The 71,078-nt window shown below is 38.1% G+C and overlaps 7 protein-coding genes and 1 pseudogene across 9 annotated transcripts in view; 5 read left to right on the top strand and 3 right to left on the bottom strand.

Annotated features, from left to right (window-relative positions):
- Window positions 1-2,683: 2,683 nt before the first annotated feature.
- On the bottom strand, window positions 2,684-4,861 carry LOC116123694 (putative laccase-9). The gene is made up of 5 exons (XM_031409442.1): window positions 4,775-4,861; window positions 4,497-4,648; window positions 3,990-4,234; window positions 3,763-3,891; window positions 2,684-2,901 (listed from the first exon to the last, which is right to left on the bottom strand). Exons 1-5 carry the CDS (start codon window positions 4,859-4,861, stop codon window positions 2,684-2,686), a joined length of 831 nt encoding a protein of 276 aa, XP_031265302.1.
- A 13,368-nt stretch (window positions 4,862-18,229) lies between these two features.
- Window positions 18,230-43,343, top strand: LOC116123725 (annotated as a pseudogene).
- A 3,857-nt stretch (window positions 43,344-47,200) lies between these two features.
- Window positions 47,201-50,295, top strand: LOC116123739 (ras-related protein Rab11D). Its single transcript, XM_031409488.1, has 2 exons — window positions 47,201-47,711; window positions 49,617-50,295. The coding sequence occupies exons 1-2, from the start codon at window positions 47,491-47,493 to the stop codon at window positions 50,050-50,052; spliced, it is 657 nt and encodes a 218-aa protein (XP_031265348.1). The 5' UTR covers window positions 47,201-47,490; the 3' UTR covers window positions 50,053-50,295.
- Window positions 50,296-53,182: 2,887 nt separating this feature from the next.
- On the top strand, window positions 53,183-54,090 carry LOC116123921. Its single transcript, XM_031409662.1, has one exon. The coding sequence runs from the start codon at window positions 53,213-53,215 to the stop codon at window positions 53,954-53,956; it is 744 nt and encodes a 247-aa protein (XP_031265522.1). The 5' UTR covers window positions 53,183-53,212; the 3' UTR covers window positions 53,957-54,090.
- Window positions 54,091-60,508: 6,418 nt separating this feature from the next.
- Window positions 60,509-61,069, top strand: LOC116123702 (secreted RxLR effector protein 161-like). Its single transcript, XM_031409454.1, has one exon. It carries the CDS (start codon window positions 60,509-60,511, stop codon window positions 61,067-61,069), a length of 561 nt encoding a protein of 186 aa, XP_031265314.1.
- Window positions 61,070-62,537: 1,468 nt separating this feature from the next.
- On the bottom strand, window positions 62,538-65,855 carry LOC116123709 (chaperone protein dnaJ C76, chloroplastic-like). Its single transcript, XM_031409466.1, has 9 exons — window positions 65,616-65,855; window positions 65,219-65,347; window positions 65,004-65,133; window positions 64,737-64,857; window positions 64,291-64,372; window positions 63,836-63,889; window positions 63,468-63,506; window positions 63,047-63,146; window positions 62,538-62,668 (listed from the first exon to the last, which is right to left on the bottom strand). Exons 1-9 carry the CDS (start codon window positions 65,853-65,855, stop codon window positions 62,538-62,540), a joined length of 1,026 nt encoding a protein of 341 aa, XP_031265326.1.
- A 582-nt stretch (window positions 65,856-66,437) lies between these two features.
- LOC116123904 (probable endopeptidase p60) lies at window positions 66,438-67,834 on the top strand. Of its 2 annotated transcripts, XM_031409652.1 has the most exons (4): window positions 66,438-66,705; window positions 66,827-66,931; window positions 67,085-67,166; window positions 67,463-67,834. In XM_031409652.1, the coding sequence occupies exons 1-3, from the start codon at window positions 66,481-66,483 to the stop codon at window positions 67,163-67,165; spliced, it is 411 nt and encodes a 136-aa protein (XP_031265512.1). In that variant the 5' UTR covers window positions 66,438-66,480; the 3' UTR covers window position 67,166; window positions 67,463-67,834. The 2 variants fall into 2 exon arrangements, with proteins under 2 accessions (XP_031265512.1, XP_031265505.1); XM_031409645.1 differs by lacking the exon at window positions 67,463-67,834 and having other exon boundaries at window positions 67,085-67,421.
- A 1,232-nt stretch (window positions 67,835-69,066) lies between these two features.
- Window positions 69,067-71,078, bottom strand: part of LOC116123867 (60S ribosomal protein L11-like) — a 2,614-nt gene continuing 602 nt past the window's right edge. For both annotated transcript variants that reach the window (XM_031409616.1, XM_031409612.1), the window contains exons 4-5: window positions 70,277-70,472; window positions 69,067-69,502 (exon numbers count right to left, since the gene is read on the bottom strand). In XM_031409616.1, the coding sequence (XP_031265476.1) occupies window positions 69,307-69,502; window positions 70,277-70,472 (392 nt within the window). In that variant the 3' untranslated portion in view covers window positions 69,067-69,306. The remainder of the gene's footprint in view (window positions 69,503-70,276; window positions 70,473-71,078) is intronic.

Here is a 71,078-nt window from a genome sequence, read left to right on the forward strand (position 1 = left end):
CTCTATCCTACACACAGAGCATGTGTTCATTAGATCTCTACCGACCGAGAAACTACCAGTTATTTTGATGCAGTTTAGCACACTCACTGGCAGCAAGCTATGGCCAATGAACTTACAACTCTAGCTGAAAATCATACATGGGACTTGGTACCTCGACCACCACACCGTAAACCTATTTTAGCAAATGGGTCTACAAAATCAAACATCGTGCTGATGGTTCGATTGAATGCTACAAAGCTTGATTGGTCACAAAAGGCTTCACTCAACGGGAAGGTTTTGATTATTAGGAAACATTCTCACCTGTCACCAAACATGTCACAGTCAGGGCTTTTCTTTCAGTAGCATCTGTTAGAGATTGGTCTCTTCATCAAATGGATGTACATAATGTTTTTTTTTTCATGGAGATCCCCATGAAGAAATCTATATGGACCTTCACAGACAGGGGGAGAATACAGTATGTCATCTGTGTAAGTCACTTTATGGTCTTAAACAAGCATCTAGAAAATGAAATGAGAAATTCACAAAAGCTCTTACAAGCATAGGCTTTGTCCAATCCGTCTAATCCAAACACGACTATGCTTTCTTTTCTTAGCAAGAAGGTAACTCATTCACTGCCCTCATCATTTATGTTGACGACATCTTAATCACAGGAAACAATGAGTTGACCATTAAAAACTTAAAAGAGCACTTCAATAACCACTTTCAGATAAAAGATTTAGGGGAGCCAAAATATTTTTTTTGGAATAGAAATTGCAAGATCTCTAGCATGCATCTCAGTAAGCCAACAAAAATATGTCCTAGAACTTGTATCATATTCTGGGTTATCAGCATGCAAACAAAGTGTCATTTCGGTTGAACAAAATACCAAGCTTACCACTCAAGAGTATGATAATGGGACTTCAGAAAATGACCTACCTCTAGAGGATCCTTCACATTATCAAAGGCTAGTAAGGCGACTTATCTACCTCACCATGACATGACCAAACATCAGTTATATAGTTCATATTCTTAGTCAATTGATGCATGGGCCAAAGAAATCTCACCTGGATGCAACAATAAAGGTTCTTCAATACTTGAAAGGTTGTCCTGGTTTAGGGCTTCTCCTACCTCAAAAAGGAAGTCTTGATATCATTGCATACTAGGACTTTGATTAGGCCACACATTCGATGACAAGGAAATCACTCACTGGGTTTTGTATGAAACTCAAAGGAGCATTAATCTCCTGGAAAACAAAGAGACAGTCCATAGTATCAGGGCCATGGCTAAGACTGCATGTGAGATCACCTAGATTCTAGGGCTACTGGGAGATTTAAAGGTACAAGTAAAACAACCACTTTTCTCATACTGTGATAACAAGACTGCAAGTGACATTGCAACAAATCTAGTATTTCATAAGAGAACAAAACATATAGAGACCGATTGTCACTTCATCGGGGGAAAGATTCAGGAAGGGATAATCGAAACTTTACACATTCATACCTTTGAACAACCAGCAAATATTTTTACAAAACCATTGTGTAGTAGACAACACTTATATCTTCTTCGCAAGCTTTAAGTTTTTGACATATACAAACCACAAGCTTGAAGGGGAGTGATGGAATGCAGTATTTACATCCGTGATCTTAGTGTTGAGATTATGCCTTGCATTATGATGATGATATTAAGGCTTGATTCTTGTAAAACCGTATCCTGATTATGGGTGATTGTACATTCATTATAAATATTATTTGCCATCCTTGTATTTATATTTTCTGTATAAATAGGACAGATTACATGTAAACAATACAATACAAATATATACAGAAGTTTATCTTCTCTCTTCTTTCTCTTGGCATCCTTTGGCTTTTCTTTACGCTCTACCTCTTGTGCCTTTCTTTCACAACCTGACATGTTGCTCATTGAATTTGAAGCTTGAAATTTAGTATGAAGTTAAAATAAAATAATATTTTAAGATATTGTTATATATAAAAATTAGGAAGGTTTGTTCATTATCAAATTCTCTACTGCACTAGGAATCTAATTATTTTATGTTATCTTTTATTATTAATGAAAGGAGTTTCTTTGGAGTTAAGAGTGGCTTTCCTTAACCACTAGAGTGAAGAGGTAAAAATCAAAAAAAAAATTGAACGAAAGATAATCAAGCCAGATTTGTAGACTCTCTCTCTCTTTGCTTTCTTGCCAACTCTATCTCAAACTCTGACTGATTACTCTACTTTCATGACCATTCATATTCGAAGATGAGTGTTAGTCCATCCTTGTTGCTTTGTGGGCAGTTGCTGTAGTACATCATAAGAACTTGATAGCCTTTACACCTCTAAATCACTTAGCATAAAATAATTACTTTAGTTCTTACCTTTCAAGAGCAGGTGTACATTGTATTGAGGATACTTTATGCGCTCATACATTTAATTTGTATTCAAATTAAATTTTTGTTACCTTGATACATCAAGAGATTCCAGATTAGGTGATTTATGAAGAAAATATGTCAAGAGTAGACTGTCATCACAAGTCAATGTTTGTTCCACTTCCAAATAAACCAAGTTGTGAAAGATAGGTAGAGAAGCTTCTAGATTATCTTCTTCTAAGAAAAAACTTTGAAAATAGGAAAGAAAAGAAAATAAAAATTCAATCTCACGATTATGTCTCTCCAAAGAATTGAATATAATAGATGACAAAAGGCCAACTACGAATAGTTGATAAAGAAAAATAATTTATGATATCTNGTTTGACCAGGGGAAATTGCGATGTAATCGCTTGTGAATGGCTTCGTGTAGCTCGCGTCTGATCCTACCACAGTCAGAGAATGATTCGCAACGGCGAAGAAGAGAATGTCTTGCATGGCCGCGTTGATTATCCGGAGAAGATAAGTCAAGCCATAGTCAACATGTAGCGTAAATGTTCCTGCAAATAGTAAATTGAATGTAAGCTTGTTGATTACATGTCTCTATTAGTAAATATAAATTAGAATCTCATGATTGTAATTAAAATGCGTTTATTATATTACCAGTAGATTATAAAATTCATCCAAAATCTTTTCTGTAATTTTTATAAATCTCAAATAAAACTTATTATTAATTTATTTTGTGGAATCATAAACTACATTTCTTGTAATTAGAAATTAGAATCTCCTGATTCAACCTAGCCAGTATAATGTGTTTATTTTTTATTGCTTTGTGATTCCTTTATTGTATTAAAAATAGTTACAAAATTCATCAGAAATCTTTCTGCTCATTTTATAAATACTTAAATCTTCAATAAAATTTATTCTGAATTTCATGTAAGAAATCATTATAGATCTCTTATATATTCGAAACTAACCTTTTCTTAGAACGTGTCCAATTAATGTATTCTCCTAAATAACAAACAATATTATATTCCATTAATAAAATACATATAACCTATAAAAATTTTGAAGTTAACTAATTAGTTATATCTAAATAGTTAGACTGCTATATAACATTGGCAAGTTTTACACGCTTTGACGACCAACTAACAACCATATATCAGACGTCAAGTTCAGTCCCAATAGACATTTCAATTATTAATGTTAGTTAGCTTCCATATTTGACCAAATTTCGATATAGAATATATAACTATATATATGCTGAATAAGCCTTCTGGGCAAGTGCCATGTGCTCAGCTACTATTACGTTAACAATAATCTAAGTTTTTCTAAATTATAAAATATAGTTGTACAATCTGACTAATAATGATAATATAAATTGTGATTAAATTTAAAAATTTTATATTCTGTCTCTTTACCTGGACTTGAGCACGGATACAGATCACCAGGTTGACCGTTGATCATGTACGCATCCGAAGTATTTGGATCCCCTCTGGTCTGAAGAAATTCATCATACACATCATAAATATTGCTCTTCCACCACTCACCTGTACTTAATTAAGTAACAATAAACAGTTAATCGGAATATTTGTTATTTCAAAAAATTCGTATCAGAAGAGAATTTACTAATATAACGTAGCTCGACCTAATATAATCGGAACTTCGGCATCAGGTTCTGGAAACGGATAGCTGGTTCCATTCTCGGGATATATTACTACAGCACCATGAACCGTTGCTCGTGCCCAATCGCTATGAGCATGCCACCAAAGGGTCCCTTCTTCATTTGAAAATATTATCGTCTGAGTAAAGTTTGCTCCTGGTTGGATAGGGCATTGAGTGATCCATTCAGGACCATCAGACCATGGATTCCGAGGCTGGTTCACTCCATGCCTGCAAAGTTATCAAAACTCTGTTACATTGATTGCAAGAGATCGATCGATTACGCTTACGTCGTAGCAGGCTAAAATTCTTATCCCGATCACACTTTACGGTGAGAAAGACAAAACACCTCTTCCGATGCAATACTGTGTCAGGAGAGGTGGTTTAAACTAGTAGCCACATCTGTGTCGGCAAAAACCTCAGCGGAAAAGCATATTTTTGTTGTAATAAATTGGTTTGGATGTAACATAAAGACAAAAGGGATCAAATTTACCAGTGAATTGTGATGTTATAGTTGGCGTTATTGATAACATCTACAATGATTGTATCTCCTTTGTTTACATATAGCGTTGGTCCTGGAAACTGTCCGTTCACCGTCAAGATGGTATTATTGCTGCAAAGTCTTGTGTATGGAGTTTCCTCCACCTGCAACAGTTATCAAGTAGTTATTAATATAATTCCTTATAAATAAGATGCAGAAAAGAGTATTGTAAAAGAAGACTAGCTTTTAAAAATGGCTTAATTTAGAGGTTGCACTGATATTAATCTTACCACAAATGTGTAACGAGCCTGAGCATGACAATGAAGGATTCCAGCATAAAGTATAATGCAAAAGACTTGTAAGCTGAAGACCTTCATGGTTAGCTCAATTTCTCAGTGATTTGTTAAGCTTATATATATATATATAAGTGGCCGGCATATTAGATTAATTTGTGAGTGACATGTCATTTTTTTTGGCTATCACTACAAGCGAAAATAAAAAATTATTATGTGTGTTCAGTGGCAGTCTTATTTTACTTTATCCTGATTATTTCAACAGTCGACCTCTATAATTTTAATACTCAAGTAAACAAATGTAATTGGTAAATTGATCCATTAATGAATACGTAAAGAGAGACTTGGTGTATAGATCGGTTAGATTTTCATATTTTATTCTAGGAATGGGTTTTGGGTTTAATTTTTCAACATCTCCAAACAAATTATCAGCAGACGAATTGAATTTGACTCTTCAAAATATTGATTTTGATCTGTTCAATATATAGGTTAAAAATTATGCTTCCTAACCTATCTCGGTTCAGAAGAAATTAATTCCGCAGCGAAATTTGATTTGTTCAAAAACTTTAATCTAAAGAACGGCTACAAATATAGTAAAATACAAGCCGTCTATTTGTTTTACCTAATGAAAGGCTAAACCAAATTAGAATATATTTATAAATTAAGGTGTGCATTCATAGGTGAGAACTTTGACGGCGAAGGGAATCTCTCATAATAAATTGAGTGGAGAGTTTTCTTCTCAAATTATGTACAAAAATAATATGTGATTTTTGACATTTTATGGAGAAGATTATTGCTAAAACCATTATCATTTAATTTATATTTTTCTTATTTTCCATTCAACGAAGCTTATTTATTGCTGTATAGCTAAAAAAAGCTTGAAATCTTGATTCTAAACACTTAAAAATTTGATTAAAATTATTTATTTATCTATTATCTTAATCCAATCGTGGAAAAGTTGGCGAATTGTTAACATTAGATGTGACTTGTTGATTTTTATAAATGAATGATTGGATTAAGATAAAGGAATGGTTGGAAATCAATGTCACAAGATCCTATCATATACTTTAATAACTATTAGAAAAGTAAAAAGATTTATGTCAACTTTTATGTGTAAACATATATTTGCAAACAAACGTATTAATTTATGGGTTTAATTTAAAATTTGAGAAGAGACTGATAAACGGAGAAAATTTCTGGAAAATTCTGGTATTATTCAACTCACGGTGAGCTACAGTGTACAAATTATAAAGCACAAAATGATAACAGACATAATAGAAAACTAACAGTGAACTAACGAAAACTGCAGAACTCTAACAGCAACTTAACTAAACAGTTTTCTTNTCACAAGATCCTATCATATACTTTAATAACTATTAGAAAAGTAAAAAGATTTATGTCAACTTTTATGTGTAAACATATATTTGCAAACAAACGTGTTAATTTATGGGTTTAATTTAAAATTTGAGAAGAGACTGATAAACGGAGAAAATTTCTGGAAAATTCTGGTATTATTCAACTCACGGTGAGCTACAGTGTACAAATTATAAAGCACAAAATGATAACAGACATAATAGAAAACTAACAGTGAACTAACGAAAACTGCAGAACTCTAACAGCAACTTAACTAAACAGTTTTCTTATTACCCTAACATTCCACCTTAAGCTGAACTGTGAATTTTCAACATGCTTCTTGAGTTTGTTCTTCTAGACAACCATAATTAATCTTGCAGCTTGGATGATTTCAGTAGCTTGAAGGTCTCTAGTAACTAAGCTGCAAATATTAAACAGTTCTTGTTTGTTTACTCCTGACTTCTAGCAATCAAGTCCAGCAGAGACTTAACTGCTGTAATATTTCAGCATTTAAATTCAACAGAAACAATAAGCAAATCCAACAGCAGCAATTGAGTAAGTCCAGCAGCAGCAACAATTCACCAATTAAGTAAATTTAGCAGCAGTAACAATTAGACAATACTTCACTTAGGCAATTAAGCAGCTTGTCACAACGAATTCAACAATTAAGCAAATTGTCAGTAATCAAATTACTAAGAGCAACTTTGACCTCATCAATTCTGCAGTCACTTTGAAATCACCATTTCTACAATACACCAATTCTGTAGATACTTTGAGATTCCCAAATCTTAAGCACACCAAACCTTCAGTAACTAAACTTATAATACAACAATAACATCAACATCTAAAAATCACCAATTTTAGTCATCAACAATACCAACTTCTAATTACCAAAATTATCAAAACCACCAAACCTGAGTACACCAATGCTTTAGCAACTAAAATTCACACTGCTATCCACCAATTTCGCAGGAATTAAGAATTCACAGTAATCACCAATTCTGCAGGAACTAAGAATTCACAATAATCACCAATTCTAGTCATCAAAAACACCAACTTCTAATCACCAATATTAACAAAACCACCAAACTTGTAGTACACCAATGCTTCAGCAACTAAAATTCACATCGCTATCCACCAGTTCTGCGGGAACTAAAAAATTCACAGTGCAGCAACAACTTTAGATATCAAGAACAACAATTCTAGCCATAAATATCAACTGCTAGTCACACACACACTAAACATCAACAACAATTCATTCTCAACAGAAACTTCTAAGCAACACATCAATCTAGCAATGCAGCAGCTATCACTGTAAGTTTCTCTTTTAAAGATTCAACTAGAAGCTGATAAAGCTTTGGTAAAAATGTCAGCTATTTGATATTCAGTAGGTACATACTGAATTTTCAGCTTGTCTGCAGAAACCTGCTCTCAACATCCAATTCAATATGTTTGGTTATGGCATGAACAACAAGATAGGATGCAAAGGATCCAACACTCTGATTATGACACTAGATAACAGGGACTTTAGGAAGATGTAACCCAATTTCAAAAAATAAACTCCTAAACCAAACAATTTCAGTTGCTCCCTATGCCAATGTTCTGCATTCCGCTTCAGCAAAGGATAGAGTCACAACTTTTTGCTTTCTAGAACTCCATTAAATCAAATTTGGACCCAAAAATAGACAACAACCACTTATGGATCTTTTATCTTGAACACTGCTAGACTAATCAGCATCAGTGTAACATTCTAAGTTGAATCTCTTAGCTTTATAAAATTGAACACCATAGTTTGAAGTTCCTTTGATATACTTGAGAAGTCTTTTATAGGCTTGCCAATGTAATTGAGTTGGCGCTCTTAGAAATTGACTCAGCTTGTTAACAGAATAGGTTATGTTGGATCTAGAAAGAGTTAGATATTGTAGTACTCCAATTGTGCTTATGTACAAGATTAGTTTCAAACAACTCACTATCTTCAAATGTCAGCTTGTTTCCCACAACCATTGGAGTAGAGCATAGTTTAGAATCCACCATGCCAGTTTTGATCAATAAATCATTAGCATACTTCTTCTGACTCATATGAATTCCTGATTCACTTTTGATTACTTCAAAGTCTAGGAAATACTTTAGAGAGCCAAGAGTTTTCAAAGCAAACTGTGTGTTGAGCTTATGGATGGTTTCTTTCACCCGATTAACATCACTTCTTGTTAAGAGAATATCATCAATATACACCAAGACATATAGAGCCCGCTCATTTTGCCTATAAACAAATAAATTGGAGTTTGCCACAGAGTTTACAAATCCCCAGCTCAGCCATGCGTGCTTGAGTTTTTCAAACCAAGCTCTTGGAGCCTGCTTCAAACCATATAGAGTTTAGTGATATTACAAACATGATGAAGCTTTTGAGAATCAACAAACCCTTTAGGTTGTACCATATAAACTGTTTCAGCCAACTCACCATTTAGAAATTCATTGTTCACATCCACCTGCTGAATAGCTCAGCCATAGCTAACTACTAAGTTCAAAATAACTTGAATTGTTGAAGATTTCATCGTTGGACCGGATGTTTCAAGATAATCTATACCAAGTGTCTACTGAAATCCTTTTGCCACTAGTCTGGCTTTAAACCTCTTATTGGAACATATAAGTTATATTAGATTATGAAAACCCACTTACTTCCAATTATATGCATATCAGGTGTTGCTGGAACAAGTTCCTAGGTTTTGTTGGATATTAGGGCATCAGACTTAGCTTGCATGGCAACTTTCTAGGATGAGTAAGAGAGTGGTTCCAGGAAATTGACTAGTTCAATGTCAAGTGAAGATGGAGCAGATGGTATCATGGAGAAATTAGTTTTGGGGCAAACTAAAATGGAATTATGAGCATTGGCTTTTAGAGATGGCAATGGGCCAGGGGGCCCTTTGCCTGGGCCCATCCTGGCCCCCATGGCACAGGCCTAGGCCCATGTTTGCTTGGGCCCTTTACTGGGATGATAGGTAATGCCCAAGCTCGACTCGACAGGCTTTTTGTAATCCCAGTCTCAACCCATTTTTATATTTTTAATTTTAGAAACAGTTTTTAAATATTAATTTATTTTTGAATACTCACCAAATATATAAATAACATTCCATCCTCATTTCTTTTTATATAATTTCCATTTAGAAGTGCCTCCATCCATCCATGTAATTTTTAGAGTATAACGTAACCACGAGAGCAACAATGAAATTGAGACAGNGCTCCACCTGTAGAATCTATTCTTTCTAATCCTAGATGATTTTCAGTTATATTTAAGTACCTAGTTGAACGTATTGGTATAATTAAAAAGCCTGTTATGGTTCTTATTTCATTTCTGTCTGCTTAAATCTTAGTGGGAAGAAGAATCAAGATAATTGCTTTCACAATCATCCTTTATGTCTTTTCAGTATCTGCAATTTTTCAAAAGAATAGATTGGGGAAAGAAGCACAAACTAAGAGAAAACAGGAAGTTCGTACCCTAAGAAACTCATTTGGAAAAGTATCGTATAAAACAGTCGCTTAAGATACTGCATTTACAATGCTTATACTTTTATGAATTGAGATGACATAAGTTACATATATTATAAATTACTTTCTTTGTAGCACAAGACATTTGTACTAATTGGAGCTTTAGTAAAATAGAATGATTAAGAATTTTAAAAATCTTTATATCCGACTGACTGAATGAATGCAAGAACAAGAAAAATTTCAAAATTGTTGTAGATGTGCATCTAAATACTACTGCAACCAAAAAGTGATGCCAAGGTGGCAAAGTTGATGTTAGTTTTTTACAGTTATTGTTCAGTTTATGTGCAGTTTTTAAGTAGTTGTTTTGCAGTTTTTTTGGATGCTCTGTAACTTTTAAATGCTTTCTAGTGTGTGAGTGTGTAGTAGGGAAAAGTGCAGTTTTATTAATGGTGAATCAGTTTTTCTGCAATTTATCTTCTTAATTTGCTATTAACTTTGCTTTTATTGTTCTGTGCTACTACAAATTGGTATCAAAGCTTAATTCTCAAGGGACTTGTGAGAGGTGTGTGAGTAAGAATGGCTTCTAGTTCATTCAATCCAGTTGCTCCACCAGTGTTTAATGGTGAGCATTATCATATTTGGGCTGTAAAAATGACCACGTTTCTACAAGCCATAGATCTTTGGGAAGCTGTAGAAGAAGACTATGAAGTAGAGCCTTTGTCGGATAATCCTATGATGCAGCAGATTAAAGCTCACAAGGAGAGGGTTACAAAGAAGTACAAGGCTAAAACGTGTCTTCATTCAGCGATTTCACAGGGCTTATTCACGAAGATAATGAATTTCCAGTCAGCTTATCAGATTTGGCAATATCTTAGGATAGAGTTTCAGGGTAATGAAAGAACAAGGAGCATGAATGTGTTGAACCTGCGAAGAGAGTTTGAACTCTAAAAAATGAAGGAGTTCGAAACTGTCAAGGAGTATGCAGACAGACTTCACGGGATTGTCAACCAGATTCGACTTCTTGGAGAAGAGTTTTCAGATAGGAGAATTATGGAGAAACTCCTAGTTACTTTGCCTAATAAATTTGAGTTTAAGATATCAACTTTGGAAGAGACCAATGATATGGCAACGATTTCATTAGCAGAGCTTTTGAGTGCTTTGCAAGCACATGAACAAAGATTGCAGATGAGAGAGAAGGGGTCTGTTGAAGGTGCATTAAAGGCCAAATTACAGATTTGTGATAGCAATAAAGAGAAGAAAAAGAAGAAACAATGGAGGAAAAATAAAGAAGCTGGTGCTAGTAGCAGTAACACTAGCTTTGGCAGATTGCCTCCATGTTGCAATTGTGGAAAAACTAATCATCTAGAAATCAGATGTTAGAGGAGACCTAATTTAATTTGCAAGAGATGCAAACAGAAGGGTCATATAGAGAGGTTTTGCAAAGGCAAAGTTGTGCAACAAGAGAAGCAGCAAGAAAATGAAGCTCAAGTTGCAAACCAACAGGAGCCGTAAGAGGAAGATCAGTTGTTCGTAGCTACTTGTTATGCCAGTAATAGTTCAAGTGAGTGTTGGCTTATTGATAGTGGCTGTACCAATCACATGGCTTATGACAAGGAGATTTTCAAAGAGCTTGATAAGTCTTCAATTTCCAAAGTTAAAATTGGAAATGGAGATTTTATTAAAGTCAAGGGAAAAGGAACGGTTGTCATTGATAGTGTATCAAGTACTAAAGTTATTCATGATGTTCTTTATGTTCTTGAAATTGATCAGAATTTATTAAGTCTTGGGCAATTACTTGAAAAAGGTTTTAAAGTAATTTTTGAAGACAAAACGTGTAGAATTTATGAAGAGAATGGTCAAGAGTTGTTCACTATTAGAATGAGAGGCAAGAGCTTCTTGTTTAATCTAATTGAGGAGGAGCATATTGCTTGTTTGAGTCATGTGAGTAGTGGGGAAATTTGGCATAAAAGAATGGGTCACTTTTGTCATAGGGCTCTTCTTTATATGCAAAGGAATGAGTTGGTTAAAGACTTACCAACTCTAAAGGAGGATGTTCCTACTTGTAAAGCTTGTCAGTTTGGCAAGCTAGTTCAGACACCATTTCCAAAATCTGTGTGGACAGCATCTCAGAAGCTGGAATTAATTCATACTGATCGTGGAGGACCAATGAATACACCCTCTTTGAAAGGAAGTAAGTATTACATTCTGTTTATTGATGATTTTACCAGAATGTGTTGGGTTTATTTTCTTATATTTAAATAAGAAGTGGCTAGTGTGTTCTGGAGGTTCAAGGCTTGGATTGAGAATCAAAGTGGTCGTAGTATTCAAGTGTTAAGATCAGATAACGGTAAAGAGTATACTTCAGGGATGTTTAATAGATTTTGTGAGGAAGCTGGAATCGAGCATCAGTTAACGATTCCTTACAACTACACAACAAAAAGGAGTGAGTGAAAGGAAAAATAGGACGTTTATGAAAATGGCTAGGTGTATGCTACATGAGAATGCGAAGTGGTCTCGTTGTTTGTCCTTCATGGCAGTTTTTATCGAATGCGACAGATTCTATTGCTTGCCGTGTTCTGGTAGTTGGGACTCTCTTTCTTTACTCTGTGCATAATCTTCATTGCTCTCTTCAGGAGATTACTTGCAGGGTTACTCATGGTTCTGAGGGGTTCTCATTTGGGATTACTTGTGTATGGTTCTAATGACTGGGAATCGCCGCAATCTTGTGGGATTTCCTTAGGGATCAGTTGGCAGTGTTTGATTCAGAGGGGCTCCCGTGGTGTGTTGGGTGATTTTAATGCCATCTTGGGAGCTTCTGACAGGTGGGTGGTGATCTGAGTGGTAGGTTATATGGATGATTTTGGCCAATATCCATGATGCTGAGTTGATTGGGGTTCCTTTTACTGGGCTTCGGTATACTTGGCATAACGGTCAACAGGGCGATGGGTTTATTTACGGAAGCTCGATTGGGTCTTTGCATCACTTTCTTGGTTCCTTGATCGACCAAGCACAGTTCAGAGTTCCGACCTCGAGATGTTTCAGATCATAGCTCTATTATCGTCGGTTTGGTCCCCGCCGTGGCAAGGTACCATCCCCTTTAAATTTCTAAATTTTGGGCTGATCATGCAAATTTTAGGGATATTGTTCAGGCAGTTTGGGACGAGCCTCTTGTAGGCAATCCTATGTTCCGTTTTACGCAGAAATTGGGGCTAGTGAAACGGAAGCTAAAAGCTTTACAATTCGGGTTTCTAGTCATATCTTCAGCAGGGTAATTGAGGCTCGGGCTCGGTGGGCAGCAGCCCAGGGAAATTGGACGGGACCCCTTTTCACTGAGTGTATCTGAGGAGAGGAACCTTGCCAATCAGTATTTTAGTCTTTGTCGAGATGAGGAGGCTTTTTTTAAGCAGCGGTCTCGTGTTCAGTGGTTGCACTTGGGGACCAGAATACTAAGTTCTTTCATAAGTCGTTGATCCATAGGCAGGGTCGGAATCGCATCCACGGTTTGACTGATGGGCATGGTACACATATTACTGACAGTCAGGGATTAGGGCGTTTGGCGGTGGGTTTTTTTCAGGATCTCTTACTGCCCCTAGTCGACCCAGATTGCCGAGGCTTCCAGGTATTTTTTTGGCGCATTTCTCCTGATATGATTTCTCCATTGACTGCTCCTATCACTGATGATGAGATTAGGATTGCTTTATTCTCTATCCCGGATGATAAATCTCGAGGCCGGATGGATTACATCTTGTTTTTTAAGGGGCATGGGATATTATTGGTACAGATTTCAGGGATGCAGTGAGACATTTTTTTGCTACTAATGAAATGCCAAGATGTGTTAATGCCACCAGGATTGCTTTGGTCCTAAGGTGGAGGCCCGAGTTGTATGACAGACTTTAGGCCGATATCTTGTTGTAATGTACTTTACAGTGCATTATAAGGTGATTGTGAATCGGTTTAAAGTTGTGCTTCCGGATATTATTGGGGTTTTCCAGTCAGCTTTGTCCCGGGTCGAAGGATTTCTATAATTCTGCTGACTAGAGCTTGCGGAATTATCATCTAGGGGTACTTCACTCGATGTGCCCTTAAAGTTGATATTCGGAAAGCTTTTGATACTGTGAGTTGGGAGTTCATCCTTTTGGGATTGCGTACTGTGGGGTTTCCTGAGCGTATGGTGAGGTGGATCATGACATGTATTTCTACACCGTATTCTCTGTTGCCCTGAACGGAGAGCTTCACAGATTTTTAGGTCTCCCGGGTGTGCGGCAGGGGGACCCTCTTTCTCCTTACCTTTTTGTGTTGGTTATGGAGGGGTTAGCTGGTATTTTTCGGGAAACCTCTCACAGTCCTGGCTTTCAGTATCATTGGAGATGTAGGCAGGCAGCTATTACTCATTGTGTTTTGCAGATGATTTGATGGTGTTTTGTAGAGCAGATGCTTCCTCGTTAGCTTGATCAAATTGGCCTTGGATTATTTTGCTAAGGTTTCTGGATTAGTGACTAATGCAGAGAAGAGCCAGTTGTTTCTTTTGGAGTTACAGATGAGGAGCAGATTGGGTTACAGTCTATCATGGGTTTCCAGCTGGGCCAGGTACCGGTAAGATATCTAGGGGTTCCTCAATCTCTACCCGCCTTCGACACTCTGATTGTAGGCCTCTGTTGGAGCGAATTCTCTCTCGGATTAGCTATGGACGTCGGCATCTTGACCTATGCAGGCCGACTATAGTTGATAAAGTCGGTACTTTTTCCCATACAGGTTTATTGGTCCTCCATGTTTCTCTTGCCGGTAACTACAGTTAGACGGATTGAGAGTATTTTGGCCTCATTTCTTTGGAAGGGTACTTCTCTGTCCCATTCTGGTGCTAAGTGGCATGGTCTTCTGTTTGCTATCCATTGACAGAGGGTGGCTTGGGGATTAAGAGGATCCAAGATTGGAATAGGGGGCTATTCTCAAACAAGTTTGGGCTACTTACTGTAGATCTTCTATATGGTCTTCTTGGGCCCATTCGGTTCTCCTCCGTGGTCAGTCCTTTTGGCATACACGAGTTACTTCTGGGGTTTCATGGGCTTGGAGGAAGATTTTACTTAGTAGGGTTTGGTGCCGGGGTTATGTGACTTGTATTGAGATGGTAGGGACACCATGTTATGGCGAGATCACTGGCTTCCGCAGGGTCTCTGTGTGAATTACTCCCTTTTAGAAATTGACTTCCACTGGGTTGCCGTGGGATGCTCGGGTTTTAGACATATTCGGGATGGTTTGTGGGAATTTCCTCGGGCAGTTCAGACCTTCAGCATATCTGGGACTTATTACAGTGCAGCCTTCAGCGAGTCATCCTGACCATATTGTGTGGAAGGGCCACATATGGACGGTTCTTATTGATTCAGCCTGGAATGTGTTGCGAGACAAACGAGATGTGAACTCGATTCATCATCTCTGTGGTTTCCCGGGCATATTCCACGTCACTCTTTCATTCTCTGGCTGCTTCTCTTGGTCGGCTTCACACCATGGATCGGCTCAGCTCTCTGGTGTCATTACGTCCTCCGATGTGTTTTGTGCAGATCAGTTACAGAGGACCCATGACCATTGTTTTTCAGATGTGACTTTTCAGTTATGTTTGGCAGGAGGTCACTACCAGGACGCTTTCACATGGCCTCCTTCTCTGGCTCCCTCTGCTTCAGGGGCTAGTTTGCATCTTCGACGAAAAGGTGACTTTAGCCACTTCTTTCCGGGTAGTCCTTTCAGCCACAGTATTTTCCTTTGGTTTGAACGGAATAATCGCGTGTTTCGTCAGCATTGTAGCCTCCGCAGAGATATTGTCTTAGCTATTTGTGATCTAGTTCGGGTACAGATTTTGGGTCTAGCACCTAAGTATGAGATCTCGCCTAGCTCCGTGTGATATGGCATCTTCCGACTAGCTTGGAAGGGACCTGCATGCTCTTTTGTGTCGGTTGTGATTTTGTGTTTGTGGTTAGCCTGCGTGCTCTTTTTTGCCGGTTGTGGCTTTGTGTTATGGTGAGCCAGCGTGCTCTTTATGCCGGTTTGGGCTTTTTTATGGCATCTTCTTGCTTTGTGGGGAGCCTGCGTGCTCTTTTGCTGTTCATGACTTTGTGGGTTTTCCCACGTGTTCTTAACTGATAGTTATCAGTCATCCTCTTGGGGTATGCCCCTCGTATTTGTATATTTTTTGTCTTTATACATACTTACCTTATCCAAAAAAAAATGCTGCATGAGAAGAATTTTCCTAAAAATTATGGGCTGAGGCTATGAGTACAACAACGTTTTTGTTAAATAGACTTTCATCAAGAAGTTTGAAGATGAAGATCCATATGAGGCATGGTACGGGTTCAAACCATCAGTGAAGAATTAAAGGTGTTTGGGTGTTTGTGCTTTACTCATATACCTAAATAGAAGAGAGATAAGCTAGATGTGAAGGCTGAAAAAGGTATTATTATAGGCTATAGTAATGTTTCAAAAGCTTATAAGATATTTCAGTCACAGTCAGAAAAGGGGTCTTGTGAGTGAGGAATGTTGTTTTTCTTGAGATGAACAGTGGAATTGGGTTGAAGAAGAGAAGAATGACAACCCTAAATTCGTTCAACAAATTGAAGACACATTGATGGAACCAGTTAGAAGAACCAGGTCATTGTCTGAAATTTATCAACAATGTAACATGGCTGTTTGGAGCCAGCTGGATTTAAAGAGTGAGCAGGAGGAGAAGTGGATGGAAGCTATGAAGAAGAGTTAAAAATGATTGAGAAGAATCACACTTGGGAGCTTGTTGAGAGACTCAAAATAGAAAATTATTGGGGTCAAGTGGGTGTATAGAACCAAGTTGAATTCTAATGGTTCTATTAACAAGCATAAAGCAAGGCTTGCAGTGAAGGGTTATGCACAAGTATTTGGTGTAGATTTTTCTGAAACATTTGCACCTGTTGCTAGGCGATACGATAAGGTGTTATTAGCAATTTCAGTTCAAAAGAAGTGGATGTTGTACCAATTAGATATGAAATCAGCCTTCTTGAATGGATTCCTAGAAGAGGAGATCTATGTAGAGCAACCTAAATGGTTTGTTAAAAAAGGGTATGAGAGTCATGTATATTTGTTGAAGAAAGCTCTCTATGGACTTAAACAAGCTTCAAGAGCTTGGTAAGCAGGATTGATGAACATCATTGGACTAGGATTTGTGAAGAGTCCTAGTGAGACGACTTTGTATGTAAAGAAGGTGAGGAATAAGTGCTGATATACTTGTTGTAGCCATTTATGTTGATGATTTGCTTGTGACAGGAGGTAATGAGATGCTTATCAATGAATTTAAAGTTGAAATGTTGAAGGTTTTTGAGATGACTGATCTTGGGAGAATGAATTTTTTTTCTGGGATGGAGTGAAACAAAGCCAGGAGGAGATTTTTGTATGCCAACAAAAGTATGCTAAGGAGATTCTAATAAGTTTCAGATGAGTGAGTGTAAGGCTATAGATACTCCTATGAATCCTAAAGAAAAATTCCAACAAGGAAGATGAAGCTGAAAAGGTTGATGAGGGACTGTATAAGAGCTGATTGGGTGTTTAAGTATCTCACTGCATCATGGCTGATATATGTATGCAGTGAGTTGTTATCCAAGTTCTTGCATTGTGCTAGTAAGGTTCATCTATAGGCAGCAAAAAGAGTGTGTCAGATATATTAAAGGCACAATTGATTATGGTATCATATTTTCCTATTGTCAAAATTTGAAGTTTCATGGTGATTTCTGATAGTGATTGGGCAGGTTTAGTAGATGACATGAGGAGTACAACAGGTTTGTTTTAGCTTTTGGGGGAGTGTTCTCTTGGTGTTCAAAGAAGCAAGAACTGTTGCACAAAGTACCGCGGAGGCTGAATATGTAGCAGCTACAACAACAGTAAACTAAGCTTTATGGTTTAGAAAAGTGTAAGCTGATTTAGATATGGTGCAAGAGGAAGCCACTCAAGTGTTTGCGGATAACCAAGCTGCCATTGCAATCTCTAATAATCCTGGTTTTGTGGTAGAACTAAGCACTTCAAAATAAAACTCTATTTTCTTTAGATGTGCAAAAGGAAGGGTTGGTTCAACTTAAATATTGTAAGTCTGAAGATCAAGTAGCTGATATATTCACAAAAGCGTTGTCCAAGATCAGATTTGAATTTTGGGACTGAAGTTGGGGGTTTGCAGCAGCTTAGATGCAATGAGGAGTGGTTTAGATGTGCATCTAAATACTACTGCAACCAAAAATGATGCCAAGGTGGCAAAGTTGCTGTTAGTTTTTACAGTTATTGTTCAGTTTATGTGCAGTTTTAAGCAATTGTTTTGCAGTTTTTTGGATGCTCTGTAAATTTTAAATGATTTCTAGTGTGTGAGTTTGTAGTAGGAAAAAAGCAGTTTTATTAATGGTGAATCGTTTTCTGCAATTTATCTTCTTAATTGCTATTACCTTTGCTTTATTGCTCGTGCTACTACAAAAATAGTGTCAAGTAAATAAAAATTGGAAAAAGTGAAAACTTTGAGCCATATTCTTTGACGCTTTAGGTAATAATCTCAAACAACTTTATATAACTACAACAACAACAAATCAAAACACCTCTTTCTTCACCATCTTTTGTGTAAATATGGCTCGGTGCATCCCTGAAGATGAGCACGATTACCTTTTCAAGCGTGGTTTGATCGGTGATTTAGGTGTGGGTAAGTCAAAACTGCTTTCCTGGTTTACCTAAAATGAGTTTAATCCCAAGCTTAAGTTCTGTGTCGTGCTAAGCTTCCTAGCAAGTGTTTGAATATTGATGGTAAGGTCATAAGGCTCAGATTGGAGCACTGCTGGCCTAGAAACGTGACATTATTTGGTTTCTTTCCTTTCAAGTTTTAAGCTTTTGCTTAAATTTGTATATCATGCACACTCATAAACTCACTTTCATTAGCAAAACAACTTCATCCTTGATAGTCAATCTGGGTGTTCCTCAGACAAGGTCATTTGCAACCATCTTCTCACCATGTAATCGAATTTGGGAAAACACAAACAGTTGTTGCTTGTTTGGAGTTATGCCTCGGAAAAATATCATGTCTTTAACATTTTGATCAACGCATATATGCAAAGTTGTGATTGGAAAGTGCTCGAAAGTATTCAAAGATATGCCTGAGAGGAATATTGTGACTGGAATGCGATGGTAGGAGGTTTGATTCAGTTTGAGTTTAATGAGGAAAGCTTGAGATTGTTAAGTGAAAAGCATCAAAATGGGTTTTTGCCTGATGGGTTACTGTGGGTAGTGTGCGAAAAGTGGTTGCTTGGAACACACCATTGCGGGAAAGCTCAAATGAGTATTTTGAAGGAAAACTGGTCAATATAGTTGATGGAAAGCCAGGGCTGATTTAGTAGTGTCAGGTTAGTTCGTTAATAAGTAGGTATTCAAGATATGGCTATTTGGAGGATTCAATCAAAGCTTTCATGGAAAGTGAAGATTCAGATGTCGTCTGATGAAACTCAATTATTGCTGCATATGGGTTTCATGGACGAGATGATGAAGCTGTTAAATTGTTTGAGCAGATGGAGCAGGAAGAATGGGATGCAGATGATGTTACTTTCTTGAGCTTACTTTATGCTTGTAGTCATTGTGTATTGTAGGAAAAAGGATTGGAATTCTTCGATTTGAAGCCTAGACTAGAACATTATACATGTGTGGTTGACTCACTTGGTCGATCTGGCTGTTTAGATGAAGCAGAGGCTCTGATAAGATCAATGCCTGTAAAAGCAGATGGTATCATATGGAAGACGTTGTTATCTTCGTGTAAAATTCATAAAAATGTAGACATGGCAGGAAGAATTGCTGAAGAATTTTTTAGGCTTAATCCTTAGGATTCGTCTTCTTGTGTGCTTCTTTCTAACATTCATGCTTTTGCTAAGAGTTGGCTAGGTGTTTCCAAGGTGAGAAAAGCCATGAGATAGGAAGGTGAAAAAGGAACTGGGTATAAGTTGGCTGGAAATTGTTAAACAATGAACGCGTTTCGGTAGAAGGGCAACATGCTGCGGCACAAAGGAAAAAGATGGAACGTGACAAATTCCAGAATCTTTAATGCCGTAGCATAGTGCTGTGGCATGGTTTGACAATTTCAGTTTTATTTAGTTTCAAATGGCAGTTTGACTTGGTTACTATTGATGCTCGATTTTGACACCAACTATTCGCACGTGAGAAATGCTAAGTGGGCTTAAAAGTCACATATGATTATTGAAGTATTTAATTTGGTAAGGGTAAAAAACAATGTTTAAAGTGGTTCGGATGCTCAAAAGCGAATCCTACGTCCACTGATATTGTATTAATGAAAGTAAGGTCCGGTCGCGTTCAGCGAGCTGAGTTACAACTTGGAGAATACAAGAGAGGGAGAGAGAGAGAGAGGGAGAGAGAGAGTATGCTATTCCAGAGTGAAATTAGCCAATCCTGCAAATGATAGAGAAGTCATCTATTTATAGTGGGATTGGTCAAGGTAATGGTTACTAAATCTGCAAGTTGGGTAGGTATCGTGCAAATCCTTCTCTGCGTCACATTGCTCACCTACCCGAGTGATTTCCTTAACTTGAGCAGGGATTGGACACATGGACCATCTCCAACCATTTGCCAACCTGGCGTACACCCACTACACTGGCAAGAGCATGCCACTCATGTCATCACGCGACGTGGCCGCATCTGAGCGGTCGTGAAACCTTCTTAAGTTTTGACCATTGTTTTAAAAACCGGACTGGAGGGCAACCCGTTTTGCTGGTCGGGTCACGGTTCAACCGGTCCAATCGGTTGGACCGTCGGTTGGATCGGTGACATCATCACACATCATGATGACATCAAAACATTTTTAAAAAAACTTTTTTTTTTAGATTTCTATTTTTTAATAAGACAATAACAATTTAATTAATGTTCAATATCATTCAAAGTTCAAATTCAACAACAATCCCAATATAATTTAAGTATTTAATAATAATTCAAAGACCAAATCCAAACATAATGTATTTACATATTAAATGACAAAATACATAATAATTAATAACAAAACATTTGATGCAAGTGTTCAAAACATTTAAAAAAAAAACATTTTTTTTTAGATTTCTATTTTTTAATAAGATAATAACAATTTAATTAATGTTCAATATCATTCAAAGTTCAAATTCAACAACAATCCCAACATAATTTAAGTATTTAATAATAATTCAAAGACCAAATCCAAACATAATGTATTTACATATTAAATGACAAAATACATAATAATTAATAATAAAACATTTGATGTAAGTGTTTTTTTTTTTATTCGTCTCCATGTTGATTGAGCTTTACACACTAGCATCAAAATTCATCACCAACTTTATATGTACAAGAGAAAACGACATGTTCACACCCAAAGATTAGCGAAATGGCAAGTTTCCACCCCTATTTTTATTTATTCCATATTCCTCCTTTTAAATTAGTAGAAAATTGTTTCATGTAACAATTAAGGGATAAAATGGTCATTCTAAACACCAAAACCCTCATGAATTCCAACCCATTACATTGCCGACGCCATTGCCAACTGTTCAATAGGCTCCTCATCGGTTCTAAGTTCTAACCACCAAAATCGGTAGGCCTGAGGTCCTCGTCATCGTTCGAAGGTTGCTTGCACCGTTTTCCCGTGACACCCATCTTCACCCATTTGATCACCGTTTTCTAGCTTGATCTGGTCGGACAGCACCACCGAACCCTCCAAACACTTCCATCTGAATCCTCACATCACCCTAATAAAAACCCCTCTCTTTTCCACCACAACGCACCCTCAAATCGCCAACGAACAGCCTCTAAACTTATGCGCAAACTCACTGTTTCTCATCCAATTTCTGACCGTTTTGGACACCAGAAATTCCACTTGTCGTCGCCATTTGAACGTCCATCCTCGCCCCTTCTAAACCCCAACCTCCATCCCCACTTGTCGTCGCAAGAAATTGCGCAGCGCAAAGGGAGAAAGTGAGAAATTAGGGTTTTTAAAATTTTTCAGATTGGGCCGGTTTTCATTGCGGTCCAACACTGTTTACACGGTTCAATGACGGGTTAAAATGGTTTGTTACGTATAACGGGTTTTATATTAACTCGAACTGGACGCGTGACCGGTTCATGATCCAACCGGTTGGACCGGTCGATCCGACCCTTTGGACCGGCCAGTCCGGTCCAGCTTTTAAAACAGTGGTTTTGACCACCTTATGCTGACAAGACTCTACCTCAGCCCTACTTTTCTAGACATAACAGAAGTCCCCTAGTTTTTAAGGTTTGAGAATCGAACCTTGAAAACTTCACAATTATGCCTTAATTTGATATGTTCCGAATGGTGCCCGATCGATCCGACCTGGCTACAAGGAGGTCGCAAGACATTTCCATAAGGGCGACCTAAAGTGGTCTCCTTCCACAAGGTCTACGACCTAGACCATACCTTATTCAGTGCCGTATTAATGCGCCTCTTATCTTGACCGAGGCCCGTGACTTGGTTATACTTAGCATATTTTTGCTGAAGGCAATGAGTCACATCGCTTCACAATTGCCATCACATCGCTTCGCAACTAACATGCAATGAAAAGTGTTTTATCTAACGACCTCTTTAGATGTTATCTGTTGCGCTTTGGCAGCTAATGCATTAATAAAATAATTTTTACTCCGATAAACGTGTCCTATGCACAATAAATGCCAGCCATGCGCATTTAATGTAAGCCATGCTGAAACGACATTCCTTATCAGAGCATTAAATGCGGATGAGAGCGTATTTAATGTGGAGGAAGGAAACGAGTCGTCGCTTGATTATTTCAACAGAGAGAAGCGATGATTTGATTTCTCGAAGTGTGACGGTTACTCCTTCCCATTGATTGACGACACGTGGTCGCGATCAACGATGATAGATGATTTTCATCCAAACGTCGCTTGGCTCCGGGAAAACCAATTGCCACTTCCTTCACTATAAAATCCCAGACTCACCTCAAGCATTGTCACAACACTCACTTTTTTAGAAAGAGCAAGAAGCTTCCGTGAGACCAGATTTTCCATCTTTCGGATTGGTGCGCACTTGACGTTCACAGCAGGAAGTTCAATCTCCATATTTAAGAGGTAAGGATGATTCTTTCATTACTTTCCTTTTTCTGTTTTGACGATAACCATGCGATAACGATGGGTGTTTGAGGGTGGTTGATCAGAGAATAGGCTTTCCTCTTGGGTTTGAGTCTTTGGGGGTGGTCCCTAAGGATTCTTAGGGTTTTTCTAGGGTTTAAGGAAGATAGTGTTTATCTTTTCTCCCACGTCATCATACAAAACTTTGTACGACGACTGAGTAATTCCTGCATGTCACTATTTTTCAGACCGCAGAAGAAATGAACCCTTCAGCAACCAAAACAGACAAGGGAATGAGCTTGCCGATGTAGGACGCCCCAGCGGGTCCTTCACAGGAAATCCTGTCAATAGCCACAGGAGAGGAAATTCAAAAAGTGGTAGACCAATACGCAATTAGCGTAGATGTCTACCAGCATAGGACGTATACAGCTCGGAGTCCGCCAGAGGGAATGACTGCGATCTCCGAGAACATATTCAAATGTGGAGTACTGATTCTCTTCCACCCTTTCATAAGGTCGATCCTCGATAACTTCGGGGTCGCACCGTTACAGCTGACGCCAAATGCGTATATAATAGTTGTGGCTATGTATATCGCATGCGGCGAGAATGGTCTCTGTGAGCTGACTGTGCTAAAGCTCGGCTGTTCGTATTACCTAAAGAAGAGCAAAGACAAAGACTTTTTTTACCTCTCTAAGCAATCTACGATCGAGGGAGGAATACATAGTTACCCCAATAATGTCGAGACGTATGAGATGAAATTTTTCTTTTTTCATTATGATGGCATTTGCCATTTTAGGGAGCTGAGTAGGTGTGCTTTTCTTCTACTTGGCAATTTTTTTTTCTTTTAATCTTTGCTAACGAACTCTTCTATTTCTTGACAGTAAACAAAACGACCAGGTTGTCGGCTCTTGTTGATTTTAATAGAATAACCGCCTTCGGTCTTCTGCCCGAACGGAGTCACGAAGTGAGGCTGCTCGTGACAACCACCAACCTACGAAAATACGGCTTTTTCAACCCCGAATCGACCTTGGAATCTTCATCGAGTAAGTGTCTATAACCTTAGCCAACCTTATTGTTTGCATGCAACGAACTGTTTTGCTAACGATATTCGCATGCAGCGACCATGCCACCGAAGGTGCCCAGGTCGCTGCGAGCTAGGGAGTTCACCTTTCCTTGGGTCGGTGCCACGGGACCAGCTGGGGCAACCCCCAACGGTCCTCCTGTGGGAGGAACATCGACGGGGGTGTCGACTCGAGCAGCGAATGCTCCCCAGCCTACGGCTTCCCTACCTAAACAGAAAATCGTGGCCTAGAAATCCAAGAAGAGGAAGCAATTGCTTCGGGTCGAGGAGTCAAAGTCCTAGTCGGAGGGCTTGGGCATTCAGCCCAGAGGGTTGCAGCCTTACTAGACCTTCCGCTCTGGAGGGCCCCCTAGGGGCGCGACCGGTATTACACTTGCCCCTGAGGGTTTGCATAGAGGGCAAGGGAAGGTCGCGGTTCCTGAGAGGAGAGCGGGCAAGGAACCAGTGGGCGAGGTGCCACCTACCACGGGAACAAGCACGCTTGTGCTGGATTCTATAGGCAACTCCTGGAGCACTTACAGCCGGTGATGTTCACCCTGTTAAAGTGCCAGCTCGAAGAGGCTTTTAAGCAGTTCATGGCATCCAACCCTGTGGACCTGATGACCATGGCGTTTCCGCTGCAAAGCCAAGTAAGAGGGTTCGTCCTCGGTGAGGACTTTCTTATACTTCCCTTACTTTTTTAATGAAAAGGAATTCAACCCCTTACTCCCTTTACTTATGCAGTCCCTGCTCGCCATGCACTTGGCCCAGCAAAAGACTCAATTGGGAGCCGTTGAGGGGCTTGTTGAGCTGAGGGAAGAGATCGTGTGGCTGAAACAGGACTTAGAAGCCGCACAGACAAAGATGAGCCTATCCACTGTTCAGACAAACCAATATCTGCCAGAAAGGAATGCTGCGCTTCGCACAGTGGATTTTCAGAAGGCCGGGTTGGAGAAGAGGGGAGAAAAAGTTAAAGAGCTCTAAAGGACAGTGGCTAGACTCACTAAGGAGGCTGGCGAGAAAGAGCTGGAGCTATGAGCGATCTCCGGGTGGGCCTTGCAAGCAGAACAGGACAGAGCACAGTTGTGGGAGACCTTCGAGAAGCAAAGGTGGGCACTTGAGACAAAACTCCAGTTGCCCCAAGGACGTGCCGCTTCGTTAACCGAACAGATGAAGCGACAAGAGCCGAAAATTGAGAGGAGAGATGCCGACTGTTCGATCTAGTCCATCTATGCCCTACGACCAAAGAATCTAAACATAGACCTCACCGACCTCCCGGATGACTATCAAAGGATCCTTGCTTCCATGACGCAGGCTGGTGACGAGGAGGAAGGTCAAGGTCCTGATCTGGAGGATGAGCATCCAAAGGAGTATGTTTCGAAAGAATCGACGGCTGACCAAGTGGTCGGCGACTAGCCTGGAAATACTGAGGTCGCACCTTCGGGTCATGGGGATGAAGGCCAGTGATGGCTTCTGCTTTTGCTTGTTATAGTTATTTCCATGCTCGCAAATATGTACTCACTTTTTTAATAATAAATAAAGAAGTTATTTCCTTAATCATTCGTGAGTACTTATAATTTTTCGTACATCACAAATATTAGACATGTGGGTACAAGGTCGTTTTCTAACTATTTGTGATAAAATCTGTACAAACGATATATGCGAACAGAAATGCACACATGTGAGAAATAATATTACATAAGAGGTTATCTTATTTACAAGGCTTTAAGAGAGTAAGTCTATACAAGAAAATTAGGAAATGAGTTCGGAATTTACTGATAATAGGGGCGAAGATGTTCAGCATTTCAAGCTCGTGGTACTTCGGAATCATTGAACCTTTTAAGGTGATAAGTCCCTGGTCGTATCACCTTAGCGACACGGTATGAGCCTTCCTAATTTGGCCCCAACACTCCCGCACTTGGTTCTTTTGTACCGAGGAGGACTTCTTTCAGAACAAGGTCGTTGACCTGGAAGTCATTTCTCCTAACCTTAGAGTCGAAGAACCTTTTTGCACACTGCTGGTAGGCTGCTATCCTCAACTGAGCCTTGCTGCGATGTTCTTCAACTAGATCCAGACTTGTGTGCATAAGCGCTTCATTGTCTGTTTTATTGAACAGGTCCCTCCGAAGTGAACCAGTCCCTACTTCCACTAGGATTATCGCCTCGCAACCATATGCTAGCAAGAAGGGTGTTTTCGAAGTAGAGGTTCTCAGAGTTGTCTTGTATGCCCACAGGACATCTGGGAGGTCCTCAGCCCAATTACCCTTGGCAGTGCCAAGCTTGGCTTTCAAAGTATGCTTGATGGTCTTGTTGATAGCTTCAACTTGGTCATTTGCTTGCAGTCTTGCGACTAAGGTGAATTTTTTATGGATCCCCAACTCATCGCAAAATTCCTTGAATTCCTTGTTGTTGAATTGCTTCCAGTTATCGGAGATGAGGGTATGAGGAATTCCATAGTGACACATTATGTTTTTGAAGACGAAGTCTTTGAGCTTCTTGGTAGTGATCGCGGCCAAGGGTTCGGCCTTGGCCCATTTAGTAAAATAAACCACTACGACCACCGCAAACTTGACCCCTCCCCTTCCAACTGGCATGGGTCCAATAAGATCAATTCCCCACATAGAGAATGACCAAGGGCTGGTCATGGTTATCAGCTAGTGGGAAGGAGCTCGCGGTATGTTTGTGAACTGCTGGCACTTGTCACACTTTTTCACAAAGTTGAAGGTATCTTCTTGGAGTAGGGGCCAGTAATACCCTTGACAAACAACTTTGTTGGCGAGGGATCACGAGACAGTGTGATTACCATAGATCCCTTCATGTATCTCTCTCATGATGTAGTCTACTTCCTCATCGGTTACATATCGGAGGAGATGGGCGCTAAACCCTCGCTTGTACAATTAATCTCCTATAAGCGTGTAACGAGTAGCTCTAGTTCTCATGGTTCTCGCCTCGATCTTGTCGTTGGGCAAGTTTCCATCTCGGAGATACTGAATAATTGGGGCCATCCAGAAAACTGACTCTGTCACATTTATGGCTTGTTCGGGTGAGCTGATACTAGGGGTCTCTATAAACCGAATAGGAATACTTTTTGGCACATCTGAGTCCAGCGACGAGGCTATCTTTGTCAAGGCATCCGCGACAGAATTACTGTCTCTAGGGATCTACATGATCGTGAAGTGCTTGAACGGCTCGAGCGTGGCCTTAGCTTTCTTCAGATAACTGATCATGTTTTCTTCCTTGGCCTGATATTTCCCTAAGATCTGGTTAACAACCTGCATGGAGTCATTGTGAATACTGATCGCAGTTGATCCCATTTCTTTTGCCAACCGTAGACCAGTAAGCAGAGTTTCATACTCAGCCTTGTTGTTGGTCACTTTGAACCCAAATCAAAGAATACCATGGATGCGGGTCCCTTCGAGACTAAGAAGGAGAAGGCCTTCCCCGACCCTCTTCCTGTTCAAGGATCCATCGACATAGAGGCTCCAAGTCGATAGATTCTGGACGATTTCTTAGGTGGCTTCGCTGGCCTGTTGCTCGGATTCTTTAATCGGTTGATACGAGAATTTCAAAATGAAACTGGCAACGGCCTGCCCTTCAATGGTTACTTTCGGTATGTACTGTAGATCGAACTAATTCAGTTCCATAGCCCACTTGAGTTACTTACCCGAAGCCTCTAGTTTTTGGAGGTACTTGATTGAGCGAATAGTTGGTCAATACATGGATTGTGTGAGCGTGGAAATAAGGTTGCAGCTTCCTGGAGGCGATCAGTAGGGCATCGGGGTTGATTTCTATTCCCCTTTGGTTAACCATATACCCTAAGAATTTTCTTAAGGATACTCCGAACGAACACTTGAGAGGATTGAGCTTCATTCTGTACCTCCGGAGTATACCGAACATCTCAGCGAGATGCGCTATGTGATCTGAAGCGACATACGATTTGACCAGTATGTCATCGACATAGACTTCCATTGATTTTCTAATCTGCTAAAAAAACATTTAGTTAACCAATCGCTGGTAAGTCGCTCCAGCGTTCTTTAGGCCGAAAGGCATAACCTTGTAGCAATACAACCCTTGATCTGTAGCAAATGAGGTATGCTTTTTGTCCGGTGCGTACATCAGAATCTGATTGTATCCCAAGTAGGCATTCATAAAACTTAGCAACTCGTGCCCCGAGGTGACATCAACGAGTTGGTCGATTCTCGGCAAGGGAAAGTTGTCCTTTGGACAGGTTTTGTTGAGATTAGTGAAGTCAACACAGGTCCACCATTTGCCGTTAGACTTCTTTACCAAAACCAGGTTGGCAACCCAGCTCGAGTAGAGTGCCTTCCGGATGGATCCGTTTAAAAGGAGATTATCTACCTCAACTTTCAAGGCAGCATATCACTCCGGGTCCATTGCTCTTCTCTTCTGACAGACCGGCATGACCTCACTATCGATATTCAGGGCATGGCATTTGATATTCGGGCTGATCCCAACCATGTCGGCATGAGTCCATGAGAACACGTCAACATTTTCCCTAAGGAAACTGGTCAGGTCGTTGGCGAGCTGGGAGTTGAGATTACTTCCAATTCTCAACACTCGGCTCGGCTCATTCTGATCGATAGATACTCCAGATAGGTCCTCAACCGGCCCACTACAAGGGCATTCCTGGATATGAGGATCCATGTTATCCTCAACTGGGTTAGGCTGTGGCTCGATCCTGCTGATCGTCATTGCCTGTTCAGGGATGACGATTGGAGTTCCTTTTCCTTTGCACGCCATCTACACTGCCTTTATATAGCAGTCGCGAGATGCGCATTAAGATCTGCTTACTTTCCCTATCCCTGTAGCGGTGGAAAACTTCATCTTTAGATGGTAGATCGAGGTGACTGCTTTGAAGCTTCGTAGTAGAGGTCGTCTCAAGATGTCATTGAAAGCGGATGGACAATCCACTACTAGGAACTCAATCATTTTGATCATTTCATCGGTATCACCCAACATGACCGGGAGCGATGTCATCCCCTTGGGAATCAGATGATCCCCGGTGAAACCATACAGAGGGATGGAGGCAAGCTTTAGGTCGGCCTCATCCAGTTTCATCCTTTCGAAAGCTCGTTGGAACAAGATGTTCACGGCGCTTCCATTGTCCACCAACATTCTGTGGACCTCACACCGCCCTATTTCAGGCGTGATGACGAGAGCATCATCGTGGGGATGATGCAATCGTACCACGTCTTTCTCAGAGAAGGTGATTTCCTCCTCTCTGCGAACCTTTACTGGTCGCGACGTCATACTCATCACACTTATGGGGTCATGACAGGCTGCACGGGCATACCTTTCATGAGCACCTCGCGAATTCCCTGTGAGATGTGGTCCCCCAAGGATGATCCCTACATTGTAGAGACTGTTACGACCACGATGCTTCTTTCTCGGTTCCTCTTGATTTTTCTCCCAAACGGGAATAGAATCATTGACATACTCTTTGAAGTGTCCCTGCTTAATGAGGTCCTCAATTGCTTGCTTGAGAGTCTGACACTTATCAGTGTGGTGCCCATTATCTTGATGATAGCGACAATACTTTTTTTTTATTTCTGGCTGAAGAAGGATTTTTCATGAGTTGGGGCTCTCCGAGCAAACTGGTCTCTTCTGACTTATCCAGAATAGCCGATACTGAGGCATGCAGAGGGGTGTATTGACTCTTGTCGCAATCGCGATGAGGAATTAGGCGTAGGATTTCTTGGGCTCGTATCATTGCTTCTTTCCTTTTCGTTGATCGTCATTAGCCCATTTGCGATTAGCCCTCCTGTTCTCCCCCCGATCAGGAGCACTGCTCGAAGGACCAGGGTCGTGGCAGTTGAGCACAGCCACAGAGTTTTCAATGAGGAGGTACTTTTCCGTAAGGTTGTAGAAGCGGGTGAGGGAAACATCGTCCTCAGACCGTAGCTCATTCCATAGGTTTGTCTGCGGGCGAACTCCCACAATAATGAGAGTCCGAACGGACTCTTCAGTAGTGTGAGCTACCTTGTGGAGCTCCCTGTGGAACTTGTCAATATAGGATTGGAGGGGCTCATCCCTCTCTTGCCTTATATTGCTCAGGTAGCTTAGCGGCATTGAGAACTTTCTGTTCGCCTGGAAGTGCCTTAGAAATGTCGAGCTCATTTAAGGCCACGAGCCGACTGATCCTGCTGGGAGCAACCTGAACCATCGCTTGACAAGGGAGGTAAGGATTACCGCCAAACAACGACATTTTGCTAAGTCAGAGACTTGGTGGAGTTCCATGAGGTCGTTGAACTCGTACAGATGATCTTGCGAATCAGAATTCCCATCGAATCTGAATCTTGACGGGAGTGGAGCAGCTAACACTGCTGGAGAAAAGGGAGACGCCTCTACGACCTTCCCTTGCTCATTTCGCTGAGCCTTAAGCTGATCCAGAGCTCGCTATAGCTCCTCAATCTGAGGCAGTGGAGCCAACTGAGGATCACTTTCTGCAACGTGAGTTCGACCCTCACAATTGCGGTTGAGGAAGGACCGCAAGTTGGATTCCTCCTCACCGCAGTCGGCAGTTCCGACCAAGTTCGACACATGTTGGCTAGAGTTGTGTGATGGCATTGAGTGATTCAGGGAATCTTCCCGACCTCCACGATGGTGCGAACTGACCCGCGGACTGTGGGAATCCCCTGCACGACGACGATCAGAGCTGCCATTTTGGCGATAATGGGAATCTCCCCGCCTTGCACTTTTGTGGGAGTGCTCGTGCGACGTGGCACGGGATGGCTCAGGCCGCGACTTGTCACCGAGTCGCAACGCCATGGGTATTCTACCCGGGGCACGATCGGTGTTCGCTGGTCCCTTGGAGCCTTTAGGTCCGCTATGCGTCATTTGCTTTCCCTTTCTTTGACGTGCTACAATGCGCGTGGTATATGCTTTTGCCCTTTTTCGCGCTTTCACGTGACCTGCAGGCATTTTCGGCTGTGGCACCGCCTCATTTGATTCGGGTGGCACGACTCGATCCAATCGGTCTAGCCTTTGGCTGACTGTTTGGAGAGTATTATTGAACCTCTCCAGGTAACTCATGACGGTTGGATCAAGCCGTGAGCTTGAAGGGATATCCCCCACGATATTTTGTTGAGTTGGGGGCACTTCGGGAGAAGTATCCTCTTGTACATGGGGGATCTCTTCATTGCCATAATTGGTTCGCTCAGACTCAAAACCGCGAGCCATTTGCTATAGTGGGACTGATTAGTCAGAGATTCTCTTGATGAAGAACAGGTACTAAATCAGACCCTCCTTCTAGTATCAAACTGTTGATGCTCGATTTTGACACCAACTATTCGCACGTGAGGAATGCTAAGCGGGCTTAGAAGTCACACGTGATTATGGAAGTATTTAATTTGGTAAGGGTAAAGAACAATGTTTAAAGTGGTTTGGATACTCAAAAGTGAATCCTACGTCCACTGATATTGTATTAATGAAAGTAAGGTCAGGTCGCGTTCAGCGAGCTGAATTATAGCTTGGAGAATACAAGAGAGGGAGAGAGAGAGAGTATGTTATTCCAGAGTGAAATTAGCCAATCCCGCAAATGAGAGAAAAGTCCTCTATTTATAATGAGATTGGTCAAGGTAATGATTACTAAATCTGCAAGTGGGGTAGGTATTGTGCAAATCCTTCTCTGCATCCCATTGCTCACCTGCCCGAGTGATTTCCTCGACTTGAGCAGGGATTGGACACGTAGACCATCTCCAACCATTTGCCAACCTGGCGTACACCCACTACATTGGCAGAAGCATGCCACTCACGTCATCACGTGACGTGGCTGCATCTGAACGGTCGTGAAACCTTCTTAAGTTCTGACTACCTTATGTTGACAAGATTCTGCGCCAGCCCTATTTTTCCAGGCATAACAATTACCACTTTCTATCTTATCTAAACTTTTGTTTAAGTTATATTTGTTTTAATTATAAAAGACTTTTTACAAGTTTGTACGAAGTATTAACTTTATTTGAATTGAAGTTGTTCATGTGAAATAAAACTCTTCTTTTACTCAACTAGTCAATCAATCTTTCGTGCGTATTTTATTTAATTTTGCTTCCAATTCTAACAGAAATAAATAATCAAGTTCACCAGTTCTGCATGGGCGACAAATCTTATCCAAGTTCAATGGATATTGTATTTGGATGAACTAACGGCAGAGATGAAGCCGCAGGGATATGTGCCTGATACAGGTTCAGTTTTGCACGACATGGATAATGAAGAAAAAGAGTATAATTTGACACACCATAGTGAAAAGTTGGCCATTGAGTTTGCTCTAATGAAAACACCTGCAGGTGCACCAATTAGGGTGATGCGCTATTAAGCACATTGAGATGCCAGTATATTTCACCATTTCAAAAATGGGAAATGTTCTTGTGGAGATAATCATTTTTTAAATAAAATTGATAGCAAGCGGTCAACAGACAACTAAGGCAATCCTGTATGAGTTTCCAAATCCAAATTCCATCGCTTTCTACTTTGAAATTAGTGTTATAAAATTCCAAAAATGTTTGGCCAATAACGTGTTGAAAAATCTAAATATTTTTATAACGACATAATCATAAGCTTTTTAGGTTTTTTAATGATTATTTTAACTAAAGACCACAAAATGGACATATTTGACTAATAAAGAATTAGAGTAGAAGACAGTTCCCACACAAGGTTTGGCGAAACGGTAACTTCCCACCTTGTTCCATAAATTTCTTACCCTTAAACCAACACGGTTAGTAATTTTTAGCCTCAAATTAGTAAATTATTTTTTAGCCCCCACATCCCAAATCTCTCCACCTCCACCTCCACCTCCACCTCCACTGTGATTTGCAGTCTTTCGGGTTTGATTCCAGCCTATTTCCCACACCAAAATCCCACCTCACATCACCATCAGACTCACCACTTCCCCTTGAACAAAACCCATGTCATCACTGCGCATCGTTGCTCGTCGATCACCATTCGCCACCCCCTTTCTTTTTGCATGACAGTCACGTTTTTGGGCCTCTTTGGTGCAGCTCACGGCATTTTCCACTGATTGCAGCTTCCTACTGATTGTTGTGGTCTTTTTTATTGCTGTTTTGTGTAATTTCCTGGTTCTCGGCGACTCCCCATAATCTCCAACCTTTCCCACAATCAACATGCCCACCACTTGTTCGACAAAACTCCCCAACCAATTTCCCAACGGCAAACGGCGGGGTAAACGGGCGTGTAATGAGAGGGGTTTTGGTGGGGGGAGAATGGGGAGAAAAATTGGGGTGATGGGGAGGGTTGTCAACGACGGATTTCAGCCAAATCAAGGGAGGTTGAGGAGGTCATGACCATCTGCTTTTTTTGCCTTTTTCCGGTGACAACAGCTTTCCCCATTACCACCGTCCTCTTCCCCATGCCTCACACACCAAAACCCTCTTACCCCACCATCGTCAACCACGCCAATCGTCGGATTTCAGCTGATTTGTGGCTCGCGAATCCATCCCTCCATTTCTGACCAAACACAACCACCAAAATCCAATCTCTCACCACCCATAGATTCATCGGCCTCACCTCTTCAAAAGCCCTAACATTCCCGACCGAGTTAGCTCTCCAATGGCTAGCAATCTCTCCTAGAGTTTCTTGCAGGTTTTTGTGAATTTGGGGTGTTTGTAAGAAAAATTTGAGATTTGGAGGGTTATCTTGACATTTGTATTTTCATTTCAGATTTAATACACTTCAAATGATCATTACTGTTAATTTAAGGGTAGAAATCTAAAAAATTTGGCACCCACTTGCCATTTCGCCAAACCTTGCGTGGGAACATGTCGTTTACTCTAAGGGTACGTTTGGTTCAGGGAATATTGAATTATTGGGAATGTTAGATTATTGAAAAGTTAGATTATCCTGAAGATTATGGGAATCTTTAAGAAAATGTGTTTGGTTAGTTGGAATAAATTAGTGAGTATGTTTTATTAATATGTTTGGTTGGGAGGAATAAATTGGTGGGTATATTATTTAAATTGCTGAATAGTCCTCTAATTAAATATTATTATTATATTATTTTTTAATATTAATTATTATTTGGATTATTATAACCCCCTGCATTTAAAAACTTAGCAAAAATAACCCTATAATAAAAGTTTAGAAAATTAACAAAGCACCCCCATAACCCAGCCACTGTCGGTTACGGGTAGCCGACAACCTAACGGTTCACGGAAGGCAGGAAATGGCCTTCGTGCGTTGTATGGCCATTGGCCAAATCGTGATAGATTTGGCCATTGACGGCCAGATTGATGGTCGTTAACAGCTACAGACGTGGCCGTTAACGGCTATCAATCTGGCCGTCAACAGCCAAATCAACAGATCTAGCCATTTCTGACCAGATATCTAGTTGGAAATGGTCATATCGGCACACGGTGACCATTTTCGGCCTTCTGTGTGCCTTTCTGGAGGTGACGACGGTTGGCCACGATGATGGTTTCCGGCAGCAGGTGGGTGAGGGTGGTGGTGGCTTGGGTGGGTTGCAATTTGTTTTGAATTCAAGGGTAATTTTGTCCAAAAAGTTAATTAATTAGGGTAAATAGTAAAAATAATATTCATGTAAATAAATTTAAAAATAAGAGCATTATTGTTCTAAAATTTTATTAATAAATGATAGAATTGTAATAAAAAAAAGATTACTTTAGTAATCTTATAATACCTACGAAAACAGAGGTAATCAGATTATCTTTAATATTACCAATAGTAATTATTATTAGTATTTAAAGATGATCGAAATCTTATATTACATAATAATCAAATATAATAATAAAGTAATATAAGATGATATAACCTCGCTAATCTCACATTACCCCGTCCAAACGCCCTCCAAAGAATTATTAAAGATGTATAAAATAAGTTTAACTGAATAAAGAAAAAAGGATTATGATAATCAGAAGAAATTAGGTGCATTCCTATGTATATGTTTATCATTTTTGGAAGTCCATTTTGTTAGCTTGACTTCTTGGTCTTTTTCCTCTCTCTCTCTCTGCTTCTCTCCCATGGATGGGAAAGGCTCCAGTTTCATCATGTTCAGATTCTTTCCCCTTCTCTATATTCTTTTAACTTATTTCTGTCAACGAACTTCAGCTTCTTCAATTTCAGGCAATTGTTCTACACGGGTCAGTTACGTTTACTGTTTTAATTCAGGCCTTCCCTCCGCTTGGTACAACAACAATTCCGTTGTCATGGATGGATGGAAAATGAGAGTGTTTCTCCTGACAAAGAACGCTAATGATGTTGATTTCTATTGTGGGTTCTACTGCAGTGGAGCCTGCAACTCTTATGTGTTCTCAGTTGTGGCCACTGGAGGAGGAGGAGGAAATCACACCGTGGTTTGGTCGGCCAACAAAGACCGTCTTGTAAAAGAAAATGCAATGGTGCAGCTAACAAGAGAAGGCCTAGTGCTTCAAGACTCAGATGGCACTCAGGTCTGGTCAAGCAACACATCAGGATCTGGTAACTCCATTGTGGGAATGAACCTTAACCATTCTGGAAATTTAGTTCTTTTTAGCAATGAAAACGATTCTATTTGGGAGTCACCAACCGAAAAGATATCATTTAGTCCACCAAGTTCTACACCACCGCCAATCCCTCCAAGCACACAACCTGCAGAAAATGGATCACCAGGTGTCACAAATTTAGCACCACCACCACCAGGTCCACGCAGAGGAAAAGGGAAGAAATTAGTGGCAGTTATAGCAGGATCTGTTGCTGGTGTTCTTGTCATTGTTAGTGTTATAATTGTTTCGTTTATTGTGAGAATTCGGAAGATTTCTAAAGCTGAGGAACTTGTGGAGGACTACATCAAGCAAGTTCCTGGAATGCCTGTAAGGTCTTCGTATGAAGATTTACGAATTGCAACGGAGGATTTCAGAGAGAGACTTGGTGGGGGAGGATTTGGTTCCGTGTTCAAAGGAGATCTACCAGATGGAAACAAAATTGCAGTGAAGAGATTGGATGGAATGGGACAAGGAATGAGGGAATTCTTAGCAGAAGTTGAAACCATTGGTAGCCTACATCATTTTAATCTTGTGAGATTGATTGGTTTTTGTGTAGAGAAAAGGTTCAGACTTCTTGTGTATGAATATATGAGTAATGGTTCACTGGAAAAATGGATTTTCTTCAGAGACGAAACACCTTGTCTCGATTGGCAAACAAGGAAGAAGGTTATACTTGATATAGCCAAAGGATTGACTTATCTTCATGAAGATTGCAGGCAGAGAATAATGCATTTAGATATAAAGCCACAAAACATTCTCTTGGATGAAAATTTCAATGCCAAAGTCTCAGACTTTGGATTATCTCAGCTATTTGACAGAGATGAGAGCCAAGTCCAAGCCACTATGAGAGGAACTCCAGGATACATTGCTCCAGAATGGCGAAAATCAAAAATCACTGTAAAAGTTGACATATATAGCTTTGGGATTGTTCTTCTTGAAGTGGTTAGTGGAAGGAGAAATTTGGATAGTTCTAGGTCAGAATCTAGCTGTCATCTTCTTAAATTGTTACAGGACAAGGCCGAGGAAGGGCGAGTGCTTGACATCCTGGAAAATTCATATGATGATATGCAAAATCACTGGGAAGAGATAGTAAGAATGATAAAAATTGGAGCCTGGTGTTTACAGGATGATCCTGCAGACCGGCCATCCATGTCAACTGTGGTGAAGGTTTTAGAGGGAGTAATGGAGGTAAATGAAAACATCAACTATAAATTTGCTCATGCAATGCCATATGCTTCTTTTGTTAATCACCGTGTTTCTGCCCCACCTGTAGAATCTATTCTTTCTAATCCTAGATGATTTTCAGGTATATATATCTTTGAGTACAGAACAAATTCATCAAGTCTGAGATTTTTTTTTTAACAGTACATTATGATTTGATTAATTCTCAAAATTACTGAGATATTTAGTGTTGTACCTTCTTGACCATATTGGTATAATTAAGAAGCCAGATATGCTTCCTATTATTTTTTATCTGCTTGATTCTTAATGGGAAGAAGAATCCAAATAATTGGTTTCATAATCATCCTTTATGTCTTTTAAGCATCTGCACTTATGAAAGAATGCATTGGAGAAAGAAACAGGAAGTTTGTACTCATTTTGAAAATATCGCATAAAACAGTTGGAATCAGATTGTGCTCTTACAGTGCATAAATAAATTAAGAGCATATGCTTTTATGAATTGAGATAATATCAGTTATATTTTTATCACAAGACATATGTACTAATAGGAGCTTTAATAAAATAGAATAATTAAGATTTTCAAAAAATCTTTATATCCGAATGATTGAATGTGAAAACAAGAAAGATTTAAAAATGTTTGAAGTGAATATAAACTGAAAAGTTGCACTCTCAGATTCCAAAACGTGAAACCTTGAGCAATATCTCTTTGACCGCTATAGGTAATAATCTCAAACACTCTTTATATAACTGAAATAACAACAAAAAATTAAAACATCTGTCTCTTAACCATCTTTTTTGTGAATAATATGACGTGGCACATGCCTGAAGATGAGTACAATTACCTTTTCAAGCTGGTTTTGATTATGGGTAAGTCCAACTAGCTTTCCAAGTTTACCAAAAACAAGTTTAATCCAAGCGTAACTGCTGTTAGTTCTTGTTAACTCAAGCAAGCTCAACGAAGGACTAGAGAATGAGGTGGAGAAAGATGGTAAGACTGGTGATGAAACAACTACTGATGAGTTGCTGGAGTATAGAAAAATGCAGAAAAAATGCAGTTTGAATTTGTGTAGAAAAATGCAGATTGAGTTTGTGCAGAAAAATGCAATTTCAAAGGAAACAATTCATTGCCTGTCCAACCTCAGTCGAATTTGTCACAAGTCGATAGTCATTCACAGACTGCCAATCCTATGTCTTACTTTGCACAGCCAATATCAGTAGCAGACCCTCAGTGGTATCTTGATTCTGGAGCAACAAGTCATATTACCTCAACTGCTCAAAATCTCACTCTTAGCAGTCCTCATTCTGGAGCAGAAAAACTTCAGGTTGGAAGTGGTCAGTGCTTGAACATCACTTATACAGGTGACATTTCTTTTCCCACCTTGTGTAACGACCCGATTGCTTCCCTTCGGACTCGTTCGGCCTTAGGTGCTAATCTCCCGACGATTGCCCTAAGTCAGCCTTGCTTGCTCACGCTCCTAGCCCTGCAAGTAAGAAAACACTCACACAAACTCACAAGATATGCTAGAAGAGAATGCTTTACTAATTGAGAGAACTTTACAATTCTTGGATGGTTTGGCCAAATGAAGGCCTCCCCCTTTTATAGTAGTTGGAATGTACAATGAACGGTCTAGATCGTCCGAGATCAACGGTGGAGATTAGCTAACTCCCAACTACCACCTACCAACTACTATCTACCAACTACCACATTAATTACAAGATTCTAGCATGTACAAGAGTATTCCGGAAGCTTCTAGAATGTCCAGGTGACGCACACCAAGTGTTCGATGAAATGCTTGAGAGGCGTCACACTTGTTACCTTTAAAGAAATTGAAAATAGCTAAGGTGTTGGTAGTGCCTGAAATTACAAAGAACTTGATAAGTATACCAAAGCTCACTCAAGTCAATGCAGTTACAGTTGAATTTTCTGTTGACTTGTGTGTTGTTAAGGACAAGGTGACACAAGCAGCTCTACTGCAAGGCACACTTAAAGAGGGACTGTATCAACTACACTTTAATCAAGTTGGAGCCTGGACAACATATGTTTTTGGGAGTAATACTTCAAGACTGCAAGATAGTAGTATAGTTGCTGAGATAAATAAACCTTTGTTGTCAGGATGTAATTCGTTTTTACTGCATAATAGTGATTCAGGAATAAAAGGAGTGTATTCCGTAAATGTAGTTACTGAGAATAAACAGGAGCTAGATCCAATTGTGTGGCACATGAGTCTTGGTCATCCACAAGACAAAGTTCTCCAAACTGTTGTAAACAAGGTTTTCAATAAAAATACATTTCATATTACTGAATCCTTACAATGTTGTTCTGCTTGCAAATATGGAAAATTGCATCAACAGCCTTTCTGTGCTTCTGAAACAGTAACTACAAAACCTTTGGAATTGATCTTTGCTGATTTATGGGGACCAGCACCTGTTGTATCAAAAGAAGGTTACAAGTATTATCTTGTTTTTCTGGATGACTTTAGTCGATATTCATGGATTTACCCTTTGAAACAGAAGTCTGATGCCTTTATGATATTTACACAATTCCATGTCTTGGTGGAAGAACAATTAGATACAAAGATCAAGTGTCTTCAAACAAATTGGGGAGGAGAATTTAGAACTTTTCTGCCTTATCTAATATCTAACTAAGCAAGGCATTGTATTCAGGTACCCATGTCCTCATGTGCGTCAACAAAATGGCAAAGTTGAAAGAAAGCACGGGCATATAACAGAAATGGGGTTGACATTATTAGCTCAATCATCTCTACCTTTCCAATTCTGGTGGCATGCTTTTCACACTGCTGTGTTTTTGATCAATAGGCTGCCCACTGTTGTTCTACAATATCAGTCTCCTTTTGAGAAATTGTTTCATAAAACACCTGATTATAACCTTTCACAAGTATTTGGCTGTCGGTTTTATCCATTCTTGAGGCCATACAACTCACACAAGATGGATTATCACACTAAACCTGTATTTTCATAGGTTACAGTGTGTCTCATAAAGGATACTTATGTTTAAGTGAAACAGGCAAAGTCTATATTACAAGACATGTTGATTTTGATGAAAGGAGTTTTCCATCCAAAGAGATACGATGTGACAGTACAAAGGAGCAGAGTTTGAACAACAAATTAACTGAGCATCAAGTTTGTCAAAAATGGCAAATTCCTTGTGAGATACCTGGTGCTCAAAATTCACAATTTTTCTCAGAATCTATTTCAAACTTTGCTGATGCACCTGTTACAAGTAACGTTAATGCTTCTGAAACTCTATCAGCAGCTTGTACAAGTGATTTCTCTTCAGATTCTGAGCCAAAGCATTCATCTTCAATCAGTACATCTCCAGGCCTATATCAAATTATATCTGATGGTGCTCTACTCCCTAACTTAAAGCTAGAAGTTCAACTTCCCATTGCTGAACATCAGAAAGATTTGTCATCAACTTCAGACTCACCAAAAAATGTTCATCCAATGCTTACCAGATAAAAAACAACTGGTTTGAACAAAACTCACACATTTATTGCCACCACAACCTCCACTTGTGAGCCTTCAAACATTAATGACGCATTAAGCTCAAAAGAGTGGTTTTCTGCTATGAAAACAGAATATGATGCCTTGATGGCAAATAAGACCTGGACACTTGTACCATATGATAGACAAATGACTCTGGTAGACAATAAGTGGGTGTTCAGGGTTAAATATAACATCGATGGTACCATTCAGAGATACAAAGCTAGGTTGGTAGCCAAGGGCTTTCAACAAACTCCTGAAATAAACTACTTCGAGACCTTTGCTCCAATGGTTAAACCATGCACTATCAGATTGACATCAACAATGCATTCTTGAATGGAGACCTTGCTGAAACGATGTATATGACACAACCTACAGGATTTATTGACTCCACAAAACCTGCTCATGTGTGTAGGTTAAATAAGGCCCTATATGGACTCAAACAGGCCCCTCGAGCCTGGTTTGAAACACTTAAAGGAGCCCTATTTGCTCAAAACTTTCAAAATACATCTGCTGACAGTAGTTTGTTTATTCAGTACTCTGCTGAAAAAGTGGTCTACCTACTGGTATATGTTGATGACATTTTGATTACAGGGAATAACTTTTCATACATCCAGAGTTTGGTTAAAGAATTACATCAAACTTTTGCTCTAAAAGACCTAGGTGAGTTGAGTTACTTTCTTGGTTTTGAAGTAGTGAAAACTTCAGCTGCCACTTTATTAACTCAGTCAAAATATGCGGCTGATCTACTTAAAAGAGCTAGGATGTATGATGCAAATCCCAGTTCTACTCCTATGGCAGCAAACACCAAGCTAACTAGAGATAACAGTCCATTGTTTGATAATCCCACATTATACAAAAGCTTAGTTGGAGGTCTACAATATTTAACCATGTCTAGACTAGATTTGTCTTTTGCAGTGAACAGGTTAAGCCAATTTCTTCAAAATCCTTCTGTTACACATTGAACAGCTTGTAAAAGGGTCATTCGTTACATAAAAGGCACTTTGGATTATGGCATTGTGTTTAAGCTCTCATCAAATCTAATAATTGAAGGCTTTGCTGATGCTGATTGGGCAAATGATTTAGATGACAGAAAATCCACTAGTGGTTTTTGTATTTTCCTTGCTGGAAACCTGATCAGCTGGTCCTCTAGGAAACAAAAAGTGGTGGCCTTAAGTTCCACAGAGGCAGAATAGCGAGCTCTTGCTCAAGCCTCTACTGAAATCATTTGGATACAACAGCTGCTTCAGGAGTTAAAGATCTCAGTGCCCTTTAAATCAGTTCTATGGTGTGACAACAAAAGCACAGGTGCCTTAGCTGCAAATCCTGTATTTCATGCCCATACTAAGCACATAGAAATTGATGTGCACTATGTTCGTGACTTGGTTGCTTCCAAACGATTGGCAGTCCAATATATTGCATCTGAGTATCAAACTGCTGACTTACTTACAAAACCTCTTCCTAGTACCACGTTTCAGTTATCGTGTACCAAGTTTCAGCTGACTTCTCTGCTTCGCTTGAGGGAGGATGTTAACTCAAGCAAGCTCAACGAAGGACTAGAGAATGAGGTGGAGAAAGATGGTAAGACTGGTGATGAAACAAGCTACTGATGAGTTGCTGGAGTATAGAAAAATGCAGAAAAAATGCAGATTGAGTTTGTGCAGAAAAATGCAGTTTGAATTTGTGAAGAAAAATGCAGATTGAGTTTGTGCAGAAAAATGTAGTTTGAGTCTGTGCAGAAAACATATTGACATCAACTATGGTGGTGTAGCCACGTCTGAGGGAGGATGTTAGAGTATTAGAAGGTAGTTGTAGGTATATTGGCAAGCTGCAGCAGTAAAGTTTTACTGCTTGGCTTGAGTGAGGATGTTAGAATATTGCAAGGTAGTTGTAGTTATATTGGCAAGCTGCAGCAGTAAAGTTTTACTGCTTTTCTTGGGGGAGGATGTTAGAGTATTACAAGGCAGCTGGAGTTTTACAATTGATCAATGGTGGAGATGCTAGAAGAATGATCAACGGTGGAGATGTTATTTTGTAAAGGATGGCCAACGTGGACTGATGCTCGTATAAAAGAAATTTAATATTCGCAAATAAAAAATAAACTATAGTTCTGGAAAGATCCAACATTTTCTCTCTCACTTTCTTTTCTGAAATTTCTGTTTGGTTCTGGAGAAAGTTTCGCAACTTTCAAATCTTTTTCTTTTCTTGATTCTAGGACTCTATTAGTTCTGAGCTTCCTAGCAAGAGTTTAATGATGGTAAGGTCATCAAGGCTCAGATTTGGGACACTGCTGGCGGATAAAGGTGACATTGTTTTTTATTTCTTTCCTTTCAAGTTTTGAGCTTTTTGCTGAAATTTGGTGTTTCTCTTTATGAATTGTGTTTTGGTATTTTTGTCTACAGCTTGACGGGTTGTGAAGTAAAGAAAGTTTGTTAGTTTCCTTGTTAAGTTGTAACTTTTACATTATGGAGACTTGTACTGATTTTTTTTTTCTTCCATATTTTCGATATTTAGATGAAGAGTTTTAGTTATGATATCTGGAATATTATGGGTTTCTGGAGTTTTAGTTACATTATGGAATATTATAATCATTGTTTAGCTTTAGCACATTTCTTGCACATAAAACACTCTTGTTTAGCTATCCAATGTCATGACATCCTACCTTTGGTGTTAAATATTGACAATTGCTATCATATAACTCTTATTTTCTTGTGTATAGTTTTAGTAATGATTTGTTTTTATGATAATGCTCCATTTCATGATCTAACTTTTAATTGCCTGTGGTTGTCACAGTGATATCTTTAATCACTGCCATTTCAACCTTTTCAGTTTGGCGCTTTGTTATTGTAGGTACATTGCCACGCCAAGCAGTAATTATGGAGGTGCTGTTGGTGCTCTGCTTGTATATGATGTAACACAACGTTCCACATTTGAGAATGTTGGGAGGTGGTTGAAGGAGTTGAGGGATCAAGCTGACTCCAACATAGTCATTATGCTGATCGGCAACAAGTCAGATCTTGGACAAAATGTGGCTATCTTGACTGAGGGTAAAGATTTGCTGAGGAGGAGTCCCTATATTTCATGGAAACATCAGCATTCAATGCAGCCAATGTGGAAAAAGCTTTTGCAGAAATTGACTTCAATGCCCGAACATCCCAAAGTCCACTACCCCTTACCATTCCGGCCTACAACCCACTGCCTCCACCGTTTCCCTACCCTACCCTACGCACAGACATAAGCAAACCAACACAAGCAACACAGTGGGGGAGGGGGCATGGGCAGCGCGCAATGGTGTAGGGGCAACAAGGTATGGGTTGCATGGTTATTAGTATCCTACAATACCCGATACGTATCATCTGATACGATTCGATACAGGTCGCCAACGATATGTATCAGAGAGTGTATCATAAACCTTTCGATACGTTGATATGTATGCTATGATATGATACGTATTCGTTCGTATCCTTAAAAATATTGATACAAATCAATACGACTTTATTAATTTGGGCCAAAGACCCAAAAATTTTTTTGGGTTAGAACCGAGTCACCCAATCTAGTTCACTAAAACTTGTCTAAATTTACCCATTTTGCATAGAGAAAATGAAGAGGAACATATATTGTCCATTTTGCATGATAATAATAATACAAGTAGATATATAGATATTGACATTGATCTAGGAAATGATATGAATGATTGAAAAAAAATAATATCGATTCTTAAATTTGTGATTAATTTTGATTATGTAATACCATAATTTAAAGCTAATAATGTCACAAAATTCTTTAATTAATTTTGGAGATGATATTAATTTTTAGAAATTTTTTATTTTTGATTTTATTATTTTTTTGAAAAAAGCATATCCTACAATACGATGCGCGATACATAATTCAAAAAATTAAATTTTCAATACACGATTTGATACGCGATTTGACAACTATGATGGGTTGGGACATGGTTGTTAGTATCCTACGATACCCGATACGTATCATACGATACGATTTGATACAGGTCGCCAACGATACGTATCAGAGAGTGTATCCTAAACTATTCGATATGTTGATATGTATCTTACGATACGATACGTATCCGTTCGTATCCTTAAAAATATCGATATAAATCGATACGACTTTATTAATTTGGGCCAAAGGTCCAAAAAAAATTCGGGTCGAAACCGGGTCACCCAACCCGATTCACTAAAACCTGTTCAAATTTACCTATTTTGCATGAAGAAAGTGAAGAGGAATATGTATTGCCCATTTTACATGATAATAATAATAATATAAGTGGAGATATAGATATTGACATTAATCTTGAAATTTTGTGATTAATTTTGATTATGTAATACTGTAATTTAAAGTCAATAATACCACAAAATTCTTTAATTAATCTTGGGGATTATATTAATTTTTAGAAAATTTTGATTATTTTATTAATTTGTTTGAAAAAGGCGTATCTTACTATACGATATGATATGATACGATACACGATACATGATTCAAATAATTAAGTTTTCGATACACGATACGATACACGATTTGATAACCATGGGTTGGGGAGGAGTGGGTGAGGAGAGGCGTTACGCAGTGTAGACTGAGTGGGTAAGGCGCGGCAGAGACCCGACTTGGGTTCAGGTGGCATCGCAGCTGTGAAGATGGGGTGGGGTGACGCTATGAAAGAAAGGGGTAGGAGGAGCCGGGTGCGGTGAAATAAGTAAGGGTTTAATTTAATTATTTCATATTATAAAAAGGAAATTATTTCTTAAGCCTCCTTTTAAAACTGACCATACATTATTTAGAAAAAGAGTAAACGACATGTTCCCACCCAAAGATTAGTGAAATGAAAAGTTTTCATTGTGGTTTCATTTATTCTAGATTCACACCCTTAAATTAACAGACAATTATTTAATATGACAGTAAAATGGTCATTGAACCCAACAACCGTCCCAACCCACTCTTCTTCTTCCCTCTTCCTCCTACCATTGTCGCCTCTTCTTTTTCTTCTACCCATTCTTCTTCTTCGTCTTCTTCTCTTTTCCTCCTTTCTTTCTTCTTCTCTTCCTTCTACTTTCTTTCTTCTTCCCTCTTCTCCCTTCTCGGAATGGGCTCCAAGGCAGCTTGATTTGGCCACTGTAAGACCATCATGTTGAGGCCACCACCCATCTATCCCAAATCGCTAGCATACCTCGCTCCCCTAGACCGTTGTCGCTTCGTAAGAACCCACTGCAAGCTGTCGCCGTCGTCCCCTAGAAATCCACCACAAACCACAATCATGGTTACCCCCTGCCTACGGTTGCAATTTCACATCACTTAACTTTTTCATTTTTCTTTGTTTAATCAATTAGGTGGTATAATTAATAATCTGGGTTGTATGAAATGAAATGAGAGTGGGGTTTTGACGATCAAGTGCAAGCAAATTAAAAAGCATAAGGAATGTTCCAATGTGTTTGTAGTTGTTTTTGGTTGGGTTTGTAGGCAGGTTTGTAATTGAGTTTGTGACGGTTTTTGGGTGGGTTTGTGGCTAAATTTGAGTGGTTGTCTGGTGGTGGCGACGAGGTGACTTTAGGGTTTAGAGGGATAGCGATAATGGTGGTGGTGGTGACTTTGGGGTTTTGATCGTGGTGTTGAAAGGTGGTGGTGGGGCCTGGATGGTGGTGAAATCAAAAGTGAAGGGTAGTATAGTAATAGTATCCTTTACAGCTGTACCAAAATTAAAATTTATTAACAGAATTAATTTAAAGGTGGGAATTTGAAATAAATGAAACCAAGGATGAAAACCTGCCATTTCACTAACCTTTGGGTGGGAACATGTCGTTTACTCTTTAAAAAAGTGTTTGATGAAACTTTATATCGCATAAAATCTCTTTTAAGATTGTGAACTGACAGGCAACATAGACGCAATTGTGTGCCGGCCAAAGCGTAATATAGTTTGTTTAATGCGTTGTTAGGTACGGATAACTTTGGATAGTTGGCGGTCCGAGTATATCTACCTTTCGTTTACTTAAAATTGGTGCAGGATAAGACAAGAGGAAGGGCGACTGACATTATGCACAATTCAGATAAAGATGAGAAATGCAAAATCATAGAGAAGAAATGGTAAGAATAATGAAAATTGGAGCCTGTTGTTTACAGGATGATCCTAGTAACACACCGGCCATCCATGTCAACTGTGATGAAAGTTCTTGAATCTTTGAGGGAGTACTATTGAAGGTAGATGAAAACATCAAGCATGGTCATGTATTGCCATTGCCATATGCTCCTTCTGTAAATCACCATCCATGTTTCTGCCCCACTTCCACCTGTGGAATCTATACTTCCTAATCCAAGATGACTTTTTTCTGGTAAATTCATCTTTTAAGTGTAGAAGAAATACGTTAAGTCTCTGATTTATTGTACAGTACAAAACTACTTGGATATTGTGTGGTGTAACCTCCTTGAACAGTGAACACATTGGTTTTTTTTTTTTTTTTTTTTTTTGGTGAAAAAAGGGGCCTAAGCCCAGAACACATTGGTTTATTTTAAGAAGCCTGATATGCTTCCAATTTCTTTTCTATCTGCTTATAACTTAATTGGAAGAAGAATCAATATGATTGCTTTCATAGTCATCCTTTTATGACTAGTCAAAATCTGCAACAATGAGAAAGAACGGATTGGGGGAAAGAAGCAAAAACTGAGAGAAAAGAGGAAAATTATGTACCTCCTTCGGAAAAATATAGTTAACAACAGTTGGAATCAGATTCTGCATTTATTGTGCATAAATAAATCAAGGGCCCTGCTTGTTGCAAGAAACACAGAACAAAAATAAATTAAGGAATAACAGAAAGGGAACTTTCTGCACCCCGCATAACAGAAAGATTTCATATATGTATAAAGTAATTAAACAAATAAGCTTAATTTTAAATATTTTCTCTGATTATCAATGATTCTAATACATTGTTATTTCTATTTTCTCAAAAGAAAATAATAGTATATTTAGAATTAATTTTTTGATATTCTTAAATAGGGGAAAATACCCAAAAGTCCATGTTTTCACAATACATTCTCGTACGGGCATATCATTCATTCAGCATAGGGATTTTGATAATCTCTATGCTAAGAATTAACAGTAGCACTAAATTCATTATTTTGAAATATAACATTATTATATATTTTTAATTATAGTGTAAAAAAAGAAGAAGAAAGAAAGAACAGATGGGGAATAAGGGGAGTTTGAAACTAATAATAGAGATTTGGTAGCTTTCTAGCTTGAGTTGGTTGGGACCAAGGAAGTTAAACAGTGTCATAAGTTTAGGCAAAACCTGTTGGGTTCCTAGATTCTTGTCAAAACCAGGCAAAGTTTTCACTCCAAAACGAAATAAAAGCTGGGAAAAGTTTCACTTTCAGACTCTTACATGAAACTTCGAGCCATATCACTTTCACCGCTTTAGTTTATAGTCTCAAACACTTTTCTTTATATAACTGACACAACAAGAACAACAAAACTCCTGTCTCTTCACAACTCTTCTGTGTATAATATTAATATGTCTGGGTACAGGCCTGATGATGAGTATGATTACTTGTTCAAGCTGGTTTTGATTGGTGATTCAGGTGTGGGTAAGTCCAACTTGCTTTCCAGGTTTACCAAAAACGAGTTTAACCTCGAGTCTAAGTCTACTATTGGTGTTGAGTTTGCTACCAAAAGTTTGAATATCGATGGTAAGGTCGTCAAGGCTCAGATTTGGGACACTGCTGGCCAAGAAAGGTGACCTTTTTATGGTTTCTTTCCATTAAAGTTTTAAGCTTTTTGCTGAAATTTGGTGTTTTTGTTTATGAATTGGGTTTTGATATTTTTGTCTACAACTTGAATTGGGTTTTGATATTGTTGTCTATAGCTTGATGGGTTTGCGAAGTTTTCTTTGTTTAGCTGCAAATTTTTTGTTATGCGTTTCGATACGTATGCTTTGGAACCTGGAATTCAAGGACCTGTGCTGATTTTCTTTTTCTTCATATTTTCGTTATTGAGATGAAAAAATTTAGTTCTGTTATCTGGAATATTATGGGTTTCTGGATTTTTAGTTGTTTTTTTCCTTTTTTTGGGAGTTGTCTGTTGTTTGCTTTTTGCAGTGATTTGGATTTCGGTTCAAGGATCCTGTTATTTCCACTTGTTTGTTTTTCTTCTGTTTGAAGGAACTTGTGTTTGTGCTATTAAAAAATCAATATTTGATTTGTATGCTCATACTTTCCTATGGATTTAAATGGTTGAAATGTCTTACATGGAGCTCGCAGCTGGCAGTGAGTCACAAAATAGTTGCCTACTGTTGGTTGTCAAGTGATGATTTTGACAACCTCATTGATATACCCGCAGATTTTTGGTTTACATGGATTTCTTATTATTGATGATATGGGCTGTGGCATTTCATTCTGATTAAGCTATATATGCATGCCGCTACATGTCCCTTTTGCACAGAGACATAAAGCCTCAATTTTCTTTACTATGAGTTGCTCCGGGTTGTTGGGGTTTTTCCCAATCCAGATGGCTGGAACATTTCCTTGTATGTTGCTGGTAAACTTTTGAAATAGGAAGAATCATTGAAAGACAATTTGGCATATCTATGCTTGTTTTCCATTGGTTGGGCAAAGTGTTTGGTTGTGTTTCATAATTACTGTGAAGTTGGAGTTTCAGAGTGGATATCAGTGGTGGACGCTACTGTCAATGATCATTAATGCATTGTCAACTCTAGAGTTGTCTGTGACATGTTTGGAAATCTAGTAAAATAAGTGTCCAGAGATAGTCTTGCCTGTCTTACATGGAGTCACAATTTGTTAACATTGCGAGGTTAATGTTATATAGAGAACCTAAGAAAAATGAGAAAAGAAATGTCTAGTTGCTTTTTCCCCAATGAAGTGTCTGATTGTAAGATTTTGTGGAATGCAGTATTGGAAAGAATTCTACTTGTTATCCATAAAGCAGATGTCTTTAGAAAAAGAATCAGAATTTCTTCAGTCTGAACTTCACCTTGCTGAAGTGTGAAACTCTGTAGGACTCTTCTTCTCTTGTTTTTGTTTATTTCTTTTAATTATGTACTCTGTGAAAACATGTGCAATACTCTTAGCTTTCCTCTTATAACATTATAAGTTTATGCATATAATCATTGTTATTGGTTTCTATGAGAATGCATGAATTAATGAACACCATTAAGTGCAGATGCTGTTTCTCTTGGGCAATAGATAGCTTGGGATACTCTCTTGAAGTGGAAAGTGTTGTCAATGATTAATTTAAGAACCAATGAGGACTTGGTTTCTTGCCCTGCTTATGTAATTATTTTTTAGCACATGGCTTGCACATACAACCATCTTGGTTAGCTCTCTAATATCATGGCATCCTGTACTTGGTGTTTGATATTGACAATTGCTATAATAGTTTTCTCTTATTTTCTTGCATAGTTTTTGTAATATTTTTTATTATGATTATCTACAGTGCGTAGAGATGTCATCATAATGCTCCATTTCATGACCTAATTTTTAATTGGTAATGGTTGTCACAGTGATATCTTTAATCACTTGGCTGTTTTAGTACTATGCAAGCATTAATTAAAGGAGCTGGGGTCTTTAAATAAAAATAATACACAAGTTTCCAACCTCTCAGTTTGCTTCTTTGTTCATATAGGTACCGTGCCATTACAAGTGCTTATTACCGTGGTGCTGTTGGGGCTTTGCTTGTATATGATGTAACACAAGTTTCCACCTTTGGGAATGTTGGGAGGTGGTTGAAGGAGTTGAGAGAGCACACTGACCCCAATATTGTTGTCATGCTGATCGGCAACAAGTCAGATCTTCGACACCTTGTAGCCGTCTCTATTGAGGATGGTAAAGCTTTTGCTGAGAAGGAGTCTGTATATTTCATGGAAACATCAGCATTAGAAGCAACCAATGTGGAAAATGCTTTTATAGAAGTTATTAATCAGATATACAAGGTTGTTAGCAAGAGGGCAGTTGAGGCAGGCAGCGATGGACCTGCTTCCACACTTCCATCAAAAGGAGAGACGATAAACGTCAAAGAGGAAGCTTCCATTCTAAAGAGAATCGGATGCTGCTCGAACTAGGGACAATGTTGTTGTTACATTGCCAGATTTTACAGCATTGTGCAATTTCCTTGTACGTGATCAAGGTAATCTTCATGTAGAAAGAAAAACTAGTTTGTCTGGTACATGGTTTGAAAAATTTCCTGAGAACATGGTCCAAATTGTCTCAAAATAATCTAATATTTTGGTGGAATACATTTCCTACCTGAAACTTTTATACTGTAACTATTTTACTCAGGGTATTAAATTATGAAGTTTGCTTTAGTTGCTCTAGCTACACTGCCGCGTTGTATGAGTACTTGAACAAGGTTTATGTTTTAGTTCATTGGTTTCCTCTAATGAGTTTGTAATTTTACGTTGTTTATGTTGATGTATCGTTACAGAAATATACTGTTACAGAGATATATTGCAGCGAAGCCATTTCTGATAATATTATTCTTAAAAGATTAAACATTTTAACTATTTTATTTTTAGAAAATTTACTGGATTTTCTTTTTTCCCACAAAAGCAGAAGATGATATTTGTGAATGTGCAGCCCAGAAAGTGAAGAAATCCTTGCCAGTACTATTATGAGCAAAAGACACGTTCCCACCCAATGTTTAGCAAACTAACAAGTTGATGTCTTTGGTTTCATTTATTTTAGTTCTCACCTTGAAATAACATTATTTCCTTTATTTTAACTGTTGAAGGTTAAAATGGTAATTTTATTATTTTTTCCTTTTCCCTCCCCATTTCTCCTAACTTTTCACTATAGTGTGGCTCACGTTGCATGCTAACGTGGTGCTCATTTTGGCTAAAGTTGAGCTCACCTTAGCAAGAAGCGGCTCATGTGAGCATCGCCCAAACTGCCCATTTTTGGCTCTTTTTCGGTCGATCCCGAACTCCAAAATAACTTTCGAGACCACCGTTGAACTCCTCATAACCTCCTCTACAAAACCCATACCCCCAATTGCTGTCATCACTCACTTTTCCGGCTACTCCCACACTTGCCACCTTGCGATTTTGGGTATCTTCTTGGTCGTTTTTTGTTCAATTGGAGAGTAACCAACATCATCAGACTACACCAACATACTCTCCTTGTGTTTTATTTTGTGTGGGTATGTTTTTTTGCCGTTGTCGACTTCTCGTTCGTCGAAAATTGAAGCCCGAAGTTGCGCTCACCACCTGCTCGATAAAAGGCGCAAGTTAGTATGTTTTTTGCAGTTTGTTTGGATTGAAAGAAAATCCAGAGGATTGGGTGTGTTTGGATTGAAGAGGGTGCTGGGTGGATTTTCCTAGAATTTTATTAATTTGGTTGGGTGACGGTGACGACAGTGACGCTGTGGCAGCAGTGGCTAGGTTGTGGTGGTAGTGATAATGAGTGAGTGGTTGGAGATGGAGATGATGTGAAGGTTGAAGAAAAACGTGTTTTGGAAATAAATTTGGAATAGGATGATTATTTTTCTAATTCTATTAATTTAGGGGTAAAAAAAGTAATTTATTTATTTATTTATCAAGAGGAGTTTAATAATAATATCCTCTATACCTTTGTCAAAACCTAAAAGTCATTGGCGGTATTCAATTAAGTGCGAGAATCTTGAACAAATAAAATAACAGTAATGTTAGACTTACCGAACCAGTTATCGATTTGACATACTGATTTATCTTAATTGAGTTAAATTTTGAGATTTGAGTTATTGGGTAGTTGGGTCGGTATGAACAAATCGATATTTGGATCGGTAAGTATAGTATTACTGATAAAATAAAGATATCAAGATACTATTCCGTTAAACTTGGGTTCGGAACATGTCGTTCACTCGTGCCATTATTAGTGAATAGTGAATGACATATTTGGGTAGTTATCCATCAGGTGCTGTGCATGGCCTTCAACTTGCAAACTTAATATTAATATCAATATAAAAAGAAAAAAGGCAAAAAAAAAAAAAAATGCCTGAACTGCGGATTTGGTGCTCCATATACATCATGATTTGATGTTGACCAGACGGACCTTATGTGACTCCTTATTCAGGATAAGTTCTAACATTTTTATTTTCCTAAATCTAGGTTATTTAATATTCAATATCCAATAATGAAAGTAATTATTGTCAGAAAATTATTGCTAGAATTTGGTTGCCTTATTTTTTTTGAAAAATATGTAGATAAAAATGTCTTCCAAAATGACAAGGTAGAAAGACAATTTGTGCCGGCCAAAATGTAATACATAGTTTGTGCAATTAATTAAATTGATGTCATTAATTAATAAAATTAAATAATGATGAGGGCGGTCCAACTGTCGAAGAAAAAAGCCAAATATCATAATGATTCGTCAACTTTAAGCATTGTGTTTGTGGCAAGCCCCCTCCAAATTATGAGTATCGGAACATTAGGCGCTATTACAATTCTGTTTTTACCTAAAATACCCTCCTACCTTACATATTTTTACTTTGTCGGGACAATTTCCTTTTTTCTTTCCAGATTACCCAACAATAAAAAAGGCAAGTTTGTCAGACTCCATAATTGGGTATGAAAAAGGAAAAAGGTGAACTAGCCATTAATGCAAAATTGAATTTTATTATTTTTTATGTGAAATAATATCATACGAAATACATAGAAAATACACAAAAATCTATTTTTTTCTTTAATATTGATAGAGTTTATATTTGTGACATTTATTATGATAAGTATAATGTTTTATTTGGGATATCATAAAAAGGAAAAAAAAAATTAACCATAAAGAATTAGTTTGATGGTTAAAGAAATTTGCTCTTTTCGTTGAGACGTAGGTTCAAATCTTGGGATTACCTATTCCTTTGTGACTTATAATCTTTTGAGTTTATAAAGTGTTTAATAAACTTTATAAATTAATTGAGGTACATATGCAAAAATTGGGATACATGCAAATTCAGCTTAAGTACCTCCCTTAAAAAAATATATATGTTAAAAAATAGATAAATATGCATGCATTAAATAGGCGAATTTGTTTGTTGACAATGATGATTCCTTATCAACTACTTTCTCGTTTCTAGCATGTCTAAGACAACCATGAAACGTATCACATGTGGTAATAGTTTACATCAATTCCGCAATATTGGCTTGAAACCAGGGGCATTATTGTCAAGTAACTACTATGTATATAATTTTAAATTTGGTAACTTTACACCTCTCAGGCTCCAGTCAGCAGACTGAACTTTTTTTCACAGCAATGGCTGCAGAGGAAATTTTTGAGCTCTTGGATTCTTACTGGTTTGAACATGGAATCTTCTCCAAGAAGCCACTTTCGTCTCTCCACCAAACAAACCCAGTTCTTGAAATTCAGAAACAACCTCAAGAACCGGTTGTTTCACGCTTACCAACTCTCCATATCAGATCTCTCAGTGACCAGGCTTTGAGCTCCAAAACGAGTTTGTCCCCTGATTCTTACTCTCCGGACTCCTTACTTAGAACAACGAAGCTCGAAACTATTCTATCTGGGAAAGAAGTTTTGAACTTTTCGAGTGAAGATGTTAAACAGGAAGAGGAGGTTGTGGAGGTAGGGAATCTAGAAACAGTTGTGAGGCCACAAGTATTGAGTGAAAAAAGAAAAAGGAGAAAAAAGGAAAACAGTAAGAGCTTATCAGACCTTGAGTTTAAGGAGCTAAAAGGGTTTATGGATCTGGGTTTTGTGTTCTCTGAGGAAGATAAAGATTCGAGTTTGGTCTCTATACTTCCTGGGCTGCAAAGATTGAGAAAAAGCAATGGAGAAAATGTAAATACTCATCAAGAAGAATGGAGTGACAAAACTATTGTGTCCAGGCCTTATTTATCCGAAGCATGGGATGTTTTGGGGCATCAAAGAAAGATAGAGAATCCATTGATGAATTGGAGAATTCCATCTCTTAGAAGTGAAGTCAACATGAAAGATCATCTCAAGTTTTGGGCTCATACTGTTGCATCAACAGTAAGATAACGAGTACAAATTTTGTTTCTTTTTTTTAAATGGTAATTCAGGGTTGCTTTTGTGACTTGTGATGTTTTTGTTAGGTCAATTTTGTGGCTTTCTCTGCACTGCAACATTTGTTAAAGTAAATAATGAAACATTTATCTGAGTCAGGCTATGATGATTTCACCAAATTTTGGCAACAGTTTCTCTTCTTCTTCCTCTTGAAAGATTCTGTAAAAGACGATTTGGGTTGATTATGCCAATACGGTAATCATATTAACATTCATATGATAATATAAACAACGTATTACTGCATTGCCAAGTTCCATTATTGAATAGGTCAACAATATTAGCAGGCTCATTATATTAGTGGCACCTTTTAATTTATTACCCCCAGTTAAGAAATAGAAAAATATATAACAAAAGAAGCAATTATAATTTGATTTAAATACTTGAGTATTGGTTTGCCAATAATGAAAGTGGAACTCCAACGAGATAGGCACTTCTTTGCTGACAATACAGAATATTTAAGAGCTGCAAGAGAACCACTTTTGCAAAACACCCATTGACAAAGGAGATCACCCCGATGTCTTATTCACGCCCACTTATTATTAATTTTAAAACACTTGCAATTATAATATTTTAAGTTTAAACTATTGATATTTGATAATCCATTCTACTGTAAGCAGTGGCCCTTCGGCTCATTATTTTCTTAGTTTAATTAAGTTTTAGTGATGTATTAAGGCTCTAAATACAGTATATACAAAGACATAATCTAATAAGACATTTAATAAATTTCTGTTAAATTCAAACTACTCCGTCACGTTGTAGTTTTTCATTTGTCAGAAGACAAAAAATATACTCAGTTATATGAAAAGACTTGTTAATTTAAATTTCATGATCATCCAAGCCAACTATCATGGGACTAAAATCATTCAAGTTTATTTACCAACTAAGAGAGAAAAAAAAAGAAGAGTGTTATAACAGTGTTGAAAATCAGATGTTGACCATAGTGGTGGCGTCACGGCTGGCCTGTGTGAATGAACCAAGATATGCTGGCAAAGGTTGGGTATGGCAGAGAAGGAATGGCATTCATGTTGCTTATCCTGACCTAGGTGTGGTATGACAAATGTTAAATGTGTGAAGCCCAAAACGCTGATGTTTCTGCACATAGTTATCAAATCGTGTATCGTATCGTGTATCAAAGACTTAATTTTTCATGTATCGCGTATCGCATCGTAGGATATGTTTTTTTTTTCAAAAAATTAATAAAATAATAAATAAATAATCAAAATTTTCTAAAAATTAATATCATCTCCAAAATTAATTAAAGAATTTTATGGTATTATTGGCTTTGAATTATGATATTACATAATCAAAATTAAGGGTTTATATTATTTTCTCTCAACTATTTATATCATTTTTAAGATCAATGTCAATATCTATATCTCCACTTGTATTATTATTATCATACAAAATGGGCAACACATGTTCCTCTTCACTTTCTTCATGCAAAATGGGTAAATTTGAGCAGGTTTTAGTTCGGGTTGGGTGACCCAGTTCTGACTTGAATTTTTTTTGGGCCTTTAGCCAAATTAATAAAGTCGTATCGATTTATATCGATATTTTTAAGGATACGAACGAATACGTATCATATCGTAGGATACATATCAACGTTAAATGTGTGAAGCCCAAAACGTTGACATTTCTGCACATAATTGTCAAATCGCATATCGTATCGTATATCAAAAACTTAATTTTTTGAATCATGTATCGCGTATCGTATTGTATTGTATTGTAAGATATGATTTTTTTTTAAAAAAAATTAATAAAATAGTAAATAAATAATCAAAATTTTCTAAAAATTAATATCATCCCCAAATTAATTAAAGAATTTTGTGGTATTATTGGCTTTAAATTATGGTATTACATAATCAAAATTAAGAATCTATATTATTTTCTCTCAACCATTCATATCATTTCTAAGATCAATATCAATATCTATATCTCTACTTGTATTATTATTATCATGCAAAATGGGCAACACATGTTCCTCTTTACTTTCTCCACGCAAAATGGGTAAATTTGAGCAAGTTTTAGTGAACCGGATTGGGTGACCTAGTTCTGACCCGAATTTTTTTTGGGCATTTGGCCCAAATTAATAAAGTCATATAGATTTGTATCGATATTTTTAAGGATACAAACGGATACATATCATATCGTAGGATACATATCAACGTATCGAAAGGTTTATGATACAATCTTTGATACATATCGTTGGCGACCTATATCGAATCGTATCGTATGATACATAACAGGTATCGTAGGATACTAATAACCATGTTCTATATACAACACTTAACAACACGCTACCGTTTTTTATACTCATATGAGACAATCCTAGCCGTTGAACCAGAATTTATCTAGCAAGTCAACCCTATATAAGCAAGCTTCTTTGCAGATTCTTGGAGCTCTCTCTCATTTGTGCGAATTAGGATTCTTAGTGCTTTGGTTAGGGTTCTTCAATCTTGTCTCAAATCTATGTAATTGGTGTTACAATCTGGAATTGTACTGTGAGGGTAGTATTTCCTTCAGGATTAGAGAGGTTGGTCCAGGTTTCTCTATAGATTAACGGTTTGGGGGGTTTGTTCAAGATTGAGAGTTGTGCATGTCTTTGAGAATCGTTGTAAGTTGTAAAGAACTCTTTATTCCTAGAGCAGTGAGCCCAAAAATTCTTGGAGCTCAACATGGACGTAGTCTTTCCAGTTTTGGAAATGTGAACTATGGTAAATCTGGTTGTTCTTGTGTTCTTGATCTTGTGTGTATGTTGATATGTTAGTTTGTGTGTGATTTGCGGTTGATTGATCACAAATTGGTATAATAGTGGTATTAGAGCACAGTGAGGGTTGTCAATCCTTAAGGTTTCTTGATTTCGAAATCTAGGGTTTTGTCAAAATTGGGGATTTCTTGATTAATAGTCTTGATGGAGTAAGGTTAGAAATTCCCTCAATTCGTGTTGTCAATTCGGGAAAAAAATCAGAAATCGATCTTGATTTCTAGGGTTTCGTCTAGTAATCACCAAACACAATCACCTCAATCCAATCATGAGTACAACTAAGGTTGAGATCACCCAATATGATGGAAAATTTTGCTAGTTGGAAAAAGAAGATGAAGGCTTTGTTGTCCCACAACAAAGTGGCTATCACACTAGAGAAGGACCTCACCAAATAGCCAGAGAAGAAGCTGAAGAAGAAGGTCTAAGTGGATGAGGAGGCCTATAATTTGATCATTATGAATCTCTCCGACAATGTGCTACGTAAGGTTGATGGGTTTGAAACCCCAATCAGCCTCTGGGGTAAGCTTGAATCTCTTTACTCTTTACAATCAGCGCCCAATCTTGCATATTTAAAGGGTGCTCTTTTTTCTTATAAAATGGATAGTAATAGGACTATTGAGGAGAACCTTGATGAGTTCTTGAAAATGACACTGGTTCTTAAGGGCACTGATCAAGAACTCAATGACTCCAGCCTTGCCATGATTCTTTTAAATTCATTGACTAAGGAGTATCAGGTGGTAAAGAATGCTCTACAGTACACGGGTACTGTACCTAGTGTAGAATTGATAGTTGCTAGGTTAAAAGCTAGGGAGTTAGAACTCAGGGTTCAAAAAAAGAGCAATAATAGTCTGTTTGTTAAGGGTAAGAGAGAAACAGGTCATGTGGGTAGTAACTCTTATCATGTTAGTGGCCCTATGAACCAAAAAAAAAATGGTAAAAACACACATAAGTCTAAAGGAGAAACCCGAAAATGTTTCAACTGTAATAAAACTGAACATCTAAAGAAGAATTGTTTTGAGTGGATTAAAAAACACAAGAATGCTAACACTGAGAGTAATCTAGCCACCACCAAACACAGTATTGAAGAATCAAAGGTCCTGACAGTGTCTAAGTCTGACATTATAGGGGAATGGGTGTTGGATTCTAGTTGCTCATTCCATATGAGTTCGAATAAGAATTGGATCCAAGATTTTGAGTCTAGTGACCTTGAAACAGTGTCCATGGGTAACAATAATGCCTGTAGAGTTTAGGGGGTTGTTAGTATAACTTTGAGGTTGGATAATGAAAAATTAGTCAAACTGACTAAGGTTAGATACATTTCAGAACTTATGAGAAATCTTATCTCACTAGGAACCCTAGATGAGTCCGAGTGTTGTTATAAGGTTGAAAATGGGTGCTTAAATGTCTATAAGTAGTATAACTTTGAGGTTAGATAATGGAAAATTAGTCAAACTGACTAAGGTTAGATACATTCCAGAACTTAAGAGAAATCTGATCTCACTAGAAACCCTAAATGAGTTCGGGTAGACTGAAAATGGGTGCTTAAATGTCTATAAAGGCAACAACATAATTCTCAGTGGGGTAAAAAGGAATGGGCTGTATATCTTGTGTGGGAATCGTTGTTCTGATTGTTTGAATATTGTATTGCTTACTACTAATTTGTCTATTACTGAGATATTACACTTAAGGTTAAGCCATATGAGCTAAAAAGGCCTAGATACTCTAAGTAAACAGGTTCTGTTTGGCAGGGATGTCATTAGTTATATGAATTTTTGCGAAACTTGTATAATGGGAAAGCAGCATAGGCTGAGCTTTCATAAGGGGACACACCAAGCCACTAATTGCCTAGAATACTTACATACTGATCTTTGGGGGCCTAAAAGGGTAAAATCTCATGGGAGCAGTAGTTATTTTTTGTCTATAGTCGATGACTACAACAAGAAAGTCTAGGTATTCTTACTTAGGACTAAAGATGAGGCCTTAGATAGATTTAAGAGTTGGCAAACTTTTGTAGAGAATCAGGTGGACAGAAAAGTTAAAGCCCTTAGGACTGATAATGGGCTAGAGTTCTGCAATTCAGAGTTTGACAGATATTGTAGTGATCATGGCATATTGAGACATAGAACAGTAAGGGGTACTCCTCAGTAAAATGGAGTGGTTGAGAGAATGAATAGGACTCTGTTGGAGAAGATGAGATGTTTACTGTTCACATCAGGATTATCGAAGACCTTTTGGGGTGAAGCCCTCAACACAGCAGCCTATTTAGTCAACCGGAGTCCCTCTAGTGAAATAGGTTTCACTTGTCTCGAGGAGAGATGGTCTAAAAGAAAGCCAAATTTAAGCCACCTTAGGGTCTTTGGGTGTGCAGCCTATGCACACACAAATGAAGGGAAGCTTGAACCTAGGTCACTCAAGTATGTATTTCTTGGATATCAGGAAGGGATTAAAGGGTATAGGTTATAGGAGAGGAATGCACCAAGGGTTAAAATAATCATTAGCAGGGATGCTATTTTTAATGAAAATATATTTCCTTACAAAATTACAAACCGTGATGCATGTACTTCTAGCATTGACTCTGAGTCAAAAACTAAGTGCAAGGATACAAATTGAGGTGGAGCCCTCAAGTGCACAAAATTATGAAGGAGATACAGATGAAGAAATTGAAGTGGCAGCCTTGGATCATGACCATGAGGGTGAACCAACTGAGAACCTTGAACCAACTCAAGAAGAGTCTTTGGCACAATATCAACTAACCAGAGATAGGACCCGCAGAGAGATTAGACCTCCAACAAGATATTCGTATGCTAATCTGATCTATACTGCATTGGTGGCCTGAGCTAAAGTATTTAGAACTGAACCTGATAGCTATGATGAAGCAATCAGGTCAAAGGACAAAGACAAGTGGTAGGTTGCAATGGAAGAAGAAATGCAGTCACTGAAAGTCAACAAAACCTGGTCCTTGGTCCCAACTCCAAAAGATCAGAAACTGGTTGAATGTCGATGGTTATTCAAGGTAAACGAAGGTATAAATCTTTCTGACCCTCGTAGGTATAAGACTAAACTTGTAGCTAAAGGTTACAGATAAAGGGAAGGCATAGACTTTAATGAAATTTTCTCACCAGTAGTTAAGTATAAAATAATTTGGCTTATGTTGTCTGCAGTTGTACATTATGACCTAGAACTAGAGCAACTAGATGTTAGGACTGTCTTTCTACATGGTAATTTAGAAGAGAAGATATATATGAGGCAACCTACTGGATTTGTTGATAAAAAACTTCCCAATCATGTGTGTTTGCTACATAAGTCTTTGTATGGACTGAAACGGTCCCCTAGGCAGTGGTACAAAAGGTTTGACGTATTCATTTTAAGCATTGGGTTTAACATGAGCAAATATGATAGTTGCTTTTATTTTGCTTTGGATAATGATATACCTTTGTATTTATTCTCATATGTGAATGACATGCTTCTGATTAGCAAATCTAAGTCTAGAATAGATGACTTAAAAGGTAAACTTAAGGCTAAGTTTGACATGAAAGACTTAAAATGTGCTAAAAAGATATTAGGAATGGTAATACATAGAAATAGAAAATGCCATGAATTTAAGATTAACTCAAAGTTCATACTTGCAAAAACTAGTTTCTAAGTTTAACATGGCTGACTCTAAGGTTGTGTCCATGCCTTTAGCTAGTCATTTTACACTTAGTAAACACTAATGTCCTAAAATAGATGTTGAGTTAATAAAGATGGAAAAGGTCTCTTATGACAATGTAATAAGGTCAGTCATGTATGCCATGATTAGCACCAGGACTGACCTCTCCTTTGCCATGTCTTTGCTGAGTTGTTTTATGTCCAATCCTGGGTCAAAACACTGGTTTGCTCTTAAATGGGTCCTAAGGTATATTAATGGTACTTCACATGTTGGTTTGGAATACTGTAAAAGATATAATTCACTTGATCTTATGAGCTTTGTAGACTCTGACTTTGCAGGTGATAAAGACACAAGGAAGTCAACCACCTCTTATTTCTTCACGTTAAGAGGGAATTGTGTGAGCTGGAAATCCCAGCTTCAGCCTATTGTGACACTCTCCTCAACTGAGGCAGAGTATGTGGCCATTGCTAATGTGTTCAAGGAAGCACTATGGCTTCAAGGAATTTTGTCCGAAGTAGATTTGATTGATGGAGTAGCCACCATTTATTCAGACAGCCAAAGCGCCATTCACCTAAGCAAGAATCCTGTCTATCATGATAGGACCAAACATATGGATGTAATATTTCATTTTGTCAGAGATCTAATTGCCCAATGACTGATTATCTTGAAGAAAGTCTCAATTGAAGACAATCCTGCTGATATGGGTACCAAGATTGTAGTTGTTGCCAAGTTCAATCATTGCTTGAACCTGCTGTTTATGAAATAATGGGTGGCAATTGAGCTGTGAAAGGAATTTTGGATGGTCTGCTGCACTTAGGAAATGTAGAGTTGCAAGGTTTTGAGCTTCAAGGTGGAGAATTGTTAAATGTGCAAAGCCCAAAACGCTGACGTTTCTACATACAACACTTAACAACACGCTGCCCTTTTTTATACTCATATGAGACAATCCTAGCCATTGAAGCAATCAACATCCAATGGCAAGAATTTATCCAGCAAGTCAACCCTATATAAACAAGCTTCTTTGTAGATTCTTGGAGCTCTCTCTCTCGTGTGTACGAATTAGGATTCTTGGTGCTTTGGTTAGGGTTCTTCAATCTTATCTCAAATCTGTGTAATCGGTTTTACAATCTGGAATTGTATTGTGAGGGTAGTATTCCTTCAAGATTAGAGAAACTGGTCCAGGTTTCTCTATAGATTAACGGTTTGGGGGGTTTGTTCAAGATTGAGAGTTGTGTGTGTCTTTGAGAATCGTTATAAGTTATAAAGAACACTTTATTCCTAGTGCAGTGAGCCCAAAAATTCTTGGAGCTCAACGTGGATGTAGTCTTTCTAGTTTTGGAAAGGTGAATCACGGTAAATCTAGTTGTTCTTGTGTGTGTTGATATGTTAGTTTTTGTGTGATTTGCGGTTAATTGATCACGAATTGGTATAAGAACATAACTTTGCCATAAGGCATGAATGTCTAACCATAATTGTTTTTAATAACACATATATATTATGTACAGGGAAAAGCTGGAAATGAGTCGATATGTTTGTATACTGCAAATATGACTGCTAGAGAGGTCACACTCACAGGAAGAGGGCAAAAAGAAATTACCAACAGAAGAGGCGGCTCTTACAGTCACATTCAAAGGATTTTTCTAACATTTCTTTCAAAGTTCGTTAAGTGGTTCTGCTACGTTTTCCAATTCTGTTCATATGTGCTCCAAATACTAAATGAAAACAGCTAAATAGTTAGCTGTGGAAAGGAAAATAATATTACAGAAAAAAGGGTATATGATAGTCATATGCCAACAATAATGTCAAATGATCAGCAAATCAACACAGGTTTTCTTGTGATGAAAGATTCTGAAAAAGCTATATAGTCATACTTGGTAGCAACTCACAACCATGAGGCTTATCCACCAAAAAGACAAAAAGAGGTAGCATTTCATTCTATATATATATATATTATTTCTGAATTTAATTCTATATAGACAATCTTATTTACACCGTTAAACTATTGATATGGGTTCCACATGAATGAATGAGGAACAAGACTCTGGAGTCATAAAATAAGACCTATAACTAAATTGGTTACATTTTAATTGTAAGAATATGATGGTATATCAGAATTTACCAGTTCAGTTCTCCTTGCCGGAGGTTGCCTCTGGAAGTTTAAAGGTGGGAGGTTTGTCAACACCTCTCCTTGAGTACTCCCTCCATCTCCTTGCGGCCTCCGCTGCCCTCCTTGCTCTCTCTTTGGCTTCCTCTTCTGCAACAACACATATGAAGCTTCATTAATATTTGGTAGAAGCAGAGCTAGCCAAACACAGATTACAACAGAGGCCACACAAGAAATAATAAAAATGTACAGCAGACATGAAAATTTGTTTAATGACCTTTATAACTATCACATTAAATCATAAATCACAATGCCTATTCTCATTAGAAACCCACATCTTTTTCTTGCATTGTTTTAGAGAGTAAAGCTGCTGTAAGTCCAGTTGTGCACTTGTGCTTCTATAATCAGATACTTAAATGCATAAAAAATACAAAAATATAACCTAGAAGCAGTAAAATTCAAAATATTAAGGAAAGACCTACTCAAGAAGAGAAGATATTAGTAATCCCTTAATGAAAGTCCTCTCACCTGAATTTTGATACTCTTTTGGGTTGCCCCATAGATTGCTCCAGTATGCTTCAGTTTTCGCAGAACCTTTCTCCTTCATCATCCTTATTTTAGCTTGCTCCTGCAAATAGTTAGGAATCATCATCAAAATAGTCAGAGTATTTTAGAATGTAATTGCCCAAAACCAACTTGAATGTTTCTGCCAGGAAGAGCAGTAATAAAAGACATCTCTTCGAATCAAAGCATTTAGAAGATTATAGGAAAACTGAGAAACTCCTTGCTTCAAAATAGTTTGCTTTCAGCAGCTCAAACCAATCCACAGTATCAAAATTCTCATAATCCATATGGCTCAATAGACTATGAGTTACGAAATGTTTCATACACAAATGAAGAAAATTGTTGAAACCAAAGATTAAATTGACTTAAGATGTAGATTTCATACCAACACTTTTGCTTGCCTCTTCTCCCATCGAGAACTTGCCTGCCAGGGCAAAAGACTATTTAAAATTGCTACAGCATCAAAAATAATGCAGGAAAAAAAAAAAAAAAAAAAGGCTAGAATACTGTATCTCTATTAAATACACACATAAATAATCAGGCAATAGTATTAATATCCAAAACTCTGAACACTATAGCAATATTAGAACCCTATTTCCAAACACAGATTTTTTGATTACAAAATGGAGAAAAATTATTTCTCTTTTGCAAAACCATAAGAGCACTGACGTGAGAGCTGAAAATCCAACCAAGTGGAGGAACTGATAACATTATTAAGATTTAAAAATGATGAAGAAAAGGTAACAGACTTACCATCCTAAAAACATCCATTGATCCAGATCCCATTCCTGAAAGCATCAGGGCCACCTGATCATCATTTAAAAGTCACACAAGCGTTATTGAAGAATTAATCTCTCTCTCTTTTTTTTTTTTTTTTTAATAGGAAAAACATCAATGTCTTTTCTCCTTTGCTTTAGAAAGTAAATTGAAGAAGATATTCCAGAGGTTGAAGAATATGATCAAGGACACAAAAGATTACAGAGGACCCACATCATAGATTTAGGAGACATGAACCAACAACTTGAGTGATTCTTAAACCACAAAATACTACTAAAAATAGATGTAAATCCACTAAGGTCAGACAGCTACTGGTGAAGTATAACTGCCCCACAAATACACATCATTTACCATCTAAATCTGAAATGAAGTATCAGAAAAATTTTGCATAGTATATCAACAAGGCAGAAATTGTCAATAGTAAATCTTACATTTACTCTTTCTACCCTGCGCATTTCATCTTCGAGCAAAGATAGCTGAGCAGCTGAAGTCCAGTGAATGCAATCCACTGGGCTGAAACACAGAACATCTGTTAACTAAGTTCTCTGATTTCATTTAATCTAGAAGCTTCCTAAAATGCAATAGATGCTAAAATAAGAGTTTACTTATATAATGTGTGGGTGAGTGTGTGTGTATGACATCATTCTGAAAGAACTCAATTCACACTACAACAGAAGGATGTGAAGCTAATAGGAGACAATCAGCAATGAAATGAATTCACAACAATCTACATATATATTGGCATCAAGCTGGATAGAAAAAGATGAATGAATGATGGATTACCGATGTTTTCCTCATAGCTATGCTAAAAATAGATAAAAATCACGAAACTAAAGCATCTTATAGTGTTGCAAATATCCACAAAGCAGGAATTTACCAACTCTCAATTGCTTGTTGAACTAATTCAGGGTTCCCACACTGGCTATAAACTCTGGCCCTTCCAAAGTCTTCCTCAATTCCAAACACATCTGGGGCCACATTGGCACAATTTTTGCAGCCTGTGAAGAAAAGATGCCAGCTTACTGTAACTCTTATAAAAAATTTTCTAGGAACCTAACAACATGTTCTGTAACGCATGCACTCCCAACCACCTGTCATCTTCATTTCTTGATCACATAACATGTAGAGAAGCAAGTTCACATACCTATGCAGCTAAACTCGTCAACGAATGCAAGATCCTTCGGGCTAGAATCATCCAAGAAAGGGTTGATTGCCGTCAATGCATACCCATGAATTTCATCATAAACCATGCGCTGTACAGGGTCGCTGAGAACCTGTACTGCAATAGTCTATTTATAGTAAAAGCAAAAGAAAGGCTTAAATCAAACTAAAACCACTACATTTCAAATGGTAACCCACCGTGTAGACCTCATTAATGAACATGCAAAAATTTGTTGTCTCTGGATCGTTGCCACTCAAGTCTGGATGGCAAGCTTTCATGCAATTATAATAAGCTTTCTTAATCTGCTCTGGTGTGGCATCTGGCAGCTATTAACACATAACAGTCAACAATCAGATGTATTGAATCGGGCCAAGCACTGTACAATAATGGAATTTTATGCAGAATAATCCTACAATCTAAAATCTTAAATGAATTAAATTTTTTTAATGTAAAGTGATTCCAACAAAATTCAAACTTTTAGGAAGATTCAAACACTTGAAGTTATGAATCTTGTCCCCAAATAGTTTAACACATTACAAAGTTTCTACATAACATTTTCTCAATAACCAAACAGAAAAAAAATCCAAAAATTACCAGACCCAGAACAGCGTAATAGTCATCAGCGATGGCATCCGTGGAAGCTGAACCCTCTATGGCAACTTTAATTCTGCCACAGCCTCTTCTCTTTCTGCCACCACAACGACCGATCAAGCTCCAACTAGTACTACCATTCGCTGAGGAGGACCAAGACCCTCTTGAGCTAAAACTATGCAATAATGGGTTTTGAAATTTGAGAGCATCAGTGCAGACAGGAGTCATTAACTGGGCAGCCATAGCTGAAGCATGCATGCAAAAGCAAAACCAACTGCAAATCAGAGAAAAGAAAATAATGACGTCCAAAGGGAGAGTTAGATTTTATAGGGGTTATAATAGAATATCTGAAAATTTTGAGGAGGAAGAAATTTTGGCATGAAATGGTTGAATGCTGACATGGCGACATGACAGCCATACGCCATCCTTAAAATCTGGACGAAATGAAGAAGAATCCAGTGGGAGGGAGTTTAGCATAGATGTTGCACGTGTCACCTCGTGGATAATTGTTGCCTCACGCTTCAAACAACTGCTTGCTTGCACTCTTTTGTTTTGTAGAATCTGCGACCAGAGCCCCTACAGTATTTTGATTCTATCCAATTATCAAATTATTATAAATATAATATGGTTTTAAATTTTGATAATGGCGGGCCTAATCCTAATGGGCTTCTCAAATTCAGGAGACTCCCTCCCTGAGAAAAGGCATTTTCCCTCCCGCTTAAGGGACACACTCGCGCGTGAAAACCGCGCGCGTGCTCATGTAAACAGACAGACATTTTGATTCGAGTCTGAACAATCACCTCGTCTGTCCGAAATTTAATCCCTAATCTAACCAAACGTCTTCGATTTATCACTCAACCAAACCCCGATGTCGAGCCCGCGCGGTGCTTCCAAAGACGGCAATGGAGTCGGTAGAGAAGCCGCCGTCGCCAAAACGGCGGGGTTTGTGGTCTTCTCGGGCATTGCAATCAGCATCCTCAAAACGTTAAACCCACTCAACAAAAATAAAAATGATACCAGTCAGCCACTCGCCGAGTCCACTCAGCCCAGCCCACCTCTTCCCCAACCGCAACCGCAACTGCCCGTCGCCAAGGTATGTTACACTGATAAATTTATTTATAAATTTTGGTTCTTTTCTTGTAGGTTTTATAAAAATATTTTAGAATTTTTTACTGTTTGCTTTATTTATTTATAGATTTATCTTTTGGTGGTAGAAACCTAGTAGTTGTGCGGATCAAAGTAAACCCGAGTCAAGATCATGCAGAACAATTGACATAGTGAAGGGAGATACGCTTTGGGGTCTCTCTAGAAAATATGCGGTATCTTTTCCTTTCATTTGCTTCCAGTTTGCAGAATAATTTATCGGCTTTTTCATAGAAATAATGTATGTGCAAAATGCGCTCTGATTTTTGTTTTTTGTTTTTTTTTTTTTTTTTTTTGTTTTTTTGGTTTTGTTGCGTGAAATTGCTTAGGTGTCCATTGATGCTATCAAAGAGGCTAATGGACTTTCAGGGGACACCATCTATGCTGGCAAGAAACTCGTGATTCCATGAAGTAATTTCTAGCTCTTTATATCTGTTTTTAACATTTCTTTTTCTCATGATTTGAGACTTGTATTCGGCACACGCCGAGTGGTAGCTTGTACCTATTTTGTTTGTAATTTTGACATGAGAAAGACTGAATCGGCTGAAGTAGAATGGAAAATGCTTCGCATGAAGTTTTTCCCAAAAAATTGTCCGCAGAAGCCTATTGATAATTTCTATTCACTCTAAAATATACATGGCTGTTCATCTGGTTTTCTTTTTTTTAGGCTTTGCCTTTTGCTGTTTTAACTCTTTGTTTGAAGACAGGGATGTAAATGGAAAGGTTTGTTTGGGAGGGCGGTTGGTTGATTTAGGGTATGGAAGGTAAACTCGTGAATAATAGATCAATCTTCGGATTTTCTCTTGGTGATATTCAGTGCACCAAACTGCCGATTTTATTGAATTGCATGGTTTGCCGCTATGGTTTTTGTTGTTTTGAACTAAACAGTATGTATTCGTGATACATTGGTACCTATGTTTTTGTCAGCCCCTGGTTTCTATCTTTTGCTGTAAAATATTGATGCCTTTTAAGAAATTCTTGATACTTATGCTCCTTTGAAAGCAAAAAAAGCATGATCTTCTTGAAGAATGCTATGGTTGTATTTAATTTAATTTGTTCTTCTTCCATCTTTTTTATAGCTGAAGGTAAACCGGAATATAGAACCAGAATTGCCCAAAATACTCATTGAATCTCTACTTTACCTTTGTTATGAAATTAAAATTCTACTATTGTTGTCTGGATAGAACAAGTGAAAGAGAATCTGATCTTAAATTTAGAATTTGATTAAGTTGGGCGTCTCCAACTGATGGAGTTCGAGGCTGTCGTTTCAGAAAGATTAATGAATGTTATCTCCAACATAACTCAGTTCTATTTCTAATTCTTTGATCCTAGCTGAAAGACCTAACATTATCTACTTTTGCTTGCTTACTTGCTTCTCACTAAATATCATGTATTTATGAAACGTAGATGATAAATGTCACTGCTTGTGAAAAACATTTTGAATTTATTCATAATATGTATCCTTGAGGCAAGCCAGGTTTTCGAGTAATTGAGATGGCTACGATGAAATTTTTAACTATTTCAGTCTTTCCGAGTGTCATAAATTGTGTCAGCTGATATATACTTTTACGTTCAAGTAGATGCTTATTTAAGAATCAAAGTGTAGATGCCAACGGACTGATCATTATAAAATAATTGTGAACAAAAACGAAGGGATAGTTTGGGTTTTCATATTCATATTATGCAAACATCTCTACTTCAAAATCAGGGACTCGGGCACGGACACCTTGTAAATTATATCAAGAGTGGGTTAATTTGGCTGGCTGTGTCACCGCAAATTTGGATACTATAAGCTGAAAATACATGGGAAATATTCAAATGAATTGACTCCACGTAATAAATTTACACTACCAGCTTTGATGCGCTGCTCCTCAAACTCAGATTTACCTCGAACCCAGAGGATCTGGAACGTTCAAATCAGGAATTCTGCAGAGGGGATTCGACATTAAAAGTGACTCATTATGTATAAGGTGCCTTAATCCATCATCTAAACACTTTAATTTTTTTAAGCATGCCAATCGGCCTCACACAACATAATACCTGCTCAAATTCCTCAGCAGCATACCATTAAACCCATAATGTCATTGTCAAACATATAGGAATAAATAAATTAGAGTTGCGCCAATTAAGAACGGAAAATAATACAATATGAAAAGAAGTGCACCGAATTCATACACCGAATGACGTAACACAATCTTAACCATTGATTAATTATGAATTAATATTAATCGATGGTCAAGATTACACTACATCATTCAGTGCATGAATTCGATACAATCCTTTCAATAACTGTAACATTACTCATTAAGAATAGTGAAAGAGAATGAAATTTGCATACTCGCAAGGTAAATCAATGTCCAAACAAAGTAACAAAATCTTAAGAGTGCATCTGAATCATATAAATCTAGGATAATATTGAGAAAAGAGCAAAATATATCTTGGTCTATTAAATGCATTAACCAGATCGAAAAATGTAAGAAATAACCATTGTCTACAAAATGTCAATCTATGAACGCAAAATCTCATTCGGTTCTAAAGATCTGTTGATTGCTTAAGATATATTCTGGGCCTTGTTAAGGATCACTCCTTCATATTTGACCTGGAACCATTTCATAGCATCCTCTTTTGTAACCCTGTGCTGGATCCCAACACGAGACTTGCACCGACGGCGACGGCCTACACGGTAACCCGGGCGCTCAAGAACAACATAGAAGTCCATCCCATAAATACCAGTTGAAGGGTCATACCTGAAATTTGAAAGAGATGGTAAAAACATAATAATATTAGATGTAATACAAACCGAGAATGCATCAGATGCAGGGCAGGGAGGGCAATAAAAAGTCACCAGTGAAACCAATTTTAATGACAATTAAACAAGCAAACAAAATTTAGTAAGGAAAGAACCAATGCAACTCAAAAACACAGGTATATCATCAACAGCTATGTTGGAAAAACCAATCACATCATGTATTCCAGAAAACCCTACAGTTATTTATAAAACAATTAACCTTAACACTATGCCAGACCATCAATGGAATGAATGTATATCAACCTTTGAATTGACACATCACATATACAAAACAGAACATCAACAATTATGAGCTTATTTTACTAACTCGCCCCCATCAATACCTCCTAGTTTTTTGCAGTCCGCAAAAAGGAGGATTTACAATGAACTCTATAAAAAGAATTTGGAAACAAATAAAACAAATGCACAGAACCAAAAGACGATGTACAGGTGATTAAATATTCCAGTCCTACCATCACAATAAGTAAACACCAAACACACTATTCATCTATTCTCAAACAACATGCACTGAGCACCTATTCTTGATAACTAATGAAGCACGAATTTATGTGAAAAAATCAACCAAAGAGCCAATAAGCAGTTCTATTAAACTAAACAAACTTAAGCCAACTAAATACCAAAACCAAAAAAAATTGAAGCCTAATTAGCAAAATGACACACTCAGGGCTAACATAGACAGCATGTAAAAAATTCTATGAAAAGATAAGCTTACTTGATTCCAAGATCAATGTGCTCCTGGATACCAAATCCAAAACAGCCGGTTTCACTGAAGTTCCTTCGCAGCAGCTCATATTCCTTCACTTTTAATCCACTCTCCAAAAGCTGCATTGCCTTGTCACCCCTTACTGTGACATAGCAAGCGATCTTTTCATTCCTTCTGATTCCAAAGGAACGGACAGTGTACCTTGCTATTCCCACAAAAAGGAATAAAATCATTATAGCTACTGAGTACATTAGAGCAAAGTAAAATAAAATAGCCACATTAATTTACTGCAAGCTCTGCACTCAATTTATTGGTTTAGCCACATTCATTTTCTTTTCACTTGTGCAACATATTAAACTAGGAGCATTTGCCACTCTCCAAGACCAAAAAGCCGGAGCACATAAACTTCAAACTACAGTTCCTAATAATTGGCATTTATAACACTAAAAAATACCTGAACTTTCATTTGAAAACGAACTGGAAGATGCATGTAAACCTTTTGAAATGACCTACCTAAGATTTACTGCAACCTGCCTATCTCTTATGAAACCAGCTAAAAAAATGCAAGCCAAAACTCAAACATTCGCATCCCAGTTAAGATACTTAAAAAGCAAACAGTTGACTTTCTCAAATTTTATACAGATTATTGTCATTACAATTTTGGAAATTTTCATTCATGAATTATAATGTAGTATCAGGAAATAGCAATGACAAAATCCCAAACTTATGCAAATTACTAAAAAGCCCAACTCAAGCAGCCCATCATATAGTTTCACTATGCTCAGTTTATGTTGAAATAACCATTAACTTT

The sequence above is a fragment of the Pistacia vera genome, unplaced genomic scaffold (genome assembly GCF_008641045.1).
Source record: "Pistacia vera cultivar Batoury unplaced genomic scaffold, PisVer_v2 Contig103, whole genome shotgun sequence".
Lineage (NCBI taxonomy): Eukaryota > Viridiplantae > Streptophyta > Magnoliopsida > Sapindales > Anacardiaceae > Pistacia > Pistacia vera.

Bases quoted from the DNA above. Each gene is read 5' to 3' on its own strand.
- LOC116123921 (XM_031409662.1), top strand. From the start codon at position 53,213: ATGGCTGCAGAGGAAATTTTTGAGCTCTTGGATTCTTACTGGTTTGAA.
- LOC116123739 (XM_031409488.1), top strand. From the start codon at position 47,491: ATGTCTGGGTACAGGCCTGATGATGAGTATGATTACTTGTTCAAGCTG. The intron at 47,712-49,616 runs GTGACCTTTTTA...TTGTTCATATAG, and splicing joins GACACTGCTGGCCAAGAAAG to GTACCGTGCCATTACAAGTG.
- LOC116123702 (XM_031409454.1), top strand. From the start codon at position 60,509: ATGGAAAAGGTCTCTTATGACAATGTAATAAGGTCAGTCATGTATGCC.
- LOC116123709 (XM_031409466.1), bottom strand. From the start codon at position 65,855: ATGGCTGCCCAGTTAATGACTCCTGTCTGCACTGATGCTCTCAAATTT. The intron at 63,147-63,467 runs GTATGAAATCTA...AACTATTTGCAG, and splicing joins AGAGGCAAGCAAAAGTGTTG to GAGCAAGCTAAAATAAGGAT. The intron at 62,669-63,046 runs GTGAGAGGACTT...GTGTTGTTGCAG, and splicing joins AAAAGAGTATCAAAATTCAG to AAGAGGAAGCCAAAGAGAGA.
- LOC116123904 (XM_031409652.1), top strand. From the start codon at position 66,481: ATGTCGAGCCCGCGCGGTGCTTCCAAAGACGGCAATGGAGTCGGTAGA. The intron at 66,706-66,826 runs GTATGTTACACT...TTTTGGTGGTAG, and splicing joins CGCAACTGCCCGTCGCCAAG to AAACCTAGTAGTTGTGCGGA. The intron at 66,932-67,084 runs GTATCTTTTCCT...GAAATTGCTTAG, and splicing joins GTCTCTCTAGAAAATATGCG to GTGTCCATTGATGCTATCAA.